Source organism: Salvia splendens, chromosome 10, assembly GCF_004379255.2.
Source record: "Salvia splendens isolate huo1 chromosome 10, SspV2, whole genome shotgun sequence".
Lineage (NCBI taxonomy): Eukaryota > Viridiplantae > Streptophyta > Magnoliopsida > Lamiales > Lamiaceae > Salvia > Salvia splendens.
In genome coordinates this window covers 814,508-883,948 of record NC_056041.1, presented here as the reverse complement: position 1 = coordinate 883,948, position 69,441 = coordinate 814,508, and the positions used below count along the sequence as shown (strand labels likewise).

General features: G+C 36.1%; 9 protein-coding genes across 13 annotated transcripts in view; 6 read left to right on the top strand and 3 right to left on the bottom strand.

Moving 5' to 3' along the window:
* Nucleotides 1-3,515, bottom strand: part of LOC121753009 (putative late blight resistance protein homolog R1B-14) — a 4,111-nt gene extending 596 nt beyond the window's left edge. The window contains exons 1-3 of the mRNA XM_042148139.1: nt 3,348-3,515; nt 3,185-3,243; nt 1-2,187 (exon numbers count right to left, since the gene is read on the bottom strand). The exon at nt 1-2,187 is cut by the window's left edge and continues 596 nt beyond it. Of these exons, the coding sequence (XP_042004073.1) occupies nt 1-2,187 (2,187 nt within the window). The 5' untranslated portion in view covers nt 3,185-3,243; nt 3,348-3,515. The remainder of the gene's footprint in view (nt 2,188-3,184; nt 3,244-3,347) is intronic.
* Nucleotides 3,516-13,564: 10,049 nt separating this feature from the next.
* On the bottom strand, nt 13,565-16,394 carry LOC121750634 (putative late blight resistance protein homolog R1B-14). The gene is made up of 2 exons (XM_042145210.1): nt 13,835-16,394; nt 13,565-13,729 (listed from the first exon to the last, which is right to left on the bottom strand). Exon 1 carries the CDS (start codon nt 16,347-16,349, stop codon nt 13,836-13,838), a length of 2,514 nt encoding a protein of 837 aa, XP_042001144.1. The 5' UTR covers nt 16,350-16,394; the 3' UTR covers nt 13,565-13,729; nt 13,835.
* Nucleotides 16,395-19,501: 3,107 nt separating this feature from the next.
* LOC121750825 (histone-lysine N-methyltransferase SUVR4) lies at nt 19,502-24,251 on the top strand. Of its 3 annotated transcripts, XM_042145443.1 has the most exons (9): nt 19,502-19,681; nt 20,329-20,572; nt 20,685-20,895; nt 20,990-21,543; nt 21,673-21,941; nt 22,490-22,556; nt 22,648-22,698; nt 23,598-23,676; nt 24,140-24,251. In XM_042145443.1, exons 2-9 carry the CDS (start codon nt 20,378-20,380, stop codon nt 24,142-24,144), a joined length of 1,431 nt encoding a protein of 476 aa, XP_042001377.1. In that variant the 5' UTR covers nt 19,502-19,681; nt 20,329-20,377; the 3' UTR covers nt 24,145-24,251. The 3 variants fall into 3 exon arrangements, with proteins under 3 accessions (XP_042001377.1, XP_042001376.1, XP_042001375.1); XM_042145442.1 differs by lacking the exon at nt 24,140-24,251 and having other exon boundaries at nt 20,375-20,572; nt 23,598-23,949; XM_042145441.1 differs by lacking the exon at nt 24,140-24,251 and having other exon boundaries at nt 23,598-23,949.
* A 1,168-nt stretch (nt 24,252-25,419) lies between these two features.
* LOC121752367 (protein PHOSPHATE STARVATION RESPONSE 1-like) lies at nt 25,420-29,127 on the top strand. Its single transcript, XM_042147394.1, has 8 exons — nt 25,420-25,611; nt 26,657-27,239; nt 27,564-27,759; nt 27,849-27,925; nt 28,010-28,049; nt 28,233-28,290; nt 28,364-28,433; nt 28,601-29,127. The coding sequence occupies exons 2-8, from the start codon at nt 26,697-26,699 to the stop codon at nt 28,925-28,927; spliced, it is 1,311 nt and encodes a 436-aa protein (XP_042003328.1). The 5' UTR covers nt 25,420-25,611; nt 26,657-26,696; the 3' UTR covers nt 28,928-29,127.
* A 3,988-nt stretch (nt 29,128-33,115) lies between these two features.
* LOC121752520 (protein IQ-DOMAIN 1-like) lies at nt 33,116-36,036 on the top strand. The gene is made up of 6 exons (XM_042147640.1): nt 33,116-33,307; nt 33,849-33,917; nt 34,007-34,315; nt 34,404-34,631; nt 34,837-34,956; nt 35,088-36,036. The coding sequence occupies exons 2-6, from the start codon at nt 33,855-33,857 to the stop codon at nt 35,739-35,741; spliced, it is 1,374 nt and encodes a 457-aa protein (XP_042003574.1). The 5' UTR covers nt 33,116-33,307; nt 33,849-33,854; the 3' UTR covers nt 35,742-36,036.
* A 1,393-nt stretch (nt 36,037-37,429) lies between these two features.
* LOC121752359 (mitochondrial substrate carrier family protein C-like) lies at nt 37,430-42,734 on the top strand. Of its 2 annotated transcripts, none has more exons than XM_042147383.1 (8): nt 37,430-39,129; nt 39,779-40,196; nt 40,282-40,426; nt 40,836-40,951; nt 41,027-41,105; nt 41,207-41,440; nt 41,551-41,883; nt 42,562-42,734. In XM_042147383.1, the coding sequence occupies exons 1-7, from the start codon at nt 38,007-38,009 to the stop codon at nt 41,881-41,883; spliced, it is 2,448 nt and encodes an 815-aa protein (XP_042003317.1). In that variant the 5' UTR covers nt 37,430-38,006; the 3' UTR covers nt 42,562-42,734. The 2 variants fall into 2 exon arrangements, with proteins under 2 accessions (XP_042003317.1, XP_042003318.1); XM_042147384.1 differs by having other exon boundaries at nt 41,551-41,924; nt 42,493-42,734.
* A 4,062-nt stretch (nt 42,735-46,796) lies between these two features.
* Nucleotides 46,797-48,300, bottom strand: LOC121750861 (LOB domain-containing protein 1-like). The gene is made up of 2 exons (XM_042145494.1): nt 48,003-48,300; nt 46,797-47,371 (listed from the first exon to the last, which is right to left on the bottom strand). The coding sequence occupies exons 1-2, from the start codon at nt 48,234-48,236 to the stop codon at nt 47,048-47,050; spliced, it is 558 nt and encodes a 185-aa protein (XP_042001428.1). The 5' UTR covers nt 48,237-48,300; the 3' UTR covers nt 46,797-47,047.
* A 9,649-nt stretch (nt 48,301-57,949) lies between these two features.
* LOC121750211 (disease resistance protein RPP13-like) lies at nt 57,950-63,558 on the top strand. 2 transcript variants are annotated; one of them, XM_042144702.1, is made up of 2 exons: nt 57,950-58,391; nt 61,902-63,558. In XM_042144702.1, the coding sequence occupies exons 1-2, from the start codon at nt 57,983-57,985 to the stop codon at nt 61,928-61,930; spliced, it is 438 nt and encodes a 145-aa protein (XP_042000636.1). In that variant the 5' UTR covers nt 57,950-57,982; the 3' UTR covers nt 61,931-63,558. The 2 variants fall into 2 exon arrangements, with proteins under 2 accessions (XP_042000636.1, XP_042000635.1); XM_042144701.1 differs by lacking the exon at nt 61,902-63,558 and adding an exon at nt 58,757-59,102.
* A 1,360-nt stretch (nt 63,559-64,918) lies between these two features.
* On the top strand, nt 64,919-66,631 carry LOC121751593. Its single transcript, XM_042146366.1, has 5 exons — nt 64,919-65,041; nt 65,127-65,305; nt 65,386-65,473; nt 65,648-66,015; nt 66,320-66,631. The coding sequence occupies exons 2-5, from the start codon at nt 65,237-65,239 to the stop codon at nt 66,611-66,613; spliced, it is 819 nt and encodes a 272-aa protein (XP_042002300.1). The 5' UTR covers nt 64,919-65,041; nt 65,127-65,236; the 3' UTR covers nt 66,614-66,631.
* Nucleotides 66,632-69,441: the final 2,810 nt, after the last annotated feature.

The window sequence follows — 69,441 nt, the reverse complement described above, 5'->3', positions numbered from 1 at the left end:
GAGCACTTGAAGTTGGGGCAGAGCTGCAATAGCTTTCATATCTTCCCAAGGAAATCTCCAACCACTCAAGGTTAACTTTTTCAGTGTCTCTGGGAAAACAGGCTTAGCTTTTACCTGTAGAAGAGAACCTTTCATCACAAATAGTGTCAGCTTCTCAAGTTGAGACAGGATAACAAGATTCTTAAGCTGATAGTCTTCTTGATATTTGTCTCCAAAATAAGTGATAGCCAGCTTTTTCACATTCCAAATCAATTTCATCATCTCTTTAGTGCATATCAGCTTCTTCACCACGGACAGTGTTAGCAGCTCCTTTAGAGCAGAAGCTGCTCCTTCTGGATTTGGCAAAAGATCGAAAAAGGATACAAGATGCGTCAAAAGTGGCATCATCCATATTTCTAAAGGTAGACATACCTCATCTGTTGAGTATTTCCTTGATCTCTTGGTGGGACGGATAATTAAAGTGCGAAGATTCTGAAGTCTAGATATCGCTGATGGAACCTCCATTGGACATCCAAAAGCAAGGTACCTCAAGTGAAAGAGGTCGAACACAGTAGTAGGGAGGGAGTAGGCATCCGTATCCACCACATCCAACACCCTCAGCAATTTGAACTTTCGCAGACTGCGCAATGAGCTATCATTAGGTTGGAAGCATATAACAGAACGCAGCGTTGAGGCGTAACCTCTAGCAAGGCCCGTCAGATCTGGATGTCCAATACTCATCCGCCGTTCATAATTCTCATCTATCGCCTTTGATTTGGACATTTCACGTACCAGATCGTGTATGTTGCAGGTTTTGAATTTGCCATTGGATTTGAAGGCCGTGATCGTAGGCATATTTCTTCTAACAAGACTGTTCAAATAACCTTCAGCCTCATTTTCATCTTTTACGAATCCTTCTGCTATCCATAACTTGAAAATCTTGCTAATTCGGATCTCATGATCTTCTGGAAAGCCACCCATGTATAAGAAACAAGGCCTCAACAGAAGAGGTAAATGAGTATAACTCAAGGCAATACGCTGCCCGAACTTATCGTCCTTCTCAACAGCATCTTTTACATCTTCTGCAATTTTCCCCCATGAGATCACAGTCCTCTCTGCCGTGAACAGGATACCTGCAATAAGCACGATCGCAAGAGGAAGTCCTCCACAATTCTTTGCGACATCCCATGCAATCTCGTTCATCTCAGGTTTGAGTTCTGTGTTTGGAAAAACCTTTTGCTTGAGTAAAGAAAAACTTAAATCCTCATCCATGAGAGCCATCTTGAGAGGATCCTTGTTAGGGCAGGCATGAGAAGCCACATCCTCATCCCTTGTGGTTATGATAATCCGACTCCCATCAAGCTTGTTCGGGTCGCCAAATCCCTTCCTTACATCGTCCCAAGCCTTTTTACTCCACAGATCATCCACCACTATCAGGTACTTCTTCAACGTCAAGATTCTGTGCAATTTGTCTTCCACCGTGTCACCATCGCTCACAACTCCTTTTTCGACTTGCGTCTCCAAGGAACTTGCGAGCTCTTTAAAAACATTTTCGATTTTGTAATTCTGGGACACAACGATCCAAGCATGAACGCTGAAATTATTGACAATTTTGTCATTGTCATAAACAGTTCTGGCAAGAGTAGTCTTCCCAATGCCGCCCATCCCCGTGATTGGGATGATCTGGCGTGCAAGTGGTCCTCTGCAGAGGAGACCTCTTATATCCTCCACGTGCTTCTCAAGGCCAACCGTGACAGTATCAATGATGGGCGCTTCTGTCTCTGACAATAGGATTGTTGGGTGGCCACTTATTTCTGGTTGGATGCGCTCCACCTCTTCAGCGATGGAGTTGATCTCCTTCAACACAATTTGGAGCTCACGAAAATCATACAGAATATCTGTACGTTCAACTACTGCCTTCGATCTGACCACCTTGAGATGCTCGTACATGAAGTGCTCCATAATATCTTCAGCTCGATTTGCGGCCTCCCTGATTCTCGTTTCCAAGCTCATGCCTTCCTCTTCAGCTTCCTCTTTAGAAGCCTTTTCCTTTTTGGACCCATCGAGGAAGCCTCGGAGAAGAGCTACTTTATTGCTGAGAGAATCGATCAGTTGCTTTCCTTCATCCGAAATGGGATAGTATTGTTCATCTTGACTCAGGATTCGAGGTATGGTTTGGGTGAGTGAACCAACAACAGTGTAAGCCATCTATTACAAAACAAATTTGTGATTCTGATTAGTAGGTAAACAAGAATTGAAACAATTAGGAAGAAGCATAAAATGTTGGATTTTTAATATGGATAGAAGATGAACAATTTGGAAGATTATAGCATGAATTTGGATTGTATATATAGAATCTATCACTTGATGTGTGATTCGGATTTTTTTTCAATGCCGTATACCTAAAAGGTCACCGTATATATATTACATATTTGTAGATTATGCTAATCCAATACAACTAATTAGGGTAAGTTTGGTAGAGATTTAAGATGACACAAGATAAAAATCTAGATAAGAATTTTCTTGGTATTGTTTGGTTAGTAAGATGACATTTTGAATGAGACGGGGGAAGTTTTTTCAACATGAGATTTTAAAAATAAAAAAAAAAACTCAAATATTTTGCAACAACTCAAAAAGGAACACAACTCAAATAGTGTGACAAAGAGATTGTCATTTTAGTGCGTTCAGAGAAGTAGTCTCTTCCGAATTACTCCCTCCGTCCCAAGGAAGATGAGCCCTTCCTTGGGCGGCACGGGAATTTATGCTAACTTTATTTTGTGTGTGAAGTGGAGAGAGTAAAGTAAGAGAGAGAGAATAAAGTAGAAAGAAATGTGTTTCCATTTTTAGTAATGGGTCATCTTGATTGGGACAAACCAAAAAGGAAAGTGGGTCATCTTTAATGGAACTGAAGGAGTACTATAAATAATCCTCCACTTTCATAAATAAAATCATGTTCATGTATAGTTTATCAAGCATTTGTTAATTCATAATTTAGAATTAATCTTGCAATTAGGCAGACCGTGACAGCACAAAACGAACGGAACAGATACTCCATTGCAGAACAATCACAAATATAGAATGCTAATTTGAGGAGCAAGAATATTAAAAACCAAACATCAAATGCAGCACAATATTTAGCATACTGGAATTTGATGAGACACCAAAAAACACGAATGAAAAGAGAATTAAAGATCAGGCTACTTGCCTTTTTGTTGTAACGATGAATAAATCAAATGTTGGAGCAGTGAGGAGCGCGGAGGCTAACTGAACACACCAATAATCTCAAATTAAAATTAAATTAATATTATTCCAAATCATAAGCCCTAGAAATATGGAACAACTGAATTGGATTACGGAAGGCGGTGAACCTGTGGTGCGACTTTGGAAGCAGCGAGGGGCCAAGGAGTACGAATGAACGGCGACGACTGGCTGAGATTAGAGTTCGGAGCGGCGTCGGCCGTGAAGATGGTTAGACTCAGGCGAGAACAGAGTCAGAGACGCGATGACAGATTAAGCCAAAGTGTTTGGAGCGAAAAAAGAAGACTAAATGAACGAGTCATTTTTCTTATTTTCGTAAAGTTTCAAGTTAATTAAATTATTTAATTAATTACTCTTTTATAGTTTTTATCTATAAAAAATGTATTACACTTTTCTTTTTTGTTGTTCCATTAAATAGGTCACATTTTTATTTTTAAAAAAAAAATCTCTTTCAATATCAAAAATATATTTTCTCTCTTCACTATACACACAAAATAAAACTTCCTAAAATTTGGTGTCATTTCACAAGTGTGACATTTTTTATGGGATGGAGAGAGTACTATTTTTTGGGAAGTTTCAAGTTAATTGAGTTATTTTTATTTTTAGTTAAAAGTAAGCATTTCTCTTATTTTATTTTTCTTCATTTATTCTCTCTTACTTTATTCATTATCCACCTAACACGCTATTTTTAAACTATATGTCAAAAAAAAATGCCTCTAATAATAAGGTACGGAGAGAGTATAGCAGTATTGCAAGCACATATGGGGCACAAATAGACTGCTCGGTAAATGTCGTTAGTGCATGGATATATTAAATTTGATAATGTAAACAAGGAATAAATATCTGGCTTCGATGGTTAATTAATGAGGACATTAATGAGAAATGTTTATTTACTTAACTTAAGTAGTTGCACAATGTAAGAGATCGTTGAACATAGAAACGTGGGATACCATATGTAGTGGCTAAATATGAGGGCTGTGTGATTTATTAATTAAGCTGCACCAAAAATATTAAATTACATCTTGCAATAGCCCCTAAACAAACATACAAACAAAAAACTCATTTTCCAATTAGATTAATTAGTAGTATATAACTAATTGCGTGGATATACGAACTAACCAACCAGATTAATAATATTGGTTCAGCCATCCAGTAGGTATCATATGACATAGTGCATGTGACATGTGACATGTGAACAACCAATATATTCCACCAGTATTATGATATATGACATGAGAATAGGTTAAAATGCTTTAACAATATATTTTTTTAAAAATAAAAATGACTTAATTAATTTGAAGGCTTCTTATTTGTTTATTTAACGTTAAGTAAACAAGCATGTGCAAATATAACTTGATAATGATGTAATAGAGAAATCAATATTTGACCCCGTTGTTTATTAATGATGACATGAGATTGTTTAGGATTCCCACAATAACTATTGATAACGCAGAAAAATAATAATAGTGGGTGTAATAGTATTATTATACAAACAGGTTATGGCATGTTTAATTCTATATATAACTAATTAGATGCGCAATGTAAGGGACCGTTGACTTTAGAAACATGGGATGCCATATCAATGGCTAAATATAAGGAAAAGTTAGTAAAAATAGTGAAAATAATGTTATAAGTATATGTTTTAATGTGAAATTGATATGGTATGACAAAAAATTAGAAAATATAGTTAAAATAATATTATTGAATGATTGAACAATATTATTAGAATATAATGTAAAAAATTCAAAAACAAAACTGGTTTATTTTAATGGATGCAATAAAATGACAAAAACGTACTATTCCTATTATTTATTTAGAACATTATTATGGAAAACTACTAGGAGTATTATTTAAAGACGAGTAAAGTCTTTGGGTTAGCTTAGGGTATCCACTATAAGGCGGACACGCCCAATAGCCCAGCCCCAGTTTTTGTTCATAGCTCCAGTTTTGTTGTCCACAGTCCCAAAATTCTATTTCCGACACTATAGTGGACACCTCCAATAGCCCACAAATTTTGTAATTAAAATAATCACAGTGTAAATAAATAGAAAATGAGGTAATTAGGGCCGAATATTCGTTGTATTGCAAACCGGTAAAATTATACAACGAATAATTAAAATAAAATACAACTAAAAACTCGCGCCAAAGCCAGACGGCTGAGAAGCATAGGCGCCAAATCCCGATGGCTGTGAAGGATAGCCCGACGGATGTGATGGATTGCTGCCATAGCCCGATTCCTGAGAGTCGAGTGATTCGTCGTCGTCTCGGTGCATTTTTAGAGAGTGGTTGTGTAGATAGTGAGTGGATGGATTTTGTAAAAATGGTGAAAAATAGGTGGTGGGGAGTGGTATTTATAGAGGTAAATAAAAAAAAACCGAAATTGAATCCGCCGCGCCGGTTGTCCGCCCCCCATGGGCGCCGCGCCTATAGGCGCGGCTAATTCTCCCCAGCCGCGGGCTCGCCCCAACCCCGCCGATCCCGCGTCCGCCACCCCTACCGCCCCCAAATGTTGTCCGTCCGGACAACTTCCCCACTATAGCCGCCCGGCCTCCGCCCCAACCCGCGGCTATAGCCGCGGGTTTCCCATAATGGACACTCTTAATAAACTTAGTTGAGTTTATGCTTATGGAATATTATTCAAAGACCAGTAAAGTCTTTGGGTTGGTTTAGTTGAGTTTATCTTGTTAAAATTTATGAAATACTCCATTTTTTAAAGACCAGTGAAGTCTTTGGGTTAGCTTAGTTGAGTTTATCTTGTTAAAACTTATGAAATACTAGTACTCCCTCCGTCCTATTAAATATGCAACATTTGTTTTTCGGCACATGATTTTATGTAGTGTTGTTTTGTGAGTTAATGAAGAGAGAGTAAAGTAAGAGAGAAGAAAAAGTAGAGAGAGTATTGTTTCCATTTTTAGAAACGTTTCATTTTTAATGGGACAGACCAAAAAGGAAAACGTTTCATTTATAATGGGACAGAGGGAGAGGGAGTATTATTTAAAGATTAGTAAAGTCTTTGGCTCTTTGTGTTATCGTATATGTAGTCGGTAATGTATCAGTTTCAGTCCGACATCCAAATAGTGGTTGCCTATATAAAATATTACCACCGATCATAAAAAAAATAGTTATAAATAATAAGAGTTTTAAATTCGTATAGGTACATTTGGTCGAGTTTACCAGGTTAAATTATTACTATTATTTAAAGACGTAGTTGGTAATGTATCAATTTTGGCATATGCAAGAGTGATTAATTACCTATACAAAATAATAAAAGAGATAAATTTACAATTCATATATGTACAGTACAATGTAATTTTATTTTGAAATAAATTGGTCCGGTTTTATATAAATTTAATCTATTGCTAATTCGATTATTTCATGACTAATTTGTCTTTGCTACATAGTACTAGTTTTTAATATAATCAATATGACAATAATTTATTCTCCTGTTAATAACAAATTCTAAATTAATAGTAGTGTGTCATATTAATTCTGAATTTTATGTTGTGAAAGATTGGATAATTAATCTCTGGTAATTATAAATTTTAAATTAATCATGCGAGATAATTATCCAATCTTGCATAACATAAAATAAGAGATCTTAAAGATTAGATTAACGTAAAAGAAAGATATGTGAACATAGAAAGGAAATTTAACATTTTTGACTTCTTGAAATTGGAGTTTTGATTGTATCTGTTTCTTCGCTGCCGCTTACCATATCTGTTCCTTCAGTATCATAAGGAATTAGGTAAAACTTTAATTTATTTTCAGAAGTTATTAAAAATGTAAAATTATCCCCAGCTATATATTTTTATACTTATCAAAATTAAACATTTTTGTATCTAATGAATGATTAGTAAGCATAAATGAAATTAGTTGAGAATGGAATGAATATAGGAATGAAATGATAGAGGATCAAATATATTTATTTTAGATTAGAGAGTAAGCAACAGTAACGATGACGAGTACATTACATTAAAATGGGAAGACACAAAAACACAATGTCTTCAATTCTATGGTTTGATATCGACATGGCGTAATTTGGAGAGTGAGACCTTCTCACCTCTGTGAACCTTTGTGGCAATGCTTTTGGATGTCAGCATTCTCAACTCGGACAGCTTCGTAAACACCTCTTTTGGAAGCTTCTCCAAATATGGGCAATGGCTGATTTCCAGTGCCTTGAGCTTCGGCATCGCACCTTCTCCAACTCTGATATCTCTGAGATGCCACAGCTCTCCGACCGACAAGAACTTGAGCTCCTTTAAGCCCTCGGGCGAGATCACCATCTCCACACCAGTGTATGCATTTCGCAGTTTGAGGTGGACTAGGTTGGGAAGCTTCTCGAGCACGGGCATGGGGTCTTCGTCGAGACACGTGTTGAACAAGGTGAGATTAGAAATATTTGGAGGGAAACTATTGGCATCGGGCAACCTGGTTAGGAGGCCTTCCAATTTGAGCCTAGTGAGATTGTGCAGGATGCCCAACCCATCTAACGAAGGCATGCTTCTGAAACGAAACCCTCGTAAGACAAGGAAATCCAGATTCTCCAGCTCGGATAAGGTCGCCATCATCTTTTTGACATCTGAGTTCTTCTCCAGTTGTTCAATGTCCAATTTCCGAACTCGAGTCATCTTCTCTCTGACTCTACCTCTAAAATATAGTACTGTAGTATTTAGTTTTCTTACCAAGTGTATATACTATATTTCATGCGATCATGTTGTATCCATGTACAACTTCTAAATACTAATAACATATAATTGCTCTCTCCTTTTCTTTTCTGTTTGTGGTTTCCAAAGGATTAGTATTTCCAGTTGGAAAAATTGAATAAACAATTATACAAAAGCTCTCTATGATGATTAACCAAGAACAACAGAGAAGGAGCACACACTGTAAAGCGAAAGCGTATCTTGATCCATAGCGAATTGAAAGGCGGAATTGCTTTGCAGCAGCTATGGATCTTCCAGACGATCAGAGACGTTCTTCACAATAGTCTGCCGAAAGAATACAGAGATATCAAATGTTCTTCTGACGTCTGGGACCATAACCATAGTTTATATTTATATAAAATATAAACCCCTCTATTTTCTATTCGGTCCCTCACCAATAGAAAATCACATATGGTATCTACACTTATTTCCATAACAATTAAATATACTATAGCTTAAACTTTAATCTTTAATAGGTCACTTTATTTGGGAAACTGAAAGATAGCTATACACATTAAATTAGTAGCATTTTAACATTTCTTTCCCCGGATACTTTAATAGGAGTAGCATTTTGACTCTATCATATGGGTGTATATTTAAAAAAAATAACTTGGTAAAGAAAATTGAGTAGTATAATGTTAGTGGAATATAGATTATATATTTGATACTATTAGTTTTAAAATGAATATTAAACAAAATGGAATTTAAAGTCTGCATACTAAAAATGAAAAACAATAAAAAATTAATGAAATATTAGATATTTAAATTGTGAATGTCCAAAATAGTAAAATGTATCTATAAAGTCTGTATACTATAATATTCAGTTGCAAGTTGATTTGTTTATTTACATAATACAGTGGTGAAGTCATTCATACCTGCATCATAGCAGTCTACTGTGACACTTTCATGTGTCACATTAGGTAAAACAAATACTAGATAGATAAAGAGTAAAGGCCAAAATTGGTCCTGAACATATAGCCATTTTACGATTTTGGTCATAAACATTATCTTTTGGATTTTTTGGTCCTGCACATATGGACATTTGATCATTTTGGTCCTCCGTCAATATTTCCGTTAAAAACTAACGGTCAACATTATCTTTTGGATTTTTTGGTCCTGCACATATGGACATTTGATCATTTTGGTCCTGCACATATGGAATTTTGATCATTTTGGTCCTCCGTCAATATTTTCGTTAAAAACTAACGGTCAACGGCCGATTTTTGACTAAAACAATGGGTTGGGTCGGGTCGTGTTTGGGTCGGGTTTGGGTTACACGTTAAGAAAAAAATAATATTTTCTTAAAATCTAAGCATAATATTTTCGTTAAAATCTAAGCATAATATTCTTAAAAAATTAATTAATATTTTTTAATTAATAAAATTAAAGTATAGTATTTTTTAATTAATTTTTTCATGAATTTGAAGAAAATATTATGCTTAGATTTTATTAAAAACAATTTTTTAATTATTTAATTTTATTATATAGATTTAATATTAGTATACTTTAATTTTATTGTTTTGATTAAAAAATGATTATTTTAATTTGGTAATTTTTTATTTTATCGTGTAATATCATGTTTAAATCGTATAATAACATCATGTTTTAGTCGTTATAATATTTTTAATCAACAAAAATAACTAAAAATTAAAGTTTTATAATTTTTTAATTAATAAAAAATAATTATTTTTTTTCTTAACGTGTAACCCAAACCCGACCCAAACACGACCCGACCCAGCCCATTGTTTTAGTCAAAAATCGGCCGTTGACCGTTAGTTTTTAACGAAAACGTTGACGGAGGACCAAAATGATCAAAATTCCATATGTGCAGGACCAAAATGATCAAATATCCATATGTGCAGGACCAAAAAATCCAAAAGATAATGTTGACCGTTAGTTTTTAACGAAAATGTTGACGGAGGACCAAAATGATCAAATTTCCATATGTGCAGGACCAAAATGATCAAATGTCCATATGTGCAGGACCAAAAAATCCAAAAGATAATGTTTAGGACCAAAATCGTAAAATGGCTATATGTTCAGGACCAATTTTGGCCTTTACTCATAGATAAATTATAGGAGTACTTGGTAGAGTATATTAAGAAACTTGAAAATGTTAAAATATATATCACGATCATAGCTGTCTATTGTGACACTTTCACGTAACACAATAGGTAATCCACATATTAGCATAGATAAATTACAGGAGTACTTATTAGAGTATAGTACGACACTTGAAAGAATTAAAATATATATCACCACAAACTTGTTAGGACATAAAATGTCACAAAAGAGTCGTGCGCCAACATGCTAATTTTTGTCTTGGATAATTATTCGGATGACACGAGTTTTAATGCATAATTGGTAAAATAAGAGAGAAGGAGAAAAAGTTGTTGAAATAATATAGTAAATAAATAAATACTCCATCCGTTCAACAATAATATGCACTTTCTAATTTTAGAAATTCTTTTCACTTTAAAGAGGTGAGACTCATTCTACACTAACAATACTTTAATTACTTTTTCTCTCTACATCTCTCTTACTTTACCAATTTTACATTAAAACATGTGTCGAACCCAAAATATATATTCTTTGGGGACGGAGGGAGTATAAATTATTTTTATGAGACGAACAAAAAAGAAAATTCAGCCTATTTCTATAGGATGGATGGAGTATAATTTATCTAAATGTAATTAGTCAACTTGATGCCATGAATTAATATTAGTCCATGTGAACAACAATATATTCGATATACTCGATTAGTCCCAAGATAAGCGAAGCATTTTTTTGCCACAAAATTTAAGAAATTGATATTTAAAGAGTTAAAGTGGAGAGAGTGAAGTATGATAGAGGAAAAAGTAGAAAAATAAATAGAGAATAAAGTAGGTGGAGCTAGAATAAAGTAACAGAGAAGATTTTGCTAAAAAAAAGAAATGACTCACTTAATCTCAAAATGGAATATAACTCTGGACGGAGGGAGTATATTAAAATGTATAAGATACCTAATCAAATTAAAATAAGTCATGTGAACAACCATTAAGAACCATATTAATGAGATTAATGTAGTGGTTATGAATTAGTCAGTCGTAATTAAGTGTCCTTTAACCTGAGAACAGTGGTTTGTTCTTCTCCGTCTATCTTTTGTGAACGTGTTAATCCCTAATTTTAGGTGGTGTTTGGTTCCCTAGATAAAACAATATCAAGATATAATCTGGGATTGAGTTGCACCGTTAACAGTAATTTGGGCGCCCAACAATAAAATTCTGGCTTCGCCACTGCGAACAACCACCTCTTAATAATGTAGTACTACCTTCGTCTTTTTAAAATAACAATTGTTTTCATTTTGGGTCGTCTCTTGAAATTAGAAACTTTAGAATCTTTCTATTTTAGGACGTGAACCCTAAAATCCACCATCTATACTTTCATTATTTTATCTCATTCTCTCTCTTATTTTACTCATTTTTCTTTTCTTTTCTTTTACTTTATCAATTCTACTCATTTTTACCAATTGTATATTAAAACTTATGTCATTTTAAATGTTTCTATTTTTTTAATATAGAGGTAGTATTACCACTCTGTTGGGCCAAGGTGTAGATGTCTTGGGAGCGAGGGAATCATTTTTTAGTACAGTATAAGATTAATGTAGTGGTTATGAATTGGTTAGTCATAATTAAGCGCTCTTGAACTTCAGATTAATTGTTAGTTTTTCTCTATCGTTTGTGAACGTGCTAATGCCTAAATTTATGGATCACTCCGATTTGTTTAATAACAAGTAGGATTATAGCATCTTAAATTGTGATGTAATTTGTTGCGATATCGATGTACGTGGTCAACTATGATACATAAATTAAGCATTGGTTTATTTCTTAATTAAATTCAATATATTTAATATTTATAATAAGGTGGTTAGATGTGAAGGCATAAAGTCGTATGATTCTTAGTTTCTTACCAGCGACGCATTAATTAATCAAATCATAGTAAAGACAACTAACAAGGAATGCAAATTTTGAAGTGAATGTCAGTTGTCGCTATGATTACAGGAAAATTTGAGGTGAATGTTAGATGTCGTACGACAGTGAGAAAGATTGGTAGCTTATTACTAGAGTTTAATTCGGCATCAGTGAGACATATGCATCGAGAAGGAAATTTTGCTGCAGATTTATTGTCACACCATGCATACAACTTCGAGAGAGAAGTGCATGTTCCTGAACAGCCGCCTACATGCCTTGCTATTTGGTTATTACATGATAGGTTAGGAATTTCTTATGATCAGTAGTATGTAGTCTCGTTCGGGCGTTGCCCGCTTTCATTACCAAAAAAGGAATGAAAATAAGGAAGAAGGGCAAAAATGATTTTATTTGATTAAGTAAATTAAGTCATCCTCTCTGTTCCAAGTTAAGTAATCTTCTGTTTTCATTCAAATTACACAAACCAAATTTGTGTTCCAACTTGGAAAATTAAATAATCCTCTGTTTTCATTCAAATTACACTATTTTCTTTGTTTTTATTTTATATTTTATTGGAATACTTCAATGACATGTTGTAAATTCCATATCACCCATAACGTCAAGCAACCAATATAATTAAATTTCATGAAGTATAAGAATCCATTTTAGCATGTGAAATATTTAAAAAAGGGACCATCTTTTATTTTGGTACATCAATTATCCTAAATGATCAAATTTGGTCCGTAACATTTCATAAATCTTTTGAGGTCCGACAACTATGAATTAATATCAATTCAACTACTTTTTTGCTATTTTCAATATTTTCATGACCAAAGTACCCTCAAGACAATGAAGGACATTTCAATCTATCTACTCTAACTTTTTTTTATTAAAATATATTAATATAATTTATTTCTCCTTCTTTCTTCATCTCCTTTCTTCTTTGTTTTTTCAAATTTTTTCTTTCCCTTTACCCTAAAAGACCCTATTCCAGAAGCAAAATACCTCAAATACAAAGACCCAAAATTATGTAATTTACTCTCGATTCTTCATTGAAATATGTAATTTTGTACCATTCAAAATTCAAGTCCAAACAAATCGCTGCCTCAGAAATCATAAACTCATTTCAATGACCCAAAATCTTGAACCAAGATTCCCTAAAAATTCAATCTTTCCATAAGGAATTCCAGAGAGAAGGGAAGAGCATTGTGCATAAATTAACATTTGTCTTTAGGGTAAAGAGAAAGAAAAAAGACGAAAGTGGATGAATAAAGAAAGAATAATAAATTACATACTTTAATGAAAATGAGAGGATAAATAAATTACATACTCATAGCCTTAAGGGTACTTTGGTCATGAAAATATTAGAAATAGTCAGAAAGTAGTTGAATTGATATTAACTTATAATTAATAGACCTCAAAAGATATTATAAAATGTTACGACTAAATTTGCTTATTTGGGATGATTGATGTACTTAAAAAAAGATAGTGTCATCTATTTAAAATATCGATGTACACGATTGGTGGTTGTAACAAAATTATTAGTAGGTACAATTGGCCGAATTTATCTTAATGTATACTAAGTGGATTACTAATTATTTAAGGACTAGTAAAGTCATTGCTTAGTTGGTAATGCCTCATTTTTATCCCCTTTTTATCCTAAAAGTAGTAAAGTCATTACTAACATATCTCCTTTTTATCCTTAAAATAAAAGGTGGCCCAACACTGAATAAATACATATGGAGTATCACAAATGTGAGAGAAGATACAGAAATAGAAACAAGGATTCAAAGGATGATGCTTCTCCAGTCCCTTGCAACCTTGTGTTTATGATTTTGGGATCTGAAAAATCATGAAGCCAAAGATAGAAGAAATTAAAAAGAGAATCACCCTGAAATTATAAATAATGGAGCATGAGATTGCCTAATCAAAATGAACTTGCCTCACCTTATAGTTCTCCAACTTTAAGCTCTCTGCCAGATATGCTACGTGTCTTCTGGTTCTCTTGGACACACTTAAGAAGAGATACGTTTGCACGATCAACCTCTATTAGTTCAAGTTTCAACATGCATACAATGCCACTTGGAATCTCATTCAGCTTCGGACAACCTTTGAGCACTAGGTGCCTCAGTCTTGGAAAGTGGCGTTCCTTAGTATCCCACTTCTCTATATCACATTCCTCAATTAGCAAATACCCCAGACTAACAAACACTTTCCCTTTATCCACGAAACCATCATATTTATCATACACTTCTTCATCACACTCTTCATTAGTGTTCCACGTATGTCCTTGAAAGGCGTGATCTCTCAATTTGAGCACTTGGAGCTCGCTCAGCGCTGCAATAGCTTTCATATCTTCCCAAGGAAATCGCCAACCACCCAATGTTAACTTTGTCAATCCCTCTGGGAAAACAGGCTTAGCTTTCAGCTGAAGAAGAGAACCTTCCTTCACAACTAGTGTCAGCTTCTCAAGTCGAGACAGAAGAGCAAGATTCTGAAGCTGATAGTCTTGTTGATATCTCTCTCCAAAATATGTGATTGACAGCTTTTTCACATTGCAAATCAATCTCATCATCTCTTCTGTACATATCAGCTTCTTTACCACAGACAGTGTGACCAGCGTCTGCAGAGGAGAAGCTGCTCCCTCTGGATCTGGCAAGAGATCGAAGAAGGATACAAGATGCGTCAAGAGTGGCATCATCCACATCTCTAATGGTAGATATACCTCATCCCTTGAGTATTTGTATTTCTTTGATTTCTTTCTAGGACGGATGATCAATGATCGGAGATTCTCAAGTCTGGATATGGCTGATGGAACCTCCATTGGACATCCGAAAGCAAGGTACCTCAAGTGAAAGAGGTCGAACACATATGCAGGGAGTGCATATGCATCTGTATCCACCACATCCAACACCCTCAGCAATTTGAACTTGCGCAGACCGCGTAGTGAGCTTTCATTGCGTTGGAAGCTTATAATGGAACGCATGGTTGAAGCGTACGCTCTTGCAACCTCCCTCAGATCAAGATGAGAGTTACTGAACCGTCGCTCATAATTCTCATCTATCGCCTTTATTTTGAACACGTCACGTACCAAATCATGGACAATGCAACTTTTGATTCTGCCATTGCCCTTCATGGCCGTGCTAGAAGCTAGATTTTTTCTCACGATCTCCCTCACACAAAATTCAGCATCCGATTGATCTCCAGCAAATCCTTCAGCCATCCATAACTTGACAAGCATGGAGGCTCGAATTTCATAATTGTCATGGAAGCCACACATGTATAAGAAACAAGACCTAAAAGGATGAAGCAAATCGGCATAACTTAAGTATATTATAGATTGGAAGTGTGCGTCTTCCACGATAAGTGAACGCATGTTTGGAGCAAGTTCCTTCCATGAGGATTGAGTCTGATTTGTTTGAGACAATATACGAGCAGCTACAACAATCGCAAGGGGAATCCCCTTACAAGCTTTTGCAATATCCTTTCCAATCTTCTCCAACTCAGATGGACATTCTCTGCTACCAAACACCTTTTGCTTCAGCAGACACCAACTTACACGCTCATCCATCAGACCCATCTTGTGTTCTGTAGCACTGTCATAAGAAACCATACCCTCTTCCCTTGAGGTTATCATAATCCGGCTCCCATTTTCTGCAATGGGAATTACCTTGGTTATGTCTCTCAAAGCTTCACGACTCCATAGATCATCCAGCACAATGAGGTACGTGTTGTTCATCAAGATTTGGCTTAATTTGTGTTCCGTTGTGTCACATTCATTCACAAGTCCCTTTTCAACTTGTTTCTCCAAGGAAAATAAAAGCTCTTCAAACACACTTTCGATTTGATAGTTCTGGGACACAGTGATCCAGACACGAACATGAAAGTAGTTGACAACTTGTTCATCTTCGAAAACAGCTCTGGCCAGAGTTGTCTTTCCAATACCACCCATCCCCGAGATTGAAATGGCTGGGTAATCTAAGAGCCAAACTCTTAATAGGTCGACCTGCTTCTCCAGACCAACAGCAGCTGGTGTGGGTGTTGGAGATGACTGAAGCATCCTCTCAACAGCTGGTGTGGGCGTTGGAGACGACTGCAGCTTCTCTCTGTTTGGTTGGATGAGCTCCTCCACCTCTTCAGCAATGGAGTTAATTTCCTGCATCGCCATATTCAGCTCGCCTAAATCATATTCAACATCGGTGGCAAGTCCAGCAGCAGTTGATCGGATATGCTCGTGCATCCAATGCTCGATAACATCTTCTGCTTCATTCGCTGCATCCCTAATTCTTCTTTCCAACCTGCTGCCTTCCTCCTTAAAATCTTCAAGAAAATCAAGCAGGGAAGCTACTTTTTCTTGGAGCCTGCCAATCTGTTGTTTTCCATAAACAGAAATGGGGAATTCGTCGTGATTCAGGATGTGGTTTATTGTATTAAATAGTGAATAAGCAACAGCAAAAGCCATCTCTTTTTTGTTGAGCAGCTAAATAAGAATTGGAACCAATATGATATGTTGGGTGTTTGATGAGAAGACTGATACAATTCCAAATGAATATAGCTTTCACAAGTTGAATATAATAATGCACCTCGTCACATTCTAGTTTGTCAACATAATGCAATGAATGTGACATGTGAGGCAACAATAATTAATTACCGTAAAATATATGACTACTTGACAATAATTACTTACCATAAATATATATAACATGACTATTTGACATTAATTAGTTACCTTAAAATATGTGATTAGTTAACGTGTGATGAACAACTAATATATTCGGTTGATATTAAAATATAATTTTGTTAACAGTTGTACCACGCATTATTACTTCTTCTCCGACAACACTCTACACATTATTAGGCAAACTAATTAATGCCCAATCTTTTTTAGTCAAATAAGGGCAAAACACAAATTGAAGTCTTCTTCCCCCATTACTCCACCATCTCTCTCCTTCACTTTCATAATTGATGTGGCTTTGGGGCGAAATTGTTATGAAATTAAAAAAAAAACACTCCCTATCTTAATAATTTAGTGTAAAATCTGTAGATGTGTCCAATGGGAAGTTGTCAAATGTGAATATACATTTTAAATATGAATGCGTAAAGTGGGATGATACCTAATTTATCAGTTGACTTATAATGGTTTTGTGTCTCTATTTCATCGTTTAAGAACGTGTTATTCCCTAGTTTTAGGATCACTCCAATTTGTTTAACAACATGTGAATATGTTTGTCAAAGTACTTAATCAATAATTATTCTGATATAGCAATTAATTATGTGAATAAGAAATGGAAAAGCTTTTTATTTAAAAAAAAGAGGTTAACGAAAGAGAAATAAGCTACTCCTTAGACTACTACACACATTTGTCAGGCCCATTAAGTCGTTCTAAGGCCTATCTCTGGAACTATTATGCAAAACAACCAAGATACGGAGTCGTATAAAATTTGTATTCTCACTAGTAAATTTATGGGAAGGGGCAAATGAAGAAGTAAATAAAAGTAACTACATATTTATTATTTTTCATAAAAATTATTTTCTAATAGAAATTATATTTGATAAGGTATTATATCTTCTTCAATTTTGAAAAGTTATTTTTACTTCTTCTTCATATAAAAAGTACTCCATTCGTTCGTGAAATGTTGTCCAGTTTTGCCATTTCGGTTCGTCTGCGAAATGTTGTCCACTTTGCTTTTTTTACATTTTTATTAAATGAACCTCACTTTCCACTAACTCATTACATTCACATTTTATTATAAAATATATAAATGTGAGACCTATATTCCACTAACTTTTTCCACTCACTTTTCTTCACATTTTTTAAAACTTGTGTTGAATCAAACATGGACAATATTAAATAGTTAGTTATTTTATTTGCTTTTTTAATTTTGTCTTCTTTTCTTGAAGTTCATATAGTTACCTTTATGAGAAGTTAAAATGAGAATTATACCTTCTCAATTTACATTTCCTCCTTGGACATGTTTTTACGTTATCATCTTTCTATTTAGAAGGATTAAAACCAAACACACCCTTAAATTAAACCAAACTTTTAAGAAATTAAAATGGACGAAAACTAAATACAAATTGAATGTGGGATGTGAAATGCTAGACCAATTGGATCAGTGGCGGATCTAGGGGGAGGGGGCGACCTCCCCTCCCCGGCAATCCCATGGACTCGGACACTATTCTTCCATTGTCGCCCCTCCGATAGCTTCCGATGTCGCCCTTCCCCTTTATTACTGGATTATTAACTTATCTTCTAAGAGAAAGTTCTGGTTATATCGCCACCATAGGATTTTTATAAAATTAGAAAATTTTATGCCACATCCACAATACTATGATGCTACTATATGATTTTCTATTGATGAATCAAATTGAGTGATTTACTAAGTTAATATAAATACGAGAGTTAAACGATCATCTACATAACTATGGGACTATCATGCAGATGTCATTTTAAATAAATTATATTATTTTGTTATATGGAAATTGAACGTATATAATAAAGTTAATGACTAGTTCTGTATACTTAATTATAAACAAGGATTCGAAGGATCATGCTTCTCCAGAAGTACAGGTTTTGGAACCCTGCAAAATTCTGGAATATAATCAAATCCAACTTATCTTAATACTTGCTAATTAATTCCCTTTGAAGATATACAGTAACAAATAAAAAAGACAATGATCCTAAAATTATACATATGAGCTAGCTTCCTAATAAAAGTCAATCTAAATAAATGAACTTATTTGAAGTAGAATTTAAGTATAGAACAGAAACAACAAATTAGCAATATTTTATCATAATAATATAATACATCAGTAAATAATATAAACTTTTCTATATATGACTTTTGCACTGCCTCAATTCGAAGCTTTATCAGAATCTAAGATGCATGACTAGAGGTCAAATGAATTTTCGATATTAAGAAATGCATAGTGTATTTTTAATATCGAAATGTGGCTACATTAATTATATGAGAATACACAATACAAATTGTATTTAAATTTATTTGTCATAAATACATCGCCATTATCTAATACACATTAATTTAAGTACATAACAAAATTAGTAAATTTCATTACAATAATATTCTACTTCAAAATATTTTATTGACAATGAGAGTGATATATAGAATGAAAAAAATAACATTAACATCATTATAAATATGAGTAAGTTCATAATACTTTTATTGTACAATGATTATATAGATGTGCATTATAATAATTTAAATATATTAAAATAAATTTGATTTACAAAATATCTATACAATATATTATTAAAGTATATTATAATTATTATTTTTCATTTTAATCTTTTTAAAAATAGATTATCAATATAATAACGTATATTAAGTTGGATATTGTGTATAATGACAAATGAAAAATATGGAGTATAATTTTGTTATAAAGTTGTGGCATTTGGTTGAATGAGGTTGTATACGGGGATATCATAATATTCTCTCACGATCACACCAATAAACGATGTCCACGTCATCATCCCAGAAGCACCTGGCCAATCAAATCACAGAGGCAAATCAGTCGTTATACACCGAATCACTCCCCACGTCCAATAGAATTTAGAACTTGCAGACTCCTCCTCCTATGCATTGCCGCCGCCACTCTCTCCTCCCACTCTCTCTCTCTCTCTCTCCCCCTCTCTGTTATAATGGAGCGATTGTGTAATTCATGATTTTGGGTGGAGAACACGCTGTTTTACCTTTGGTTCTTCGTTAGTGTGTAAAGGAAATCAAAGTTTGCCGTCTCGGTTAATGCTTTTAGCTCCGAATTTTACCATTTAAGGTAAAATCCAGCGCCATAATGTGTTTCATAGTTTAGCCCTTATTTTAATGTTGTGTTTTCATCATCCTTACAATGTTGTGCGGTTTTGTCGATAAATGATCGACGTGTTTCTCCACATTGTTTCCAATTTTTGGTGGAGGTCTGGATCAAAAGGTTTAGTCGAAGTAGACTTATCGATTTGCTTTATTTTTCGTTAGTTTGGGGATTTTTTCTGGAATTTTAGTCGATCATGCTGTATGCACGTGTTCAACCATGCATTTTGCTGCGTGTTTGAGAATTGAGATGTTCATGCTGTACGCACTGCCCAACCATGCAATTTGCTGTGTGTTTCGATTGATGCTCTGTTCGGTGTTAATCCGTGTGAAATCAAAGGGAATTTGGTTAAATTGTTTGTTATTTCGCGTAATTGTTGTTGTTCATTGCTGAAAATCTTGCTCTACTGATTTTTAATGTCTTTATTCTTGCCGTATGCACTGTTGAACCATGCAATTTGCTTGTGTTTTGGTTGGTGCTCTGTTCAGTTGTTAATATTTGTGAGATCGAAGGGAATTTGGTTAAATTGTTTGTTATTTCGCATAATTGTTGGTGTTCATTTCTGAAAATCTTGCTCTACTGATTTTTAATGTCTATGTTATTGAAATTTCCAGTTTAAAGTGGAGTGGATAATTTTGTTGCAATGTGCTAAACCATTAGGACATGGGAGAAACAATGACTACACGGGAGAAGATTGGTAAAGCCTCCCAAGCAATGAAGAAATTAGGAATAGGTGAAGAAAAAGTAAAACCAGTCCTCAAACGGCTTCTGAAGTTGTATGGAAATATGTGGGAGTATATCGAGGAGGATAACTACAGGACACTGGCTGATGCGATCTTTGAATGCGAAGATGATGAGGTTTTGATTGACCTTTTGCTGTCACCGCCTTACATTTTTCATGTTGCAGTGCAACTTTGATGAATCTGATTTTTTTGGTTGCGTTTTCTGGTTCTTGTGCTCTGTTTCGCAGAATGGTGAGAGAAAAGAGGAACACCCGTTTAAGAAACAGAATAGGGGAAATGGTGAGGATAAGATGCTGTCCAAACAGAAGGGCAAGAGCATTGTTTGTAAAGAGGAGCTCGATCTTGATTTAGGCGACAATGGAAATCAGGTAGTGCCACATGAAGGGAAGCCTGTTGATCACTCCCCAAAAGGAGCCCATTCTTCAAATATTTGCTCAGGTATCTCTAGTTTTTTCTTTTTGTCTTTTGATTTGTTGCTGCTTTAGAATTATATTTCCTCTATATCATGGTTGTTTCTCTAATTCTCTTACAGGATCAGTTAATCCTTCTTGTAATGAGGCAACTGTTGCAGTTAAAAGCGAGCAAAAGAGGGTATTCTGCACTGTTGAGGACATAACAAGAGGCACTGAGAAAGTGAAGATTTCCCTTGTTGATGAAATTGGGAATGAGAAACTGCCTCATTTTGTCTATTTCAATGAAAATGTGACGTATGAAGCTGCACATGTGCATATATCTTTAGCTCGTATTGCGGATGAGGACTGCTGTTCAGATTGTAAAGGAAACTGTCTGTCGTCCCGTTTACCTTGTGCGTGTGCTGGTTCGACTGGAGGTGAATACGCTTACACCACAGAGGGCTTGCTGACTGAACACTTTTTGAATAAATGCATCCCTATGGAATCAAGGGATAAGAAGCATGCTGTCTACTGTAATGACTGCCCTTTAGAGAGGGCTAAGAATTCGGACTTGCCTGGGAAGTGTAAAGGTCACGTCTTGAAGAAATTCATTAAAGAGTGTTGGAGGAAATGTGGTTGTGATATGGAGTGTGGGAATAGAGTTGTTCAGAGAGGTATAACAAGGAAACTGCAGGTTAGTCTATTTGAAGAAGACTTTTTGCCCCATTTTGAGTGTTGATTTTCTTTCTAAAATTGGAATTTTTAATAAGAAGTGTTTATCTTCGTGTTTATAAGAGTGATTATTGAATATTTTGAGCTTTAGGTCTTTATGACAAGTAAAGGAAAAGGATGGGGTGTACGAGCACTCGAAGAGCTGCCACAAGGGGCGTTTGTTTGTGAATATGTTGGAGAGATTTTGACCAACATGGAGCTGTACGAGAGGAACACTCAAAGCGCTGCTGATAATAAAAAACACGTATATCCAGTTTTACTTGATGCAGATTGGTCTACGGAAGAGAATCTGAAGGATGAAGAGGCTCTCTGCTTGGATGCAACAAACTGTGGAAATGTTGCTAGGTTTATCAATCACCGGTTAGCCTACCTTTCTCATAATTGTTTGATTAAGTAACATGTAGATTCGTGTGGCAAAACTGATCCATTCTAGATCACCATGGATGAAGCACTGGTATGGTAAACCATGACCTGAGATTTTTTCCTTTTCTGTTGGTGTCTTCTTAATGATAAACATATTGATAAATGTAAATTGATATAGAAAGGTCACATTGTCCCAAATTGACATAGTTATTGTTATAAGTCATCACTATGAATATCTATGTTACGGTCTCTTATCACTTAATGGCAAGTTAAAATGCACACCCTTCAGGTTAGAACACCTTTACTGACATAATAACACATCTTCAGATAACACACAGTCACATATATCCATAGTAAGATTATGCATACCTTAATATCCTCAGACCTTGCTTGGATAAAAGTGTACATATGGAAAGTCTTATTGTTGTGTGTTATTCAACTAACTTAAATTCTCAATTTATAACCACTAGAAGATAGACAGAGACAATGTCAGTATGTTTTTCGGATCTTCCATCTTATAAGCATGTTTATTTCTTTATTTGTAGGTGTGAAGATGCTAACTTGACTGACATTCCAGTCCAGGTGGAAACTCCTGACCGCCATTATTATCACGTAAGGAGATGAATTACTCTATTCTTTCAGAACTAAATTTCATATTGGTAAAATGGTCTAAAAGCTGTTCCTCTTTTTCTACTTTGTTCAGATTGCATTTTTCACCAAACGTAAAGTGGATGCTCTAGAAGAGCTTACTTGGGTGAGTAATAAATATAGTTTTCTTGTCAAATTTAGTTTTTAAAACTTGTTTTGTTTTATTCTAGTCGAGTGTTTGGATGATGGATTTGAAATCTAGAGTTACATGCATTGCTAATTTTGAAATCCATAATTCTCATTTCTCTAGTCCACGACCAATAGTCATGTTTTTCTATTAAGGTCCGTCCACAAAAATTAATCTCCTTCCATTTTTGTTGAAGAGATTAGCCATATTCTCCTCTAACCATACTACTACTACTACTTAATCTCTCTTTCTCTTACATGGTCAATTTTGCATTAAAAATCGTATTTTCCACCACAAAGAGACTATTGGTAGTGAACGAAGAGATTATTTGTTATGGTGGATTTGAGTTCTACTTAATATGGAGTTGGAGCCAAACCTGAAATTGTAACTCATGTTATTAAGACTTGACATCTGGTGTATGTTAAGAATCCTTATATCAGTTCCATGTGTAAGTGTGGAATAACATATAAGTGAAATGTATGGTTTTGGGTTAAGTTAGGGCTCCTAGCGTATATATATGCTTAACAATTTGGTGCGTTGAGCGTGGATCTGAACAAAATACATTAAGGCACCACCCAAAGGTGTGACCAAAGCGGTGCCAACGAAGATGTGGGCCCAAGGGGCAGCAAATGGATGATGTGCATTGTATTTGGGTTTGCCACCCAGCGTTTGCCGTCTACTTCGAAAGGGGATGTGTTGATACGAATCCCACATCGATTCCACGTGAAAGTGTGGAGTAACATATAAGTGGGAGTTACCTTTGATCCTAGTTTTAAGATTCCCGTTTTAAGATTCCTTAGCTTATGCTCTTATCAAAGTTTTGACTCGACCATTGATTCTATCCGTTGATGATGCTTGGCTTGCATGATAATATGCAGGATTATAGAATTGATTTTACGGACAAAGGCCATCCTATCAAGGCTTTCCGGTGTCGCTGTGGAAGTGATTTCTGCAGAGGTAAAAGGCGACGAAGATAGAACTTCAATTTCTACCCATTCAAGAATGGCTGCTTATAATAATCCTTCTTGAGCTTAACTCATTTTGGATAACTTTTTGAAGAATTTGGGTTGTAAGGTCATGCGCAAGCTAACATGATCCATAGAATCAGCATGAGAGTCACATTTGATTTGGTGTTTGTTTGCACAATTCATCACAGTTGGGAACTATTCCACATTTTGAAAATTTAGGACAAAATTGCACTCACTTCATCTCTTTCAAAGTGAAGCAACTTTTTCGGCCTAAGATTTTATGCACTTTCTATTTTATGAAACTTTTTTCTATTATTTTTTCTTTTTATTTATCTTACTTTTTAAAAGTTTATATTTTCAAGGACAAGGAAAGTATGTTAAGCAAAGATAAGGATATTTTATTTTTAGAAACGCGCCACCTGTAAAATATTTTAAAAGTGCAAATGTGTCAGTTTAATGAGGCAGGGTAAGTATAAAACATAAAACCCGTGACAATGGTGCGGACAAGGATGGATTGCGTCAAGGAACAAACCCAATGAAGGGCATGTGAAGATCTTGCACGAGAACCATGGCGACGCATTGGCTACCCTCATCTGAAGCATATAGCCAAAGGGGAAGAGGCAAGGCTCGAGGAGACCCAAAACTTAAAGATTGCTTGAAGTCGAATGCGAATGGATTGGCGAATAGAGAAGGCCACCCGATCAAGTGGCTCGGGTAGAGGAGGCTACCCGTTCGGGTGAGACCGGATGAAATATAGCCTAATATCCATCCGATCAAATGGGATCATTATATTAAGTGCATGTTTTTGCCTTTTATTTTAACACTGCTCTCCTTGGAAGATATTTTCTGTGAAATTTATTATTCGGATGGTTGGACTGTCTTGGACATATGAGAACAAATTTTTGTCCATCATAAGCATATTATCATCATAGCTCCATCTGATCAAATTATGTGTATATACATTTTCTGACATACTAATATTTTGAGTAATTAATCTCACAGGTTGGTTATTTTTCATTATTCCACTTGGGGCCCAGAATTGCCAGCATAAATTAGATCCACTAATGATGTTCTATTAATCAATAATCACTGATTAAACCATGATTACCTAACCAGCTCCCCGCTTCCCACTTTCCAGCCGTAGATTTAGAAGTCAACAGCAAACAAGTCACCGCAAATCAACGGTCAAAATCACGACAAGATTAACACAGAGTTATCATGCGCGAAGGGGTATTTGATTCGCCAAATTTGTGTAGATTTTTAAATTTATCTGTAAATTATCAAAGATTTGCTGATGACATGACTTGATAATTTACTTATATAACATGATCAAAAGCTAATCAAGGAGTATTTTATTTAGTATAACATCGTCGTTTAAATGCATATTACTGTATATGTTATTTTGTTAAATGTTCAATAGTGGGTAAGATGAGTTAAAATTTTGATTGATCACAAAATTAGAACAAATCAATAATAAGATAATTTTATACACTGATTTTAAAATGGACAGGTAAAATCAGAATAAATAAACAATTCAATAATTTTATACGTATATTTTAAAATTAATATGCAGAATCAGAATTTCAAAATAATTTTTAGATAAATTACCTTATTTAATTGTAAGAAACCGAAACCGAAACCGAAACCGAAATCGAAATAATAACCAAGTCCTAAAATCCTAATCTAAATGCGTATGATATACACCTATATCTCTAATAAAAACAAATTTATTTGACACAATCATTAGACTCGTACATCTTGCTTCAATTGGAAAGTCAGCAAGTCGATAACAACATCGGCAAGTTCTAACGTTGGATTATCGCTGCAAAATTTATTGATTTACATCCAATTGTTCGCTTATTCATTGACGATTCATTTAGTTAGCCGCCACAGCAGCCAATATTCCATCGGATTCTCCCTAAAGGTTCGTTTTCTCATTTCCTTGAATTCAACCCCCGTTTTCAACCCACGTTTAATTCCACATCTTCTCGTAACCTTTATCGTTTCTTTGCACGGTTTGATTGCATATGTTGCTGCTGATTTTGTTGAATTGAATGGAATTGGGTTGTCAATAATTGTGAGAAATCTACTTCTTTTTGTGTTCCCCTTTTCGCTATTGAATGTGAATTTCTTTTAGTTGTGTTTTAAACAATCCCCCTTTTTCCAATTTGCCCAAAAGATGGAGTCTTTGTTGCTCTATGGGGAAAAGTGGCTAGATTTTTCAATCAATTTGTTGGATTTGTTGTTTAAATTGGTCCTGCTATGAAAGTTTCCCCTAATTGGTGTAATGAAATTGATAGTGTAACTGTGTAAGGTCTACTTGTGGATTTCAGAAGCTATTTAGTTGGTTGATTTTGGTGGTTTACTGATGATAAAAAGACACGAGGATAGTAGTGAGTTGTTACATGTGATTTTCATGGTTAAGGTTTGGCATGTTTCAATTAGGGTGGGATTTTGTAGGCTTTCATTTTAGTGCCATTTTATCGACTTCGTATAGCTCTATATAACGTCTAAATAGCTTACCTGAGTTCTTGAAGTTCTTATCTGACAAGGTATTGCTAGTTTTAAGCATTTGAAGTGTTTGTAGATTGATTACATACATTCACTTTAATGCCATTTTATCGACTTCTTTAGCTCTACATCGCGTCTAAAACTCTAAATAGCTTACCCGGTTTCTTGAAGTTCTTATCTGACACGAGTGTTGCTAGTTTTAAGCATTGAAAAGTGTTTGTAGATTAGTTACATAGAGCCTCTCCCCTTATTATGTCCACTAACGAGTTCTATCTAAATGTTATATAGCACTTTTTTTTCGCAACATATCTCACTTAGAAGAACAGATTCTTTTTTCTTTTCTTTTTTTTTATAAATTGAATGTCAATGAAAGAACTATGTGAAGGATTTATAATGGAAGTGATGATTGTAGTTTCTTTTGGCATTTTGTTATATTATTGACAATATTATTTTTTTAGGTTTTATTCGGTTCTTACCTGTTTATGGAGAAAATTGAGCATGGCCCCTGCATCGTTTAAGAAGACATATGGTGAAACACAGTCAGTGAACATGGACGTTTCTGGAACTATGGTCAAATCTTTGCACGTTCTTCCTTCTCCTATAGAAGAAAATTTCCCCCAATTGCCAAATCCGCCTCAAGTTTTTTCTTCTGGTTCTGGATGCCCTACTAGAATCCATTACTCCCCCAACACAAGTGGATCAATATGTTCGACAATGTATTCGTTGTCTCCAAAAGGTGGAGATTCTTTTATGGAAAATCAACATCCTTACTCGGTTATGCAGTCCACAGAGTTAGGAGGCTATGCCATGGAGAACCATGATGTTTCCTGGAATGAGATCGAGAACTTTCTCGACACTCCCTTGAAAATGGCAGATGGCCGAATCGAGACATCTAGAGATCCTATGGTAGCAGAAGACCATTCTAAGAAAACTAATTGGCAGGAATGGGCCGAGGAGTTTATTACAGTTGATGATGAGACACTCGATTCAAACTGGAGTGATCTTCTTGTTCAGGGAAATATTCCTGAATCAGAGGCGAAGGTTTGTTTCTCTATACCATTGCATAGCAAAGTTACATGGTGTTTGATGCTTTCTGATGTTAACATGAATATAATCTCATTTTTCTATATTTTTGCTCTTTTATGTCTACTTGTTAATCGTCTATTTTCACCATTTATTAATTTTCTATTAACCCTTAATTCGGCATTAATGTATTCAAATTGGTTACTGCACAATGGCATTATGTTTGTTTAGGATATGCGGCTTGTGCCATGTCTAACGCATACATGGCTACACAATTGCGTTAATGGTCTCGATTCTTGTTAATATTTCAAAATAATAATTTACTTTAAAAATGACCTCCAGCTGCCGGATCTTCCACATAATGCATCTTCACACCAACCACAAATTCAGCAGCTGCAGCGTAATCCTGTGCCATGTTCAAATGACTTTCCAGCAGTAGGCTCTCCAACTCCGCTCTCAAATAAAGCACGGATGCGCTGGACTCCGGAGCTTCATGAGGCTTTTGTTGATGCCGTGAATAAGCTCGGCGGTTGCGACAGTGAGCATCTGTTTTTTTTACAAACTTTCAATTTATGATATGATAATGATGTATAGCAGGTTTAATTCCTAAGAAATCTTGAATTCCAGGAGCTACGCCGAAGGGTGTTTTGAAGATCATGAATGTCGATGGCCTGACTATATATAATGTGAAAAGCCACTTACAGGTATGAGAAGACGTTCTTTTCTCCGAGATTCCGATTTTTCTGATGCAAGGAAATTCTTATATTTACTATGGTTTGGAATTTCAGAAATACAGATCTGCAAGATATAAGCCTGAATCACCAGAAGGTAGATACCGATGCATTCTTATTTTGCTCGATTATTTTCACTTCACTTCCATTCCATTTTAATTGTTTTCACTTGGCACTTACTAAAATAAAGACATCGGTGTTGAATAATATCTTAATTATCTGATTGCAATGGCATATTTGGCGCGTTGATAATCGATTGTGTTATGCTTTTCATTGGCAGGAAATGCGGAAAAGAAGTTAAAGACTGCAAGCGATATGACATCCCTCGACTTGAAAGCGTCTCTCTCTATCTCTTACTCTCTCTACTTTTGCAATTAAAGGTCAATGTCTCATATTTAACTTTGATGGCAGAACTGTGGGCATAACTGAAGCTCTCCGACTGCAGATGGAAGTTCAGAAACAGCTACACGATCAACTTGAGGTACGTTAACGGTTAACCAGCGTCTGATTTAGTGATTTAGCTTATTGTTGTAATCTTTGGGTGAAAACATAGGATATTAACTTTACTAGAATGACGAATTTAGCGCTCACTTGGGGGTGACGGAAGTCATTTAAAGTACCAATAATGTCGAATTCATATCCTTTCAGATTCAAAGAACTCTGCAGATACGAATCGAAGAACAAGGGAAGCGTCTCCAAGAGATGTTCGAGCAGCAAAGAAAGCTGGAGGAAGTAAAAGGGAAAACCCCGTCCTTGAAGACGGATACACCTCAAACCCCAGTGAAACAAACGCAGCCTTGCATCGGCCATGACAAGCCAGAATCATCAGTTTCCGTGAAAGAAGTGGCGGCCGATGGCTGCGTTTCAGCAGATGGGGATCAAAGTAAGGAGATGCCATCTGACAACGACCATGAACTGTCGGGACGAGCCAAGGCTAGTGAGACGGGAGAGCTCGGATCGCCTCATGAATCATGACAAATGCTCTTTCGAAAGATGGTGCTGATTGGGGATTCTTGATTCTGATGCCAACTAGAAACAGAATCTTTTTTTTAACTCGTATTTGTAGATATTTATTTTGACTGCAGTTTGAATGACAGTTTCCTTCATAAAGTGACAGTGTTTGTCTTGAAAAATTTGATGATGTGTTTTGGAATATAGTTTCATGAATTATTGTAGTAGTTTGTACAGAAAATGCAGAAAGAGGCATCAGTACTAGCCTTTATAAAAGTCAGAAGGCTCAATTAAAAAAAGTGAAAATAATGATCTAATTAATAAACTTTCTAATGTAGAGTACTTTAAAAAAGTGAACATTAATAGTAGTACTAATACGAAATGTGTCCAACTTGAGAGTTTGTGCATTGTCCACCTCTCCTACCAAAGTCATAAATACAAATAATTAAACCTAAAAATCCCAATAACTACAAGTCTCCACCTTTATTAGGAATAAAATGATCTTTCATCTATTTTTAATCCAACTGAAAATTGGAAAATTCGGTGATATCATACGTACGTACAACAACATCATCTTTGATATTGTAATTCATGTGTTTGTGGATTTTGGCTTGGAGCTTTTATTATTTATGAAAAAAGCAATAACCCACGTATATAATAATAATCTTTTTTTATATAAAATATTCATTGTTAGAATGGTAAGAGTACAATATTATAGATTTATTTCAGCAATTGACACCCTCTACACGCAATAACATTACCCCTAAGCCACATAAAATTCAATGAAGTCACCTAAACAAAGAGATTAATTTATAATATATTTTGGTCAATTATTAGTTATTCAATAAATAATGCACACATACGTGTGTCAAAGTAAAACATCACATTAACATCAAAGGTCTGAATTTTTATATGGTGGTGGTGATGAGGGCTTTGAGAATAACCCAAAATTCAAATTAGCTTTTCCCTTTGTGGAAAAATGTAAGTTGGAATATCAATAGTTACAAATTACTCTTAGTTATTCCCTCTAGAAATATTTTATTTAGTAAGTTTAAAATTATAGGGTTATTTTTTCCTCATAAGTAAATAAATAGATATGTATCTGCACGTGTGTTTTGATTAGTCTAGAAAGTAGAGTAATTTTCATTTTACACCTTATCTTTTGTGCTAGTGGTTGCTTCAAAAAGAGTTGTTTTTTTCAAAAAAAATTATGATACTTTTAGACAAATAATGGGAAAAACTGACAGGAATTATGACAAAATTGCATAACATAGATGTGGACAAGATTGTGCTGACATTATAAATTATATATGCCTTAATACAATTCAAGAATAGTCTTTCTTAAGTATTATTTTCCAAACTAAAGATTCCTATATTAGTTTTTTATGTACAAGTTCAATAAAAAAATATTCATGTACCTTGTCACTGACTCAGTCAAATGCTTTTCCCAATATGTCACATGCTATGTTTTTTATTTTGTATATATTTATGAATACTCCATTAGGTTTGTGTTAAAATAACACCTCTTAAAGTTACTATGACACCGAGTATCCAGTAATATTATAAACGCTACATATCAATGGTATAAACGCTAGATAACAATCTATAGATTGTTGTCTAGCGTATTGGATATTGCTGGACGAGAAAAATTATTGTATAGTGTATTGGATATTGTTGGCCGAGAAAATTTACCCTTGAGCATTTTTTATGATTGTTACATGACAGCTGATTATTTGTCCACGTGTACAAATAATTGACTTGGAATTGTGGTATGTTACTTTAAGAGATGTTGTTATTTTAACGCACCCCTACTCCATTAACCTAAAAAAATCGTTTATATGCCATATACTTATACACTGATATAAAAGACACGGTATATTTTCAGCAACATTATAAATTATATTTGCCTTATTGCTATGTTTGTGATTTGATGAGATTTTTTCTTCAGCAAATATATATTAGATACCAAACTAATTAAAATTTAAGAAATATGTTGATTTTATAATAACAATATGATTTGTATCATATGGCCTAACCATATATACCTATTGCTACAATCACGTGTTTTAATTTCAAACGATCACTTGATTTGGTTATCCAACAATATTTATCCTCATTGGGAAAAAAATTAACTTTGTTATACTCCCAAAGGTATCATAAATAATACAGTATATATATGGACGTATTAGGAGGATTGCCATATCCCACTAAAATAACACAATAATCTTTATTTTATTCCAAACATTTCATTTTAAGTAACCAAATCTCTCAAATATAATCACCTACCTTTTAATAATATGAGACCAACCAAAAGACTACGATGTAAATATCATTATTTATTCTTCTCGAGCAAGTAATATAATTAATTCACCTCCGCATTTCTATTTTGTTCCTTTGACAATTATGTCAACGGTTTAAATAAATCTGTTAAAAAGTAGAAATAAATTTATTATTAAAAAAATCTAGAAAATTCAATTATGTAATATTTGGTGTAAAATTGTAATTAGAAAATTTAAATATACAATTTTCGGTACTTTTAATGGTCAAATTTAATAAACGCAATACATTTTCACTTTATAACTTCTAATTGTGTAATTTTGTTATAACTTCTAATAGTGTAATTTTATTATTTAATTTTCTAAAATGGATTATGATTTCAAAATAAAAACTGCTAAAATAGATATTGAGGTACGTAAAATTGAGAAGAATGATGACATAACAGGAGAGGCGAAAAGCAGGTACAAGTTATTCACGGTATTAGTATTGACATGTACATATGATTTTTCGACTATAAAATACTAATACTAGTATACAATTTCGTTAAAAATTTCATCTTGGATAATTGAGAACAACTCTAGATTACGTGATTTTTCATCTTATTATTACCAGAATTTGAGGGGCCCCACAAACATCCCAGCTGGCCCACTTGCTATTGGCTCTCGCACCCATCTTTTAAAGTTACGAAATTACCCTTGTCCGTTATCATTCAACGGCAGTAGAGCATCCGCAATAGCGCCTATCCCACCGAACGTCCGATCCACGTGCCGGACGTCCGCGCGGGACGTCCGCTGAGGACACCGGAGTTCCACGACGTTCCCGGGACGTCCGTCGCGACGTCCGCCATTGTCAGGGGCTGCCGCCCCTTGGACCCCGCAACTCGGGGCGCTGCCCCCGAACCCCAGTCTAATCACAGTGAATTCAAACAAGCGTGCACTCCGCACTTTCAAACTTATATGGTGTCTTATTATGATAATATTGACCAATCAAGTTAATCCAATTACACTAAAATAACCAACGGTATCTATCTCTAAATACTTTTCTTTTGAAGATAAATATTTTAATAATTATGTATGTTTTTTTGTACTATGTATGTTTTTTTTTAATAAAGTGGTTGCAATTTCTCTATTTTTGTGTCGAAAATTTAATTCCGTAAATTGTTTAATTTGGTAAATTTGTGAATTTTTATTATTGTGGGAAGTCCGTCGGGATATCCGCTACTGTGCAGCGGGAAGTCCTTATGACGTGGCAGTGTAATGAGAAGTCCTTGTGACGGGGCACATGAGGTGTTTTTGAAATGTTCGCGGGGATGTCCGTCGAGACATTCGCACCACGGATGCCAAACGTTTCATCACTTCCTTAAGAGCATCTCCAGTGACGGCCTTCCGGTAGGACGTCCGGTCGGACACGCGGAAGGGCTACCGGGACGTCCGCCGTTGGGGGGTCGAAGGTCGGATACGGACGTCCCGTGAGGACGTCGGGTGTCCTCGGACGTCCCAGCGACGGGCGGGCGGACGTCCGCCACTGTGGCGAGGGTCAGACGTTCCGGTCGGACGTCCGATAATTATTATTTTTTTAAAAAAAAATTATAAATTCTCTTTTTTTTAATGTTTTATGACTATGTATTTTTGCCCGTTTTTTGGTTTCCCGTAATTTTTCCCGTATTTTGCTTTCCCGTACTTTTTCTTTATATTAAAATTAAATTATTGTGATTTTTTTTATTGCGGGATGTCCTAGTGGGAAGGGCGATGGGAAGGGCGGATTATGCAGGGGATGTCCTAGTGATGTGGCAATGAGATGGGTTGTCCTAGTGACGTGGCCGGAGGTGTTTTTGGGATGTCCTAGTGGATGTCCGAGTGGGACATCCGCCCACCGGAGATGCTCTACTACACAGAAATCTTACGTTTCATCACTTCCTTAATAAACAGAATAAGATTTCATTCTCTCTCTCTCTCATAAAAACACATACATCTCCGCTTAAATATGACAGTGCTCAAGCCACCTTGGTGACAGATTCACCGCTTGTGTGTCGATCAGTCAGTAGCAGAAGACGAAGAAGAAGAGATTATATGTTTGCCTAATCACGATTCGCCTTTTAAATTCAAAACAGCAGATTTTTCTATAACGGTTTGTTTATTTTTAACTCCTGTTTTCAGTTTTCGTCATGTTTCTGCCATTATTTAAATTTATGCTGGAGCAGTTCACATATTCTACAATTCCCACAAGCAAAGAGAAAATGAAAATGTAAAAAATGGAGCTTAAATTCGACAATTCCGACTAAATTAGGCACAGCAGTAGTTTTGAACCGAGCAATGGAGCTTAAATTGGAGGGTTTAATGTGGTCATTTTTTTTTAAATTTTTTTTTACAGCTTTGATTTTCTGGCAAATAGCTTGTTTGAATGTTAATGAAATACCTCTTGGCTCTTGATTTGATTTTTCTTTCCCTTTGAAATGAGCAGTTTTTGGTGGGAAAGTTTGAACTTTTTCTAAAACCCTTTATTAAATGGCTGCTTTGAAAGTCTGGGAGTCAATAGTTAAAACAGATCTGTTCATTCTGAGATTAGTCATATTTGTTTTAGACAAGTTGCATTTATTTGACAAAGCCATGGAAATTTTCTGGAATTGGTGCATAAATACTTGCAAAATTTGTTGATTTGTTTCATTCAGTAAAAAATGGGATGGCTTCATACAATGAAGAAAGTAATGAGCTGTGGATCAGGGCAGAGTAGCAGAAAGGTACCAATTTTCTTTCATAATCTTTCAAAATTTCACATATTTTGGGGGGTTATGGAGATTAGATGTTTTTTTATTGTTTGTGTGATTAGAGGAATCGAAAATCGGGAGATTTGGGGAAAGAGGTGCTGTATTTGGATCCATACAATGCAGAAAATGCAGCAGTCCTTCCTGCTTCTCGATCTCCGGTGGAGGAGGCGAAGCTGGTGGAAGCCGAGAATGAACAGAGTAGGCATGCTTATTCTGTCGCTATTGCAACCGCTGCAGCTGCTGAGGCCGCTGTTGCTGCTGCTCATGCTGCTGCAGAGGTTGTCCGGCTCACAGCTGCAGCTCATGGCTCGGGTAAAACCAGGGAAGAGATAGCTGCTGTCAAGATTCAAGCAGCCCTTCGTGGCCATTTGGTATGTACATGATTTATCAAGATTCTTGATTCGTACGAGCTTATTACCATTCTTGGATGATTTGTGATAATCCTTTGTTTGATTTCAGGAAAGGAGAGCATTGAAGCCTTTGAGAGGTCACGCGAGGCTGAAGTCATTGATAGAGGGCCAATTAGTGAAGCGCCAAGCAACGAGCGCCTTAAAACATATGCAAATGCTGGGCCGTATGCAATCTGAGGTTCGAGCAGGTAGAAACAGAAAGCCTGATGAGAAGTTGTCGATTCAAAAACAGATCCAGCAGAAACACCAAAGGGAGGCTGAGAAGTTGAACACATCTGTAAGTTAACTGTTTCTTATGATCCATATTGCTGTTTTTGGTGGTTTCTTGTTAATCATTTCGTCACGCGCAAAGCTCTATTACGTACGTTATTAGATGGGGGAATTCGGAGACTGCTGTTGTGTGGATACATATAGTGTTCCTGAAGAAACTCATGCTTTTAACATTTTTTTAGAAGCTTTTGACTGATGAATTTGTGGTATAGATTGGAGAGGATTGGGATGATAGTATGCAGTCAAAAGAGCAGATCGAAGCCAATCTGCACCACCGGTACGAAGCTGCTATAAGAAGGGAGCGTGCCCTGGCTTATGCATATACGCATCAGGTAATACTCTCGATTTTTTTTGTATTTTTTTCTAGTTTTGGGTCGACTTTACATATGTAAAGTCGACCCAAAGTAGAAATACCCGATTTTTTCAATGCAATTAGGAAGAATCACAAAGTTTTCGGTAGCAGCAAACATGGAGGGCCTCATCAAACAGTGCAAACCAAACATTCATGGATCCAAGTAACCCTCATTGGGGTTGGAGTTGGTTAGAGCGATGGATGGCTAATCGTCCACACGAAAACGGGAATGCAGCGAGTAAAGAACAGAACAGTGACCATAACTCCGTGAAAAGCAGGGTAAGCCATTCAGTATCCGTCTCTGTAGACCTGAAGATGCAGTCTCCAGCTGCCCAGAAACAAAGCCGGCCTCCCAGCCGGCAGTCGCCTTCGACTCCCAAGTCGAAAATCACACCACATTCCAAGTTCAGGCCTGCAAGCCCAAAGGGGACTAATGGCACGGATGATGACTCTAAGAGCATTAGAAGTGCCCGCTCGGATAGATGTCGGAGGCACAGCATTGCTGGCTCGTCCGTGAGGGATGATGAGAGCATAACGAGCTCACACGCTGCACTTCTTGGCTACATGGCTTCAACGGAGTCGACAAGAGCTAAGTCGCGGGTGGCCAGCCCGGTTGGAGGGGAGATAGGCAGGACGCCTGAGAAGGGAGCCGTAGGTTCTGCAAAGAAACGGCTGTCGTTCTCGGGATCCCCCGCCTACCCTAGGAGGCATTCAGGCCCACCGAGGGTCGATATTAGTCCTATGAAGGACATCACTACATACTGATAGTGGCCATGGCAGCTATTGGCTATATTGGAGAGCTTTGGGAACGACACGAGCTTTAACTAAATGTTAGACATTGTATTTATGAGTGGACATGTGAGCGACATTGAGATGGTGGACCATGAACATATTTTGTTGGCAAAATAGGGAGTAGTGTGAGGGACAATGATATTTGTTTTTCAGTTAAAATATGTAATTTGCTAAATTAATTACTTTTTTTTTGCTAAAATGCTTGCTATTTATATTGATTTCTTTGTAAAATAATATTCATTATGAAGTTATATTTGTTATATTGTAACTCTACAATATTTGGAAGTTATAAGATTGTATAAAAAGATGACTAGTGTTAAATGCACATACACTTTATATTACAAGATTTGACTTTTTAAGTACTTAACTTTAAAATCGGTTCATAATAATTTAAAACAAGAGGTTTGTTATCAGGCTTTGATTTTTAAAAATTTTTAGAATTCATTTAATATTGTGCCACGCAAGAATCAAGATTCTTGAAATGTAAGCAAATGAGTTTTATGATTTAATACACGGGGCATTAATTTGGAAATGCATAAAACGATAAGACTAAAAAATTTACTACTCCTTTTAGCTTCCCATGGCAAATTGCCTCAAAATTCAACTCATCAACTGTCGCTATTATTTAGTAAAACACTATTTCGGAGGAGAAAATGCATTAATTACGAGATAATGTTGCTCAAACTTTACTAATTTGGAAAAACAAGCCCTTAGCACCATCATATATATTGTATGGTGCACCCATATGCCATTCTAAGAAATTTCATTTACTGCAATATTTATGATCAATTTACACAGTATTCGGAAATAAATGTCATAATTCATTTCAAATTATAGGGCTGAATTATATACATATTATAGTTAAATTATGATTTTTCGCATAAAAAAGTTGGAGGCCAAATACAAAATTTCGATTATTTATAAAAAAAAACACATTTTAAATTCCACCATAATAAAAAAAATTGATCGAATATCGAAATATTAAATTGTTCGACTTCATAAAATATTCAATTACTAACATTCAATTTTATACGGCAGATTGAGTGCTCAAAATTTTGATACAATGCTCAAACCTCAGATATACGATTGGTCGAGACGACAACACTGCGGCGTGTCATCATGTCGTTTCATCCTCCTCTAATGTGTTCCACCGGAGTGGTAACCCAACCTTGGTTGACAATGCCCTAAGTCTATTACCCTTTTATTAATAAATAAATATTTCCTCTGTCTCATGCTAGTTTAGTCATATTTATTTTAGTCTTCTTTTAAAATAGTTGAGTCCTTTTTAATAAACTTTATCCCCTCTTTTATTTTACTCTCTCATTATCTCTCTTATTTTATTATCTCCCTAACTTTACTCTTTCCATTTTTAACTTTTATTAAATCAATTCCTTAAAATAAGTTGGGACAGTGGGAGTATACAAAATATTCCATAAATCATTAGAACTAATTAAATATTTGTATGACGTGACACACCATTATCCAGTCACCCACTCTATCGATAAATGAATTTGCCAGTGGTGCCCCTACTTGAAATGGGTAGTAACGTGTCAAAGAATATGGATAAAGACGAATTAGAGGGTATTACCGTAATTCATTATCTATATAATTATCAAATGACGTATTTTAAATCTATCCATCTGAATTAAACGTACAAATACTAAAACCGAATATTTCAACTCATTTTTCCGCCTTTGTTTGTTGTTCTTCATTATCACCATTCAGATTCCCCAGATTTGTTTCAACAATTGCTGGAAAAGTTGAAACATTGTTAGCCTCACAAATTTCTACAACAATTTCTAATATTTTTACAATCCCACAAAAATACCTCATTATCTACTTTCTGAGCTCGAATATATACGTTTCAGAATCACATACACTACTTATTTCTGTAAAAATGTATATCAATATGTATATCAGCATATGTTTTTCATGTATGTTGTGATATATACTGCTGCACACGAGTAGAGCCGACATAATTTATCAATAATCAATCGCTCTTGTAATGATTTGTGCAAGGAGAGCTGCTCATTGAGCTGGAGCGGTGTCGGTGTTAGTTTGATTTGTTGGTGTTTTTTATGGTTAGTTTGGATAGGTGTTGATTTTTTATATGTTTAGGAAGTTATAGTTTATGAATTTGGATTGAATTTGTGTTTTAGGGAGATTTGAGTTTCATACTTTAGGGAGATTTGAGTTTCGTATGAGCTTTGATTTAGCTAGGGTTTCAACTTTCAAGTGATGGTAGTATCAGGGAATGATCCGTTGGATTCGTTTTTGAATTCGATTCAAGTGGTTAGGAATGCTTTTTGGCCAATAGAATCGAATTTTCAAAAGGTTACCAAAAATTTCGAGCAGTGTTTTAGTGGGGCTTCGAAAAATCGGAACTTGAATGGGGGATTTGATGATGCTAGTAATGAGTTGGTGGCAGCTCAGTTGGATTTGAATAAGAAAAGTGGTCAAAGTGATCGGAGAAAAAGGAGAGTTCCAATCAAGATATTTGTTGGAGTGTTTAAGGATAGAGGTGTAAATAGTGTGCATAGTAACGTACATGTTAGTCGTGATGACAGTGTAAAATTGTCGAGGAAAGGGTTGAAAGAGAGGTATGGAGATCACAATGGTGGGAATGAGGATAAGAGCTTTCATGGGAACTGTCTGCATCTTGATGTGGCATTGTCGTTTTTGATAAATGGCATTGTACAGGCTCTCCCAAGATCATTCAAGCAGGAGAAGAGGCAGGCTCATAAGATGAGTAATGAGGATAAAGAATCTCGTGTGAAAGCTAGAGTAAAATCTAGGGTTGGTAGTGAGATTAAGCAGGATTCGAAGGTTAGAGAAGGGAAAGATTTTCCTTTTGATTATTTTGTAGGGTTTGTAGTTGATCAGTTCAACCATTTTCCGAAATTTGATGTGGGTGGTCAAGATAATGAATGTAAGAGTGCTGAGTGTAAACCCTCGGCCGCACCTGTTAATCAGTTTGACCACTTCAAGGCATTTTTTAGTATTTTAGAAGATAAAAGAGCAGATGTGAATGTGTTTTTTTGGAATTTGAAGTTTGCTCGCGTGGGAGGTGTTCCGTCAAGTATGGTTGGAGTGCCTTCCATGAAGGATGTTAGCGATGATCGTGTTAGTAATGTTGGTAATCAGGAAGAAATAGGAGGCAGATCACCGCAAAAATTAGCCAATGGTTTGCTAAGTATTCCTTTGTCAAATGTTGAGCGTTTGAGGTCGACTCTGTCAACTGTTTCATTGACAGAATTGATTGAGCTTTTACCTCAGATTGGGCGACCTTCGAAAGAAGACCATCCTGACAAGAAGAAGCTGATCTCTGTCCAAGACTTTTTTAGATATACTGAGGCTGAAGGTGTGTTTTTCACTTCAAGATTACTTTGTTAAAAATTATTGACTACGTTTAGGCATTTTAGTAGTTTAATGAAGCAAAAAAATTGGCTGATATGTTCAGAAGTTGTATCTGAGTATCATGATATGAACACACAAAATTTGCAATTACATGTATTTTAATGTAGATCATCGTTCCCTCTTATTTTATGTTTTTCACGAAGGTATATTTTCATTCTGACATTGGATTGCTAGCAAATTTGACAAGAGAGCTTTAACATCTTCCATTGATGAACTTGTTTACTATTATGACCATATCCTGCACAAAACAGCTTCAATCATGTGCTCTGCGATACCAAAGAGGTCACAACCAATACAAAGTATCTGTTCTTTTTCACGCTCTTTATAAAAATAGGTCGAAAAACATTCATGCCGGAACAATTTTCCTCATTTGATCTCAGTTTTGATGTAGTAATTAATATTTTCTTTAGTGAGTCATTGATTTGCTAGTGAGGAATCCAATGAAGACTTGGCAGGGGCGGTTTATTCAGAATCACTATGATCACGACCTTTGACATTTGAAACATTTACTATTGTGTAGCTTCCGCTCACTGAATAGATTTTGTATTTTTGTTCTGTGTTATCATGATATTAATCTAAATCTTTGTTTGCAGGAAAGAGATTTTTTTTTGAATTGGACAGAGATGGTGATGGGCAAGTTACCCTAGAAGATCTTGAAGTTGCCATGAGAAAGAGAAAACTACCTAAGAGATATGCCAATGAGTTCATGCGTCGTGCAAGAAGCCACTTGTTCTCAAAATCTTTTGGCTGGAAACAGTTTTTGTCCTTGATGGAACAGAAAGAGCCAACCATTCTTCGGGCTTACACTAGCCTCTGTTTGAGCAAGTCTGGGACGCTACAGAAAAGTGAAATTGTGGCATCACTACAGAATGCCGGACTGCCTGCGAATGAGGATAATGCTGTTGCGATGATGCGTTTTCTGAATGCTGATATACAGCAATCCATATCGTACGGGCATTTCCGGAACTTCATGCTTTTACTCCCATCTGAACGACTTCAAGAAGATCCAAGGTAAATCGAGAATAATTGCGTGCTTTTTGAACTCTTTGTCAGCCTCTGATATCAACTAATGCAAACTTTTCTCTGTGAATTTCAGAAGCATTTGGTTTGAAGCTGCGACCGTGGTTGCTGTTCCTCCACCAGTAGAAATACCAGCTGGTAGTGTTCTAAAGGCAGCATTGATCGGGGGGCTTTCGTGTGCTTTGTCTACATCTTTACTGCACCCCGTTGACACGATTAAGGTAAATGCTTGAGAAACAGAACATCGTCTATATCTATTTTATTTTCCTATCCAACTTTGTTATCTTTTTGGTATAATATGAAATCCCATTGATGATGGTTTGTAGTATTTTTTTATGCTAGTTTATTTACAAATACCTTTTGAGGTGCAGCCTTCCATCTTTTTCCTGATAAGGGTATTTATGTATTCAGTCAATATTATTGTATGCGCGAATCATGTAAATTAATCATTATTTTGTGGCATACTTTCTCTCTGATTATTTGTCCAACGAAGTTCGTAAAGCTACTCTATGATGAATCTAAAACTTAAGTTGATGAGTGAAATAGGTTTAGTCTTCTGCATTTTGCATGTTGTCTGATTTCAACATTTCATGAGGCAATCTGACTGTTCTCTACTGGTTTGTCTGTCAGACAAGAGTTCAAGCTTCAACCCTCACCTTTCCAGAAATTTTATCCCAACTTCCACAACTCGGAGTTCGGGGCCTATATAGGGGGTCTGTTCCAGCCATATTGGGGCAATTTTCTAGGTATTATTTCCTGTCTTCTCTTTTGCACTGAGTCGTCATACTTTCTGTCAGAACGTTGATAAATTATCGGTGCAGTCATGGTCTCCGAACTGGAATTATGGAAGCAAGTAAGCTCGTCTTGATAAATTTTGCACCAACGCTACCTGAATTACAGGTTATCATCACGATGATCTCATAGCCCTATTTGATATACATCCAGTTCAATCAATCAATACCTAAGATAGAGAGTACTTATTTTACAAAAAATGTGTTCAGGTTCAATCTTTGGCATCATTCTGTAGCACAGTTCTCGGAACAGCAGTACGTATTCCATGTGAGGTGTTGAAGCAAAGATTACAGGCTGGTCTGTTTGATAATGTCGGTGAAGCTATTGTTGGGACATGGCAGCACGATGGTCTCCGGGGTTTTTTCCGTGGGACTGGTGCAACTCTCTGCCGAGAAGTTCCATTCTACGTTGCTGGCATGGGCCTTTATGCTGAATCGAAGAAGGTATTGATCTGACTTGGTTTTTCCATGTAGACTTCAAATGACTAAACCCGTAAAAAAGGGACAGAAACCTGGCCCAAACCATGTTCATTATTCATATTTCAATATTTCAGGCTGTCCAACGGCTACTGGAACGAGAGCTGGAGCCTTGGGAAACCATAGCTGTCGGAGCTCTATCCGGGGGACTGGCTGCCGTCCTGACAACTCCCTTCGATGTGATAAAGACAAGGACAATGACCGCCCCTCAGGGACGCTCTGTGTCATTGTCAATTGTTGCTTTCTCAATCCTGCGCCATGAAGGTCCTCTTGGACTATTCAAGGGCGCTGTGCCCCGTTTCTTCTGGATCGCCCCTCTGGGCGCCATGAACTTTGCAGGCTACGAGCTTGCAAGAAAGGCGATGGACAAAAACAAAAACGAGGAAACTGAGCTCCTTCTGCAGAAATAGGTAAACCAAAATGGTAGTTCCACCAGATTTTTGTTTGTTACATCAAAGCTTAGGGCTGGCAATTTTCGACACGACACGATAATCTGACACGAATCCGCACGAAATTATTGGGTTAGGGTCAAGTCTTATTGGATCCGTGTCCTTATCGGGTTGACCCATTAAGAACCCGATAATTTCGGGTTGGGTTCGGGTCGGATGCGGGTCGGATACGGGTAACCCATTAAGAAATAATATTATTGTTTTTATTATTAATTAAAAATATATATATTACTTTAATTTTTTAATTTCTTATAAATTAGGTTTAAATAGTATAAAATGAATTTTAATTGTGTAAATTAGGTTAAAAATTAAGGTTTAATCGTGTAATATTAGGTTTAATCGTGTAATATCAGGTTCGGGTTGTTATCGTGTCGTGTCAACCCATATTATATCGTGTCGATAACGGGTTCGTGTCGGGTGCGGGTCGTGTTCGGATTTGAAGGTAGCAGGTCGGGTTCGTGTTCGGATTTACAGTTTCCTTAACAGGTCGGGTTCAGGTTAGGCCTTATTGGGTTGGGTCATTATCAGGTTGACCCGATAACGACCCAATCCGCACGATTTGCCAGCCCTATCAAAGCTGTCTAAAAATAATTTTGGAGCTCAATTCGTCGAAAATTTAACCTTTTTGTTTACGTCCAGTTTTCCGGTGCTGTGATATACTAGCTTCTGTACTCGGATTCGTCGGTAAAGCTCACTCTTACCGTTGTGGTATCGGAAATTTTACTTGCTTTGATGTTCTCTATTGTTGCCATTTTTAGTCAATTTTGCAGCTTTGAAAAATGCTAACTAATTAATGTTGATTATTTTCGCAATTGTTGCACGATTGATTTTCTGATAATGTAACTTTTACGTGTCGAAACATAATAATTGAGTTTGACATAAAGGTTTTGAACTTCGTTGTCTAACATAAGGAGGGCCTACGCGTTATGTAAAAGGGATAGAAATTATTAGCACGAATATTGTTTGGTGTGACATGATTTATTTTTAAATCCCTCTAGAATTTATTGCTGCTCCCCAGTTCAGCATGTATATAACTTTTTCTATTTCAAGTAAGAAAAAGATCATGAAAGTCAATATTAAAGGACTAGTATGAGAGCCGCAAAATAAGTAAGAAAAAGCGAGCATTGTTTTTTTTTTTTTTAAAGGATAGTAATGATTTCTTATTTGTTAGTGTGATGGCTCTAATTTTAATCTATTGAATAACTGAGAAATAGCTTACGAATTAAGCTGTGTTTATTATTAAACGAGCATTGTTTGTTAGGTTCACTAAGATATTATGGAGAGAACGTGACTTATCAGACAGACTGAAGAATGATAATTTATTTATACATGCCTTCTCATCAACGACTAGCTATAACACATGGGAATATGGGAATAATTATGATAAAAAGTTCAAACATATATTGCTAAAATAAATAAAATATTCCCAATCATTTTCCGCTTTAGTTCATGTTTTTTCTGGGAATAGCAATTAATTTCCATATGGCTCAGAATAATTAATGTATGTGAAATAAATTTATTAGGCAGGAAATATAGAGAATTGTGCCGTTTGTCCTCTTCTCCACCTGATTTAATTTTTCAGATCTATCCAATTTGCATTTCCATGTAGTTGTGTTGCAAAGCCAAATCATTTGTCCTTTCCTCGTACATACGTTTACTAAATACCAGTGGGAGTGTCTTGGGGAACATGGAATCGGAGGCTCTAATTCTATTTCCATTGTTTGGTAGCACAAAAATGTATAGAAGTGAAATTGAATTATAATTCTAAGTTTTTCTATTCTATGATTTGAATTTCATATTAAACGTAGAAAATTGGAATTCCAAATAGTCATAAAATTAGATAGCTTCACTATATACCCCACTACACACTTTTCACGTACACTACACACACTTCAAACACTACACACACACACACTTCACACACACACACACTTCACACACACACACACACTTCACACACTACATGCATTTCACACACTACACAAATTTCACACATTTCGCACACTAGACACATTTCATAAGTACACTACACACTACACAAATTTCACATATTTCCCGCACTACACACACTACACACACTTCACACATTACACACATTTCACACACTTCACAGCCTACACAAATTGTGTGTGGAGTGTGTATGGTGTGCAATGTGTGGCGTGCGTGTTTTTGTATAGTGTGCAACGTGTGTATTTTGTGTATAGTGTGTGTGTATGCGCAATGTGTGTATATTGTGTGCATTGAATGTATTTTGTGTATAGTGTGTGTATTATGTGTATAGTGTGTGCGGTGTGTGTATTTGTGTATAGTATGTGTATTTTGAGTGAAGTGAGTGTGAGTTTGTATTTTGTGTATAGTGTGTGCACAAATTATTCAAATTCAATTTCATATCAATTACTTCACTTTACTAAACATAGGATTTGGAATTGAATTAGAATTCCAATTCTTCCAATTCAATTTCATAAAATTCCAATTCCAATTCAATTCCAATTCCAATTCAATTCCAATTCCGTATATCAAACGAAGGCGTAATGCTATTCAACTTTCACACTGTCACTAATGAAAACTAAATTCTTATTCTCTTTTTTTTCTCATGAATTTGACGAGCTATTTAGATTTTCGATGCCAGATTCGACTTCAAGGTTCAGGCTATTATTTATACGTATAAAATTAGTAGTATTGAAACAACAGTAGAATTAATAAACAATTATTGGATATATCTTATTTGGAGTTACAAATATAAAACACAATACGAGCTTAGGTAATCATTGTTTACAGCATAAAACACCACAAAGGTCCACAATAGTATGAAAAAAAATATTGTAACCATTCAAATTTTCACACTAAACTCGCTTTGCAGGCTATATATCAGATATACTTAGTTCACTTAAATAAAATTATTCAAGAATCTTTCGCTACAAAGTCAATGGGTAAGTATAGCCAAATAGTATACAAATCCAAAATACAGTAAACTATTCAATTTTTACTACTATTATTATATGTGTAGGTCTCTGAAATTTTCTCTGTTAGAATATGTATTTTAGGAAAATTTTCTCAGTTATTATTGAAAAATTAGCATAATCCAATGACATAAAACAGTGGAAAACTAACTAAATAGACATTATTGCAAAGTTATCAAGATAGTAGTTGGTTCTGATACGCGTCAATCGATCATTCCACGATTATTTAATTATCAACAACTTTATTATTATTATAATTATCATGCACTTGATATAGATATTGTTTTTAATTAATATTTAAGTAACCATATATACATAGTCAATAAGTGTTACCGGATTATTAATAAATCAGATTAAAGTCCACACCACTTTCCAAGTTGTTTGGCGGATTTCGGTTGAATATTTATTTATAAAACAATGTGTCCATTTTTAGGTACGTTAAATACTTAAATATAGTATATACTTTATTAATTTATTAATTCTCAAGGTATTTGAGTGGACAAAGGTCTTATCATATGTGATACCAAATTACCAATAATAGAGTTCTATATATTGATTTGATTGCCTCTTACTCAAATTTGACTTCTTATTTCATAAATATTCCATCGCCTAAGAGATTAGATCGTCAAAATTTTTCTATTTTTTTTCTTGTTAGGTGTGTGACTTCATTGAATTACAAGATATTGTGATTATTACATAAGTGTCTACTCATATATCCCCTATTTCTAATTTACCTAAAAAATCCTTACTTATTACAAGGACTATTTTTTCCGTTTCCAAGAGAATTAGTAATGATTCTTTCATTTACTTTACTTTTATGATGGCTCAAATTTCCAGTTTTTTTTATTGAAGAGAATATTAGTATACATTTTAATTTTATCAATTAATATAATCTATACGGTTCATTGTCTAAAACTACTTCTATAACTAAACGAATTGAATGAAAAGTTTGCTATAGTTTTCACATTTTAGCTAAGCGGATTAATGCCGACATATTAAAGGCGAAAAACGACTGGTGATTGTCTTAAAAAGGCAATAGTATTATGAATTCACACATATATAAGACTTCACATTAAAATTTTGACATAAAAGTGTGTGTGTACATAGCCCAAAATCTTTGCAGCCAACATGTTTGAGAGGAGACGAATTAACTGAATTCTCATCATGCAAATTAAGTTAGTAAGGAGGAGTATTTAATATCTTGACTAGTGCAAAATCAAGAAATCTAATCATGAGGAATTTTATCTTCTAATACTATATGTATATCTTTCTAATTCAATTAATCATTACTTAATTAGGTAGTCTCCAAGATAAAATACTTATTAGGGGAATCCTTTTCTTCCCTTAAGAATTAAATATTACTCCCTGTAATTTGAACTGTTGATTTTTGATAATTCTGAGAAAAAATTTCTTCCCTTAAGAATTCAATAGTAACTTGAACGGTCGATTTTTGTAGCGTAATTTGCTGCTGTGTCAAAGTAGAGGATATTATTTTTAAAAAAAATTATGAAATTTGATCAAATGATAATCTGTCACACTATTTAAAAATCATGATCTTTAAAGTTGCGCGATATATTTTAGTTGTACACGTCTTTTCAATGCTCCCTCATCCCAAGAAAAGTGGTCTCATTTCTTTAAATTTTTGTTTGACCATCAAAGTGAGCCTTTCTAATACTCCGGACTTTATTTTCAATTAACAATATTTCAACCCCTCGTTCTTCTTTACTAATTTTGCATTAAAAAACATATAGCATGAAATAGTATTTGGTCATCATCTTTTGGATACTTATTATGTTAGATCAAAATGACGATGAACAAAATGAAATACTTACTTTGTGAGTGACATAATGTCTCGTTTTAACTCGATCCATGAAGGAAAGTGAAGGAAAAGCTAAAAGATGCAAAATACATGAATTCTAAGTTCCAAGGGGACTCCTTTTGTAAAGTCATGACCCTTTTCTTAATTCACTTCTCTTTCCTTTGGTCAAATTCACATTGCGAAATTACATATATCTAAGTATCTCAAACCCTAACCCATAACCTCAACTTGAATCAGTACAAGTACAACAACTAAATCAAAATCCTTTATTTTCTTGATAAATATTCTTGTAAGTATTATAGTATATGTCAAAATTAAGATTGTCTTTAATTCGGTGAATGGAACATCATGCCCATAGAGGCTCCCAAGCCACGCCCAAAACGCTCTCGTCCAAAAGGAAGGCCGAATTGTCGCGAAACGGCTGCAGATTTTCCTCGTCATTTTTCGCAGATGACATTTGCTTGCAAATGAGCTCGAACAAGTTGGAATTCTGGCATTGCATGTTCATGATCTCAGCCTGAGCTTTGGCTAGCTCGGCTTGAAGCTCACTGATCTGCTTTTGCAGGTGGCAGATCGCGCCCGCGCAGCCATACACCGGGTCCCTCAGCCTCGCGTTCGCCTCGTAAACCATGCTGTTAACAGCGTCCGCTCTTTGATCCTCAGGGAGTTCCTAAAGTTCAGTGGCAGAGTTGGGAATTTTGTTAATATTTATATTATATTTATATTCGTGAACGATATAAGTTTTAATGAAAAATTAGAGAGGGGACAGAAAATATGACTATTGTCAACGAAGTGGTTAATAAATATGGGATTTTATTAAATTAAATGAATGACTTTTGACTGAGTTTTAGTTTTTTGACTGAAGATAGTGATTTTTTGCAAATAATATTAGTACTACCATTATTAATTAGTTAATGGGCGTTCCAACAATATTGTTAGTTACAAACTAACATTTGATTAGAGAATTTTGACCTTAATAAATTGTCATTTTCAGATTTTGATAGTCGAGTTGCAATATAAACAAAAAATGAAGTCAAGAAAAAAGAAAAAGGAAATCTTGAAAAATCAACCCCCTTTTTTCTTGATTATTGGTGGAAACATGGACTAAAGAAAGACTCTTCAGTAGTGGATCATGAAAATTTTCCCACTTACTAAATTTTTAGAATGTAAAGTTTATAAACTCTCTTTTTTCTTATTCCCTCGATTTTTTCCACCAAATAAAAAAGTTAGTTTCACACTACAAATAAAAACACATTAAATTGCAAAAGTGAGATAATTATTTACAATAAATTTAAGCTGACCTGCAACAGCTTAATAATGTTGCTAGCGCCAAAAACACGATGAGCAATGGTGAATTTGAGGGGGTCTGTGGGCGGGAAGTAAGGGGCCAAGACGCATTTATCGACGCAGCGGCGGCGGAGGATCTTGCAGGCGGCGCAGGGGCTGAGAATGACAGGAGGGGACGAGGAGGAGGAGGTCGGGGATAGGACGGAGGGAGGGCTCGCATTCGCACTGGTGTTTCCGCTGTATCCCATTATAATCTCGGTGGAGTGGGGATAAGTTAAGTTACTGGGATCGCCGATGGATATCCTGTTTTAAAAAAAGTTGTGATGATGTAGTTTGTGGGCTTACAAACAGATATTAGGTATTTATAGAAGTGGGGGGTGGGGTTGGGGGGGTGGGGGGGGGGTGTTTGCTAGTTATGAGTTGTCTTCATGAGTTATCTTGTTACTCGGCAAAATGAGGAATAATGGATAATCAAATTTGAGGTTGTCCATATATGACGTCATCAAGCCACTTAGGTGACGTGATGAACATTTTACATTGTATCCAATTGTTTAGCAATTTAACAGCTAATATAAGTGTGACATGAATTTTTCTAGATATAAGTGGGTGCAGCTGCATGGATGACTTATCGTAAAAATTAGTACTATGTCCTATTTCGTTTATTCGATAAATTAAACACATGCTAATTATACATTCATAATACAAGTATACACTAGACTTTTTAAACTGTTCTATACTGAATGAATAAAGTTGTTACAATATTTCACGCTTAAGTTGATTGTAATTGGAAAAAAAATGAAGTTTTCATAACTCATGGGATTCAAACCACAGTGATTGTAATTGGAAAAGATTTATATATAAATCCATAAAAATTTTCTCATCGTTTTATATATATCTCTCGGCCTTGGTATATTCAACATATATTAGTCTCAGTATATAAGTATTCAACTTACTATAAATTTTCATATATAGAAATATTAGCAACAATTTTAATTAGCAAGTAGTCTCAATCACTAATTAAACATACTTTTTGATCACGAAATGGCAAATTAGTCTTAATATATATTTGTGAGTTTACAGTTTTCCACATGGAAGAATCAAAAGACTATCTAAAGACTTTTATATGATCACCTAGCCTCTCGGAAACATAGTAGTACTATTTTTTTTTGTATTGTAGACTTATATATAGCCATATAGTAATAATTAAATTGATTTAAATTCAATTGGATACCTTTTGATGAGTAGTTTCTCGTTAAGTAGGTCTGATAAGTAGATTTTTTATTATTAATTTAATTGACCTTTATTTTTTATATGCATGTTAATTGATATTCCATTGCAACAATATAGTACGCCTAGTTCAATTGGTAAAACGCTTTTATTCTATTTAATTGAGTAATTGAAATCCGAATCACCTAATATGTGTGAGTATATGCGCATGTATTATTCATGAAAATAAAATAAAATTATGTAATATGTCAATTTCAAAGAAGGCGTGTTCCTAGGTTTTATATATATATAGAGAGAGAGAGATGAAGTTATGAAGTCCGTTTGTAATTATACAAGCACCGGTCTTTTTAGTGCGAACGTAATTAACCCAATTTCCAATTCCTTCTAAGAAGCTATTGCAAATTTTATTATTTCTTTTTGAAGATGTAATGATTTGGAAATCGAATTTTCGTTTTGACTATTAAATATTATACATTTAGATTGATATATAAAATTCACACCCCGCGAAAAAAAATAAAGTAGCACTTCCTTCTAAGAATAGACGACGACTAATCCACGATTTTTTGGAATAGCAAACGGTTTTACAAGTCTACTAAATAGTGGAAAAATGCACCGTGGTACAAGTTTAAATGTGCACGGATGACTTTATTTTTCATATATACTTAGAAAAAGAAATTTATTTATGAGAAATTTTCATTTAAATAGAATTTGTAGTTCAATTTTGGCAAATTTTATAACTTTCAAACTCTTCGAATCAAATAATAACTTTAGTAAAATTCGCAATTAATTGTCTCATGAGACTAGATTTTAATGAAATTGGTGGTAACGTGGAATCCAATTAAATTTATGGACCAATTACAAATTGTACTAACGTAATAGACTAACTCGTTGAGTTTAAAAGTTATGACATTGACCAATTTTTTTTTTATTTAAATTGCAATTTTTTTTTTAATTTTTGAAAGCAAAGTATAACTAGTAGAACATACTTTCTTATAATTCACACGGGGGCCGAGGTTGCCGTCCGGTGCGGTTCCTACGGTACCGACTTTTTAACGCTGACAAAAGAACTGTTGAGGCCCGGTGGAAAGTCGGGATTAGGACAAGCGTTTTTGGCTAACTAAATGATTACGTGTCAGTTTACAATAAGGTAGATGGGAAACCGCTGAGCTCGTGCCCGGCAAGAATGCGACTTTCAGTGAATTGGTTTAGATTTGAAAACCAATTCATAAATAGTGACTGCCAAAAATAGTGACTACTTATCTTAATGCATAAATGGTGTTAATTTTCTACTTAGTATTGAAAAAAGAGATCAATTACATTTCTGAAGGAGCTTGGAAAATTGTATTATTCCATTATGATAAGTTTTTTTTCCTTTCGAAATTATCCTTTGCATATTTCTGTGAGTCTATTTCCAGCCTAACATGAAGTGATAGATGGAGAAAAATTGCTTGCGACTTGACTAACAGTTGGTTGCATTACCTATTTTTCTTACGATTTATCGACTCCCTATTTGTAGCAAATTAAATAAGTTTATCCTCTTCTTGTAAATTATTGATCTTTGTATGTTTATAATTACTAGTATTAAAAAAATAATAGTATAATGTTGTCCTCTTCTTGCACTCTTAGGGTATCCACAATAGGGGCGGCGCGCCGGCCGCCCGGGAGTCGCCTAAGCCGCGGCTATCCATAGTGGAGGACACGGGCGGCGCGGCCAGGACAGATGGGAGGGGGCGGAAAGGCCTTCGCCGACTACTCGGCGAGGACGCGGCGGAAGTGGCTTAGCTGCGGCGGTGCCCGCGGCAGCTTATTGCACGGCTAAGGCCGCTGCGGCTTAGCCGGTTTATTTTTTATATTTATTAATTTCGAAATTTGAATAAATTTTATTATAAATACCCCTCCCATCTTCATTTTCACTCCACACACATCTTCATACTCATTTCAACCTCTATCCACTTTTCACTCTCTAATTTTTCTATCTCTAAAAATGCACGGTGGAGACGAAGATTCACCCGACACCAGTACTTTTTTTCTTTTTTTTATTATTATCTCGTTTTCTAATTATTTACACTCCGATAATTTTAATCTTCATTGAATTAAAATATACAAAAAATAAAATAAAATGAAATGTGGCCAAAAAAGTGTCCACTATTGCTGTGGAAACTTTTTTTGTGGCTGTGGACAAATCAGAAGTGGCCAAGGACAAAAAAAGTGACTTGTCGAGAGAAGTGTCCTCCCTATTGTGGATACTCTTAGGGATAAATTTTGACGCGACAGGGAAATCCGGACACCAATCTTTCGTCCATATGTTGAGCTGCCATTGTAATTCTTTAGGTAGTATTGTACTCCTATATTTGGAATGAATTCATTTACCAACTAACTATTTAGATAGATATTATAGTTGTGTATTATTCAAAAGTGAAGAGAAGCATACCTAATTATAACTTGTTTTTTAAACAAGTGTTTTAAACGAGCTTGAATATAATTCAACGTAATTAGGACGAATACGGCTGGCTATATATACCTACTTATTGTTTTTAAAATTATATATTTGTGTATATGCCACTTGAAATTTTAAAAAATTATAAATATAGTAGCAGTATATATCGATAAATTTCCACACACTTACGGAGTATATTATTCTCAATCTTTTGAAAGCTTGATCAGTTCTGAGAAAGAAGTTAAAAATATCTGTATGGAATTGAAGATAAATCCAAATATAATTATAGTTATTAAACCCAAGTTTTTCTTTTCATCTTCCATTCTTAGCCAAATAAGAGTACCTAATTAACAGTAAAATTTCTTAGTTTGGTCAATGATGTATAGTATATTTTGGCTAATACGTTGACAACCCAATAGTATATAGTAGTATATAATTATATTTTTAGGTATTTTACATTTAAAATTGATTTACTAATATTAAATAATTTAAAATGAATTAGAAATAATATATACTGCACAATAATTTAGGAAAATATTATTTTTTAAATAATGCATGAATTTATGATAAATCTTCCAAATCTTATAACCTTTAATATTAGGTGATGTGATAAATAACTAATAGTATAATAATTAATAAAATCCATTTAAATAAAATTGGTATGGTTCAATTTAAAATTTAGGCACATACTACTTTTTATACATATATTTTTATTCTCGCCGGTAGATGTCCTGGTGTCGAACAAAAAAAACAATCGAAATATAAGGAAATTTATTTGAGGTGACATTTTCGAAAAAAAATAGTTTTGAGCTACAAACGAAAATTTAAGTTAATCAAAGAAGGGAAGAAAATGCAAAATCTAGGATAAACTGATATTGGTTCCTAAATTCCTTGACATTATCGACTTTAGGAAACAACGAATGGATAAGTAATCATAATTAATTCATTCAGTCAACATCAAAATTGGCAAGTGCTACCAAACTGCGAACCTAGTAGTAATAAATTTGAGCAAACCAAAATGTAATGATTATTCCTTCCATTAATCACCATAAAGAAAATTCCCCTCTAAATTTCTTGCTTATGTGCTGTAGAAAATTCCAGACTTTTATCAATTAATAAGAAAAAAAGGTGGAGAAAGAGATTTGATTTTCAAAAGAAAAGATACGTGTCTCCATTATTGATGCGATGGATTATAATTAATTCAATAATTATCTAAGCACGAATGAAAATGATTCCAGATAGATAGGTTAATTAGTGAGGTAAGATTTGTTAGCCACCAACAAAAAGATCAGCATTAATAATGAAACTTTTCATTTGGTTTAAAGCTATGGTGAGACTATTTCTCTCTGATGGATGAGGATCGACAAATAATACTACAACGTAAGGGAAATCTACTGCATTTCTCTCTTCTAGAATACTTAATTGAAACTTGGCCTCGTCCTTGCTGACGTGTGCGGCTCGTTTGCTATCATTTTCTTATTTATAAGCGACTTTTAGATAGAACGATTGCTTTCTAATTTTGTTAGTTCTCAATCATGACCTATGACCCAAGTGATTAATTTCTTAATCTCCTTATGTTACTAAAAAAATTCTAGATTTAGGAAAGTCTTGATGTTGGGCCAAAACCCATATATGGTTAGAAAGTTAACGGTGATGATATCTTTTGGAATTTATTATCATAACAATTGCCGTGTAGGGTCTCTCAGTCTCATGCCATGCATGTGCTATATTAGTCAATATATATATTTTTTCAATATATTTTGCATCAAACAAAAAGAATTGTTGTACAAGTACAACTGGAGCTTTGATATTTGAGGTGTGGCATATATTTCTACTTATATATTGTACATTTGTACTATATATGAGATTTCACAATTATGTCACTACTAGCTTGATCTGACCTGAACAAAATAAACTGATACTTAAATATGATACAAATTTAAAAATTGGGAATGGCAATAATTCAAGGGTTTTTCAATTATAGTGTTGCGAGTCTTTCCAATTGGCAGGAATCTATGTGTATTAATTAATGATTCAGAATTTGATGATAATGTGAATGTTAGAAACTGTGAAGTACATGTACCATGTTGCACATATTCTTTAAGGTTGGACTCCACTTTCCAAGTCCCTACAGCCCTTTTTCAGACAATTGAATTTATCAGTTACATGTATGCATTTTTTTTCCATCACCAATTTCATAATGAATTCTAGATAAAATCAGTCTTATTATATGATAGTAGTCAAGTGTGACAAACTCAGATCTGTAAAGAAAGTGGAGTAGTAATTAAACAACATATGACTTTTAGCCTTAAAATAACTAATAGTTTTACATTTAGGCCCATTGGATGAGAGGTGACATTTTCAATCTATAAATTGTAGATTTAGTTAAAAAAAAAATTTGTTAGTAGTCATGATTAGTGTTGAAAGTGTAGTGTAGAAGTTGAGTCTAAAATGGTGAAGAAGTCTTGTAATGAAAAGGAAAGAACATACATAGTCTTAGCCATCTCTAAGTTTAAAAAATGGAACATATAGTAATCGATTTCCACTAACTAAATTGACTTAGAATTCCCCAATTTCGTCGACAATGATGTCGTGTATGACATGATCATCAATGTTTAATTTACTCAATTTTTAATGCTTCTTCTTGGTGTATGTATATATCGAATTGGGCCCCTTTGACATAAAAGGCTTCAATAAGATTTTATGGGCCTATTAATTCTATACTTATATTGGGCCTCTTGTTTAGGTGTGCGAATATTATTACGGTATGGGCTCAAATTACAAAGAGCCCAGCTTGTATTATACAAACAAGACAATCCAAAAATACCATTCAAAACCCATGAGTTAAAAAATCTACTCATACGTATAGACCTATATGAGACCCACCTACCTAGGCGTGTTCACATCTCTAGAACCGCCGGTTTTGGTTCCGAAAATATTAAAATCGTAACCAGACCGTGACGGATTTCACGCCACAGGACATAACCGTCAACAGCTTGTTCTTGTTCAGATTTAGAGACTTGGGTTTTCTCACTAGTTTTTGCGGTTTCGATCCGATTCCGATTTAGCACTAATTCAAAATAGAAATCGACCGGTTTCGGTTTTGATTTAATAATTTAATTGATTAATTTATGATAAGAGATTAATATATGATAGTAATAAAATGTGTATTCTCATCTTTTTAACGGAAACATTTTGATTCGAGATGACACATATCATATGTGTGTAGTAGTTTTTTATAAATATAAAATTATCAAGATAATAAATTAGTTTAAAAAGTATAAATTTTTTGCAGCCTAATTAGTCGATTAAAGTATACCAAAACCTGAGAATTTACAATTGCAAAAAAAGTAAATAATCCGTAAATGAAAAAAGGTTTGTATCATCATTGCCTCTATTATTGACTTATTGTGTTTGTGTATGGAGATTCACTATATGGAGTCACATGCTTGGAAAAGGAAGACTCAATATTTTATTGTGTGAATATATTACTCCATATTTAATGAAATATATAATACCTCGAAATACAAACATTACTAAAACATCCACTTGATTCAAAAACGCATTAAAACTGCCAGGCTAGCTTGTTGACATTTCGATCTTCATTTGATCTAAGGGCATCCACTATAATGCATGCGCGCTTATAGCCCCGGCGGGGGACGACAGCGGGGCTATCTATAGTGGGGAGAACGTCCGCCCGGAGGCCGACGAAATTTCCGGGGCGGACGGTCATCAGGCGATTTTTGTGCGAGGACGCGCCGATCCGGGGCGGACGTTTAATTTTTTTTTTTCTAAATTCAATTTAATTTACCTATAAATACACTCCATTCCTTTCATTATTTTCACATCATTCCACCTCTTCATCACTCATACTTTCTCTCACTAGAATTTGTGGACTGAAATGGACGATTTGTGGAACGACGCGTGGAATTATCTGATTCAAGAGGTGCAGTACGAGGCCGAGGAGGAGGAAGCGGCGCGCGCGGCGGAAGTGGCGGAGGGCGCGATCCCTCGTGCGATTAGTCGTCGGCGGACCATCCAACGAGACCATAGCGGAGCGCACCAGCGTCTAATGCCGGACTACTTTGTGGATAACCGTCGTTATCCACCCGAGATTTTCCACCGCCGATTCAGAATGTCACAACGGCTCTTCAACCATATAGCAACGATTTTGGCGGAGCGTTACCGGTGCTTCACCCTCCGAAGTGATTGCGCTGGCCGGATCGGGTTGTCTACGCTTCAGAAGTGCACCACTGCAATCCGGCAGCTTGCGTACGCCGGACCAGCTGATATGTTCGACGAATACCTACAGATGGGTGAGACGACTAGCCTAACGGTGCTTAGGCAGTTTTGTAAGGGGATTCGAGATATATTTGGTGGGGAGTTCCTACGAAAGCCCACCCGTGATGAGTGTCAAAGACTGCTGGATATGCACGGTTCGATCTACGGTTTCCCAGGAATGTTAGGAAGCATCGATTGCATGCATTGGGGGTGGAAGAACTGTCATGTGGCGTGGAAAGGCCAGTTCACAACTGGATTCAAAAGCAAACATCCATCGATGATTCTGGAAGCCGTTGCTGACTACCGTTTGCGGATCTGGCATGCGTATTTTGGTGTTGCAGGTTTGAACAACGACATCAATGTTCTTCAGTCATCGCCGCTCTTCAATGATGAGTGCCGGAGGGAGGGTCCAGAAATCAGCTTCGTAGCCAACGACACGCAGTACAGTAGGGGATACTATTTGACAGATGCGATATATCCTTGGTGGCCAGTATTCGTCAAGACAATTCGTCAACCGGTTGGTCCGAAGAAACAATATTTTGCGCGGAAACAAGAGGGTGCTAGGAAGGATGTTGAGCGAGCTTTTGGTGTCCTCCAATCGCGGTGGGCCATTATACGGTGCCCGACACGAGTTTGGCACGAAGATGATGTCGCGAATATCATGTTAGCATGTATCATATTGCATAATATGATAATAGAAGATGAAGGATTTGCGGCAAAGCGCTAGGCACCGGAATAGGGCGCAAGTACAAGTAACGGTGTTGCCTCCGCGCCGATCCAGATGGGCGTACCATGGAGCAATGAATATTTGATCCAATGTTTCAGTGATATGCACAGGACCACAGCACATACCACACTCCATGCCGATTTGATTGAAGAAGTTTGGGCACGTTGGGGAGGCTGCGCAGTGTGAACACCGTTGTGATTTTCAATAGATTAAATTTTCGTTGTATAATTTTTCCAGTACTTTAATACGACAAAAATTTAGTAGTTAATTTTAATTTCTTCACGTATAGCCGTTTTCTTCTAATTACGTATACTCCGATAAATTTAACTATAATTGAATTAACATAAATGAAAAAAAATTGGGGCTATTGGAAGTGTTCACTATAGTGGCGGAAACAAAAATTTTTGGGTGCGGACAAAAAAACTGGGTCTGTGAACAAATCTTCCAAGTTTTACTTGTTTTACTTGTTTAAAATTTTCCACTTAAAATACACCTCCATATCTTCTTATTTAGCATCATATTTCTCCGTAAAATTACCATAAAATAAATCTTCCAAGAATTCCTAAAAAAAATACATTACATTACTTCTTATTTATTTAATTAATTATTTTTATCATGAATGTTTAATGACTAGAAAGAAGAAAGAATAAGTAAAAACATAAATAGATTTAGGCTTTTTAGGTGAAATTGTATTAGTACTTAATTTGATAGCTGGGATTTGGTTGACGGTGAGTTAGATAAAGTCATCTATTGATACGGTCTATGATATTGTCTACATCTCATTTTATACTAATATTTGTTATTTACTATATAGTCTAAATATTAGTATGGAATTTATACTTTAAAAAAACATTATTTTACATGTTCATGATAAGTGAAGTGTGACTTGATTAGTAATAAATGGTTAATTATTTTTGGCACATGTGGCTCTCTATCTCACATTTGCTTTCCTATTTTTTGTCCCATTTTCAATTTGTTACTTACTTTTTGTTATTTTAAGTAATGATTTTAAGATTATTAAATAGGATTAACTAAATCCACATTAAGATCTATAATTATTCTTTCATCTTTATTTGTATTTTCTTAGTAAAAGAAGTCTGTTTTGGTTGATTATTCCAAATCATATTATTTAATTTTTTAATTTTTTTTTTGTGATAAATGATGTTATTATTATTATTATTATTATTATTATTATTATTATTATTATTATTATTATTATTAGTTATTGAATATATAAACGGTCATGTAAATTTAGGCCTGGCAACGGGGTAAATTCGTCTGATAAATCACCAAGATTGGCTCAGTGGCAAAACGACAAACAGATGGTGGGCATGGAAAAGGACGTTGAAATCCTCCTCGAGAAGGCAATCTTGTGTGAGGGAGATGACCTTACCATCGCCGCCATCACAGGCGACGGCGGAAGCGGGAAGTCTTCCCTCGCGAGGATTGTATTCAACTTCGCGGCGGTGGGCGAAGCATTTGAGCGGCGCGGGTGGGTGGTGGTTTCAGAGGAAGTGAGGGTAAGAGACATGATCAAGGAGCTCTGTGTGCAGATGAAGAGAACAGAGACGATGGAGTGGGAATTGAATCTTATGGATGGGTTAGAATTGCCGGAGCTTCAGCAACGGCTTTACCAGCGCCTCGAGGGGAAAAGGTATTTCATAGTTTTCGACAACATGCGCCGCGACGAGGACTGGGCTGAGGCGCTTGGACAGGCTCTCCCCGGTGAAGGTGCGTTTCCGTTGAATTATGTGCTGTGATATTCAATTTGATTTCGAAAATTATCAATATCTGTTTAAATTATAGCGGGATGGATCATGGATGAAATATCTGTTCAATTTGATTATCGTCATGACTAATTATCACGTGATTATCTATCAACGATTAACTTCATGAACCGAACAGCCCCATACTGAACGATACACGTTTCAATGTAAAAATTGATAGAAAAGGGGATATTCTTTCAGAGAAACATGCATCCAAAAGTTTGCTAGATTTAGTTGATTTCGATGTTCAAATTAAGCGATATTCTTGTTTGTCGAATCATTTTTAAGTGAGCTAGTTATACTCATCAAACTAAGTTTTTGGTCGGACAGTTAAAGGATGTAGGTTTCTTCTTACAATGCCTAATCCACTTTCCGATGACGAGGATGGATACGTTCATACCATGAAATGTTTGGACTCGAACGAAAGCTGGCTCTTGTTTCTCATCACTGTCTCAGACGGGAAGGATCTGGAAGATTTGTCGGATATAGGCAAACAAATCTTGAACAAATGCAACGGCCTTCCGTTAGCAATCACCTTGGTAGGAGGCCTACTGTTAAGGGTGAAGTTCCCTTAACACGATAAAAGGAAGTCGCCGGAGCTTTGCCGGTCGATCAAACCAAGATTTAGGATTGCAAAAAGATAAAATACGATAAAAGCTAAAAAGATAATTTCATATTTCTTGATTGAAATAGAAGAATACAATATCTCCTATTTATAAGACTACTCTGACTTAGGGAATAAGAAATAAAGATACTAAGAATATATGGAAAGATATGCTAAATCAATACTAAACTAAATAATAGATATATGGGATATTCGTAGAGATATTCTCGTATCAACTCCCCCACGGTTAAAATCCACCTTGTCCTCAAGGTGGGAACCACGACATAACCAAGAGTGTCGCGAACATAAGCTTTGGCGAGACCTCCCCTCCTGGATCAAACGATCGGTGCCGATAAAGAAACAAACTTTGTATACTAGATCGACACCATGACTCAATTATGCCGGTGAACATAAGCTTTGTTGCTCCAATAAATCTACTATTAGATAGACTCTTAACTAGAATAAAGTTATCTGCACAACAGACAACATTCTCCTCAAGCAAAGCCTCTATATCATATTTTATTCTCAATTCATGATGTGTTGGAACAATAATTCCATCCCCATTTTTGTCATCATATGACTCAACGAGCAATTGAGGCCTCATATTGTCGTTCATGAGGATCACTTTGCAGGACTCGTCGTCTAGAACATCAAGAGTAACACCATTATTATTGCGAGTAGCATTGTTGGAAACATCTTTAATATCCTCAGGAATATCCTCACTCAATACCATTGTGGGAGTATTATCAATATTCTCCGCAGCTATATTTTCATCATCAATGTTCTCCTCAAACCGAGCGGTCACACGGGCGAGCAGGGCGGCTTGGTCCAATCTATACACACGTAACTTCTCGTTGTAATCGTTTACGGCGGCTAGTTGGGCAGGGGAGGGCGATCGAACCCTGAGGTTGGTAATATTGTTGAGACCACGCGGCTGCCCCGAATCAATAAACTCCCGGGACTGTTGAGGCAGGAGCGTGGAGCCAGATCGTGGCTGGACAACAGCAGGCAGCAACGCTGTGCCGGGACTCAGTGATCGGTCGAACTGCGATGGTTGGTACGTAGGCTGCATATGCAGCACTCCAGGCGGGTGGTGAATCGGCTGCCATTGTTGATAACCGGTGTGGAAGGTCTGTGGGCAGCGGTAGCTGGGTGGGTCCCAACATGAGGGTTGACGGGGCTGCTCGGCGCGGACATTATGAGGCTGGTGGTGTAACCCCGGATACCCGGCGTTAGGATTTTGTTGAGGAACTGGTCCATCTACGAACGGGAGCGGCGACTGATCGCGTAGCCATGGCGGGTCCCAGCAGGTAGGCTGTCGGGCCTGGTAGGCCGGCTGTGCATATGGGTCTGGCCTAGTCTGGTAGTTGTGCGGCTGCTGTACCTCGCGCTGAGGTGCGTGGTAGGCGTCGCGAAAATTGTGTGGCTGGGTATATGAGCCTGGGCTGGTCAAGGTCAACTGACCAAAGGGTGGATACCATTGGCTCGTGACAGAGGCGTGCGTGAGTGGCTGATATGGCTGCCATCGCCGCTCCGGCATCTCCGGTTGTAGAGTAGGTGGGTCCGGATCAGGCTGTGGCTGGACTGGTGGTCGAAATTCTCCAACGAACCGATCTGTATCGTCCAGGCAAGTCTCCAATTTCGATACCACCGTCATCAGGCGATCAAGGATCGCGGCTATAGGGTCCGCTGCTTTCACCTCCTGGAGCAGCGACATCTCCGCGTCAAGGACAGTTTCTGTTCGCGGTGTCGCCCATGGCTGATATTGTTGGTTTCGACAATACATGACGTGGCTGTTGAGATGGTGGTAATCCGGAGGATGAGATGCCGAATCTTGTTGTTGCACGTAAGAACTCAGGCCTAAATAGGCCAGTTGTTCTAGCGGCACCAAATGCGGCTGGCGGTAGGGATCAGGCTCGTATGTGGGTGGTGGTGGCGCGGGTTGACGCTGACCCAGCTGGTCCCACGCCTCATGCCCATTGTGAGATTGGTGATCGGGGAATCGGTTGCCCCACGGCTGGAGCTGCTGCGACCGCGTCGACGGCGGCAACTCCCAGGTCGAGTTCCTCTCGCGCGATGTGGGCGGCAGCTCCCACGTCGACGACTGCTGCGGTGTGAAACCAGCCCGAAACGTGCCCGACGCACAACTAGGGTTAGGGCGAAACCCCTCGGGCCGGCCCAAAAAGGCTGCGTTCGCCGGTGGCGGCGGCGTAGTGACTGATACAGCCGCAAACGGCTGTGTGAACGGCAAGGGACCCTCCAGCGGGCGTGAGTGTGCGCGGCTGTGCGGTGGCTCCGGATCCGGTCGTAGCATATGGCGTGAGGATTGGCGGCGATCATACTCGTCCATGCGAGTCTGTAGCCGAGCCATACGCGCCAGAATATGCTCGATCATCACCTTAATCGGATCGAGGGAGGATGACTCGACCGCGACAATCTGACATGAGTTCATCAATGAAAGCACCAATTGTTAAGGGTGAAGTTCCCTTAACACGATAAAAGGAAGTCGCCGGAGCTTTGCCGGTCGATCAAACCAAGATTTAGGATTGCAAAAAGATAAAATACGATAAAAGCTAAAAAGATAATTTCATATTTCTTGATTGAAATAGAAGAATACAATATCTCCTATTTATAAGACTACTCTGACTTAGGGAATAAGAAATAAAGATACTAAGAATATATGGAAAGATATGCTAAATCAATACTAAACTAAATAATAGATATATGGGATATTCGTAGAGATATTCTCGTATCACCTACTCACGAAGCTACAAAGGTTCTAATATGAATATATTTATTTATTTTATATGTTTATGGTTACTTTTTATGATTTTTGAAGTTTGATTTGATTAAGTTTATTTTCCTGTATAGGTCCATTTCTGAATGGGAGAAAGTTCTAGAAGAAATAAGATGCAGCGATGGTACCATACAAGCAATCCTCAATCTAAGCTACCAATATCTGTCTCCAGAGTTAAAATCATGCTTCCTCCGTCTCGGCTTCTTTGAGCCTGGTGCTATTATCAGCGCCAGAAAGCTCGTCGATCTGTGGGTTTCGGAAGGGATCATCCACGAAGAAGCGGGAAAAACAAGAGATGAGATCGCGATGGCCTATTTAGAAGAGCTGGCTGATCGCAGTCTGGTTGAAATCAAGGATATATCCTTCGATGGTCGTATAAAAAGCTGCGTTGTTCACGATCTGATCAGAGATATATCCGTGAGAATTGCGGAAGAGGAAATAAGATTCGAAAGTGAATCTTCAGACACATCAGACCGCTGCCACCGTGTCCTGGACTGCAGCCAGGGGAGATTCAACGGTTCTATTTATGGAAACAAACAGATCCGGTCCTTGTGGTCCGCCGTGGGGCCCAGCCATATCTCTTTGCAGCGGCGTTTTCGTCTTACTGGATGAGCTTTCAGCTCCTGAGGATTCTCGACTTCGAAGGGTGTGTGGCGATGAAGCAGCTTCCAACTCCAATAGGTGTGTTGTTCGGATTGAGGTATCTGAGTGTGAGAGAGATAACGGAATCTCTGAGATTCCTAGGTGGCTTCCTAGGCTTGTCAACCTTGAGATTCTTGACATGAGGGTGCTCTCGGGGATTGACATGTCCGATGTTTTAGGGAAAATGCGGCGGCTGAGGCGGCTTTACGCGTTTTCTTTCTATTTTGGGAAATTTCTAGAGATAACCGGTTTGAAGTCACTGCAGAAGCTGAGCTATGTGAATTTCAAAGAATCAGACGTCAAGAAGTTGCAAAGATGACTAGTCTTCCGAATTGGGAATAAATCTGTTCGGAATCTTTGATGCAAGCCGGCTTTTTCGCTTCTTAGGGAGACTGGAGAATCTTGTGAATTCTGTCAAGAACTTGAGTTTGGACGGTTTAGGAAGTATGCGTCGTCTCACGAGGCTCAAGATTCACGGCCAAATACCTTCGATGCCCTCGGCATTCCCTCCGAATCTCTCCCATCTGACTCTGGAGTGGCTGCGTGTGAGAGAGAATCCGATGCCGTTGCTGGGGAAGCTCGAGAAGCTGGAGTGTCTCAAGATGGACGGCGGAGATGGTGGCGGCGAGTGATGGGTTTCGAAAGCTTCGGGTGCTTGTTTTGAAATGTATGAGTATGCTGGAGAGGGTGGTGGTGGAGGAGGAAGGAGCGTGGGCGGAGGTCAGGAAAGTGGTGGTCGAGCGGTGCTCGGGTTTGGAGGGGTTGCCGGAGGAGATGGTGAGGAATGTGGATGAGTTGAAGGTTGTGGCGAGTAAGAGAGTTGCTTGTAGGTTGAGGGGTGAAGATTCGGACATGATTTGTAATGTTCGTTTTGTGCACGTAGTTGATGATTCGGGTGCAGATTACTGATTAGGTAGTAGATCTAGTTGAGTTTTCAAATGTCTACTTGTTTTAAATTATCTTAATGTTAGATCTAATAAGTTATACTAGGAAAAATTTTAGATGATTAGAAGAGACTTACAAAACTAGAAAAATATATAAGAAAATATTTTTGATGAATAGTAATGATAGATAATTATCTTAAATAAATCCAGTGGGTTCCACACCCTACCGTTACATACAATAATTTTTGAATTGTCAACTCGAAATCACATTGTAATGAATTCGTAAAGCGGTTACTAATGGTTTACATTGATTTTAATTAAATATAAATAATTTAGCCAAAAATATGCACCTAATTACTCCAGCACCCACGAGGCCACGACCAAGCTATACCTCACCTTTCAAAATATAAGAAACTAAAATAAAAAACACGTACTAAGAAATTGGTGAGATGACCAATTGATTTTTTTTTTAAATTCATAATTAATTATTCAAATTTGGAAAGATAATGCTAAATTTTTTATGATTTTATTTCCAATTAAAGCTTTTAATTTAAAAATCCAACGGCAGATTCTTTTCCAAAATTAAAAATAATTCACCTAGAGCACTAAATACGCATATCCTAATTTTCCTTTCCTGATTTTTCTCTCCTAGTTTAAAATGACAGTTTGTATCTATACAGAGGTTACAAAATAAAAGAAAAAAGTTGAAGAATGGAATTCGGGCACAGTGGCGATGTGATGAAGAAAAGGACAAGTTTTGGATTAAGTGTTGCAGATGAAAAGATTAAACTCATTGATATTCTGTCTGAAGATGATTATTTTCTTGTTTCTTCACCATTCTGTGATCATTCCCTTCAATCCTCCATTTCAGGTTCTACTATATTTCTCAATTCTTAATCCTTAATTTTATGGTAAAATGTTTTGAATATTCTATCTTAAATCTGTTTCTAATACTTGAAATTCAATAGAACTTGAAAGAATGGAACAAAAAGAGAAAAATCTATTTTATGGTAATTCTGAAGAATCTAGACCAAGTTTTCTTAGAAGAAGCTTAGCATGGGACAGCGCCTTCGATAGTTCAGGTACCTGCGAACGCAGAATTTGTTTTCGATGGGAACTGAACAATTTATATTTCGTATTCGAAATGTTAGATAGAAGAATTTTTCTATGATTTATTTTGATGATCATTAATGTCTTTTATATCAAATATTTAATAATTATATGAAAATACTTTTGGTACGACAATTTACATTGTGTAGATGATAGGGGGTTTATTTACTATGATAAACTACATAAATAAATGATAAATTTTGTTTTTCTATGTTAAAGACATTTGATTCAAAATATGGGAACTACTAAAATATCATAAAGCTTTCCATTACTTTTCATCATTTTTTAATAATAAATTTACAATCAAAGAGAATGCATTCTTACATCAACAGGAGTTCTGGATCAAGAGGATTTCTTGTTCATAAACAATGGAGCCAGCGAGACCAGTCTGCTACCTGCTAATCATGAAGTCCGAAATCGAATATACGAACCCGAATCCACTCTGAATGATGCTGGTTTATCTGCAGACTGGTTTGAGCTTCAACCATCATTCATTGAATCTATGACAAGCAAATCTTTGAATTTGAATGTGGTTGAGAGAAAGAGTTCAAAATCTGGATTAAAACCTATTGTCCAATGTAAATTATGCAAACATGATCATTTAATTACTACTACTTTCTTGTCTGAGCATAATTATATTTACAAAATGTTTGTTTTTTGCAGCTTCAAGGAAAGGAGATATGTTGTGTAAAAACAAGGTTGTTTGAGTGATTTTAGCATCCATATTAATTTTGTCTAGAATGAAAATGTTTTTTTTTTCTTTTTTTTTATAGATGAAAACTAATCCAGCTTCAATTGGAAAAAGCATCAATCTGGAGAGTGAAGGGAAGATGAAAAAAGAGGTAAATTGAATACAAAATTGTTGTCTATTTCTTATCATGTAGAAAAACTTATTTTTTTAAAACTAATTTGCTCTCTATAGTTATCAATCAGAAGAGCATCATGCAACAAGAATTTGTCAAGAATATCAAACCTCAGCATGGATAATAAATCCATGAAAACCAGTCTAGGTAATTCTTAACGTCTTATCTCTCTTCTCGTTAAAATACTCAACTACCATTTTCTCTCTGCTTTAAGTATTCAACAACTATGCTTAAAATCCCTTGCTGTAAAGTGGTAATCTTGAATGGAAAGAACGAAGTACTATTTTATGATCTAATTTATTTGATTTGAATCTTTAATAGGGCAAGGTTTGGTGATACAAGAAAAAACTACCAACAAGTCATCATTATCATCAAATCTTCAACCTTTTACCTCTCTCTTATCAACCAAATTCTCTCCTATCTTTTCACCAATAACTGCAACACCTTCTACCCTTTCCAGAAGAAAATCTGAATTAAAAAAACCTCAGAATTCTGCTCCAGTTAGGAAAAAATGGAATTGGAACAATAGTGCTTCAACTCATTCAAGCGCATCCCGACAATCTCAAGCACTCTCATCACCTGTCCATAAGCAGCGAAGATCCGTTGACTCGAAGGATGTGAAAGAAGCATCAAATATGAGGCCTTCTGGACTCCGGCCGCCTTCACCCTGCCACAGATTCTTCGATGAGGTTCGTTTCCAAATAAATATTTTTGGATTGTATGTCTATAGGTTTACTATATATTGAGATCAAAGCCATTTACATGATTAAGTTCGGTCAAATTCTAACCAGGTTTGAAATTCGAATATTAAATCATAAAGTATCATTTCTTCGCAACTGTTGTACAACACGAAGTCTTCAGATTATACTCAAAATGACCTAATAATAGTCTGTGTTAAAGCTTTAGACTGTAATTTGACCAAATTTCATGATTTGAATACATATATGTTCCCTTTACTACTAAATTTTCTAATGAATTAAATTGGGAGTGTAGAGCACTCCACAGCAAGCAGAAAGAAGCAGAAAACTGCCTCAGAGAAATCACAGAAACCCTAGCTCCGAATCGGCCAAAAGTGGTGCTTCCACCATCGATAATCTCTGCAGAAGTTTCGAGGGTTTTGCTCTCAATGGGGGGAGTTGGAGAACGGCGTCGACGAAGCCCTGCCGGAGAACTCCTCTGGCAGACAGATCATCGAAATGCAATTTCAGTGGAGCATTTGCATCGCCGTTGATGGAACCCAAGAAAGACAAGTTGGTGAGGAGGGCTTCATCTGTTAGACATGTCTAGTCATATTACAAATTAAGAATATTGCAAGTTGTTTGTTACAAACAATTTTGTCAAGATGTGTTATGTCAATTTTATCACAAACATTTTACCTCAAATTAATGAGCTAAATCACTTCAAATTAATCATCAAAGAGACTCTCCATTTGGCGCGGACAGAAGGATGGATTTGCCCGGGAGTCGGGTTTGGGATCGCGAACGTGGAACTTGAACTAGCGATGCTTCTCTACCATTTCGATTGGATTATCCCTCATAGGACGGAGAAAGTATAATTTCCAAAAAATATTTATCATATCAATATAATACTTGAAAAAAAATATAACTATATGATTTTTTAGCATATAAGTTACGAATAAAACATGTAGTCATAAATTCTGTAGTGGTACAAGAGCAATGGTCGATCAATTGGGCATGGCCGATGACCACCTAAAAACATTTTTTAATTTATTTACAAATGAAATATACAAATAGTGATGATGTGGAAATGGGATGGGAAGTGTGATAGGCCTTTCTTCTATTGCAAAGAGATAAGCCTATTGGTAAAATTCTGACATGGAAATAGGAAAAAAAGAATGCCCTTGAGATAAGCATAGTGCTATATTTGTGTTTGATACAAACTTAGGACAAAAATTTTAATCTATCAAAGTCCATGATTTAAACTCCATGGGAGAGGGAGCTACTTCAGTTGGGAGAAAGAGCTCCGATCCGCCTGAAATGACTTTCCGATGACAACAACTTTCCTTCAAACAATATTTTGGTGTCTCAAACGGTCTACTATGGCGGAGTTGCTGGAGATAATCACATCTTCACAACTTATGAATCACAACAAAACCAATAACCTCTAACACTCTTTTTATTTGAACAAAACCTCAAATATAAAATTGTAATCGACTCACTTCTTCAAAATTGTTAACAAATCAGTCGAGACAAAAAGGAATATGCATTGTTGGCTTTAATCTAATACTCCCTCCGTCCCCAAAGAATATGCACTTTGGGTTCGGTACGGATTTTAATGCAAAATTGGTAAAATAAGAGAAAGGTGGAGAGAAAAAGTAAATAAAGAATTGTTAGTGGATCATGGGTCCCACCTCATTAGAGAGGAGAGTTTCTAAAATTAGAAAGTACATATTCTTGTGGGACAGAGGGATAGAGTATTAAAAATCTCCCAAATTAGACAACATGTTACTGAATAAAATATTCCCCTAATCCATATACATATATAAATTGTCTTGTTCATGGACGATGATATTGCAGAACCAGCGGAAGACAAAGGGTTCCAAATCATTCAAAAATACTTTATTTAACTATTGATAACAGCACACTTTTCATTCCCTAATCCCTATACAATGCAGCAGATGGAGCCGCTCACTTCAAAAAAAATCAATGAGAATATTAAATACTCAGCAGGCCTCATAGAGCATAGGCAGTTATTTTAGGCAGATTTAACACTTGGAGGTTTATCACTATCATCTATTCAAAGTGAGCGACCTACGATGAAGTAAGACATATATTCATGTTATTTATATATTTAGTTCATTACACGTTTATAAAATCAAACAGAAGAAACACCTAAAGATATGAAAATGTCTTCCTTAATCATTAGTTTTACAAGTTCCAAAACAGAAGCCAACTAAGGAAATTATGTTCTCTAGCTATTCAAAATGCACCAACAAACTCATTAGTTAAATAGAGAGTCACTCATAATAATTATGAGGCTACTGCCTCTCCCTCATCTGATTTTATGCGAATTAGAGACGCATGAGCCTCATGCGCCTCTCCCTAAGACGCATGACGCTCATGCGTCGTCTAATAAAATAAAATAAAAATAGTGACTCATGACGCTTATGCGTTTTTACCTGTGACGCATGACGCTTATGCGTTGTTCAAAAAAATTCGAAAAAATAGAGAGACGCATGACCCTCATGCGTCTCCCTGGAAGACGCATAATTGTCATGTGTTTCATTAAAAGTAGACGCATGAGGATCATGCGTCTCTCCCAAAGGCGGAATAAAAAAAAATCCAGTACAAGGAATGTTATTTGTGTTCTAGAACAAAAAAGAAAAGAAAAAACCCACTATAGATAGTCAGATCATAGGTCATTCCAATGGGCTGGTTTGTATTTTCAATGAACCAATGTCTCTCTTTTTGTGGAACCCAGCCTCTCGAATCTCGGTCCAATTGCCCGAACTAGACTGCTGCGATGGTATCATAAAGTGCGGGATAGGTTGGGATGGGGAGAGTGATGCGCACAAGGTGTTTGCTGTTTTGTCTGTGAAGAAAGATGAGAGCAAAATGATGGGTAGCATTTACAGCAGCGAGACGAATCCATGGAAAGCGATAGAAGAGTACGATTTGTTTGATTGGATTGGGGAGTTTGTGTGTGGGAGGATGCGGGTTTTAAGAAGTGGATGGATTGAGACGTTCGACTTGAAGAGCGGGGTGTTTGGGAGGATAGAGCTTCCGGAGAGTGTCCATGGATTGTATCCGACGGTAGATGTGGATTCCGACACTGGGGGTGCCTGAGATTGGTGTACTGTGTGATCAGTGGCGGATACAGTAAGCAGCAGTGAGGGGCTTAAGCCATTCCCAAAAGTTTTTTTAAAATGTTTTTCTTCTTCTAAATTTCTTAAAATTTTTAAAATTTATCCATAGCCCTTCCTTAAATTTTGCAGTAGGAGAGCATATTGTCGAGTGTTGATGAGTGGAAGGGGCTGAAAAATCTGAAAATTGGAGGGTTGCAGAAAAAAAATGGATGCCGCAACTTGCAACTGGAAGAAGACGACTAGTTGTAATGGAAATTATTATTATAATAAAATATCGCACGCTCTCCTA

What these genes read in the sequence shown, in the direction of transcription:
- LOC121752367 (XM_042147394.1), top strand. Translation starts at nt 26,697, where the DNA reads ATGGCCCCTGCATCGTTTAAGAAGACATATGGTGAAACACAGTCAGTG. An exon ending in TAAGCTCGGCGGTTGCGACA is followed by an intron (nt 27,760 to 27,848) that starts GTGAGCATCTGT and finishes CTTGAATTCCAG; the next exon opens with GAGCTACGCCGAAGGGTGTT. An exon ending in TAAGCCTGAATCACCAGAAG is followed by an intron (nt 28,050 to 28,232) that starts GTAGATACCGAT and finishes TTTCATTGGCAG; the next exon opens with GAAATGCGGAAAAGAAGTTA.
- LOC121751593 (XM_042146366.1), top strand. Translation starts at nt 65,237, where the DNA reads ATGAAAACTAATCCAGCTTCAATTGGAAAAAGCATCAATCTGGAGAGT. An exon ending in AAGGGAAGATGAAAAAAGAG is followed by an intron (nt 65,306 to 65,385) that starts GTAAATTGAATA and finishes TGCTCTCTATAG; the next exon opens with TTATCAATCAGAAGAGCATC. An exon ending in GCCACAGATTCTTCGATGAG is followed by an intron (nt 66,016 to 66,319) that starts GTTCGTTTCCAA and finishes TTGGGAGTGTAG; the next exon opens with AGCACTCCACAGCAAGCAGA.
- LOC121752359 (XM_042147383.1), top strand. Translation starts at nt 38,007, where the DNA reads ATGGTAGTATCAGGGAATGATCCGTTGGATTCGTTTTTGAATTCGATT. An exon ending in TAGATATACTGAGGCTGAAG is followed by an intron (nt 39,130 to 39,778) that starts GTGTGTTTTTCA and finishes CTTTGTTTGCAG; the next exon opens with GAAAGAGATTTTTTTTTGAA. An exon ending in CAACGCTACCTGAATTACAG is followed by an intron (nt 41,106 to 41,206) that starts GTTATCATCACG and finishes AAATGTGTTCAG; the next exon opens with GTTCAATCTTTGGCATCATT.
- LOC121750634 (XM_042145210.1), bottom strand. Translation starts at nt 16,349, where the DNA reads ATGGCTTTTGCTGTTGCTTATTCACTATTTAATACAATAAACCACATC.
- LOC121750861 (XM_042145494.1), bottom strand. Translation starts at nt 48,236, where the DNA reads ATGGGATACAGCGGAAACACCAGTGCGAATGCGAGCCCTCCCTCCGTC. An exon ending in ACATTATTAAGCTGTTGCAG is followed by an intron (nt 47,372 to 48,002) that starts GTCAGCTTAAAT and finishes ACTGAACTTTAG; the next exon opens with GAACTCCCTGAGGATCAAAG.
- LOC121752520 (XM_042147640.1), top strand. Translation starts at nt 33,855, where the DNA reads ATGGGATGGCTTCATACAATGAAGAAAGTAATGAGCTGTGGATCAGGG. An exon ending in CAGGGCAGAGTAGCAGAAAG is followed by an intron (nt 33,918 to 34,006) that starts GTACCAATTTTC and finishes TTGTGTGATTAG; the next exon opens with AGGAATCGAAAATCGGGAGA. An exon ending in CTTATGCATATACGCATCAG is followed by an intron (nt 34,957 to 35,087) that starts GTAATACTCTCG and finishes TTTCGGTAGCAG; the next exon opens with CAAACATGGAGGGCCTCATC.
- LOC121750825 (XM_042145442.1), top strand. Translation starts at nt 20,378, where the DNA reads ATGGGAGAAACAATGACTACACGGGAGAAGATTGGTAAAGCCTCCCAA. An exon ending in TTGAATGCGAAGATGATGAG is followed by an intron (nt 20,573 to 20,684) that starts GTTTTGATTGAC and finishes TCTGTTTCGCAG; the next exon opens with AATGGTGAGAGAAAAGAGGA. An exon ending in CTGACCGCCATTATTATCAC is followed by an intron (nt 22,557 to 22,647) that starts GTAAGGAGATGA and finishes TACTTTGTTCAG; the next exon opens with ATTGCATTTTTCACCAAACG.
- LOC121750211 (XM_042144701.1), top strand. Translation starts at nt 57,983, where the DNA reads ATGGTGGGCATGGAAAAGGACGTTGAAATCCTCCTCGAGAAGGCAATC. An exon ending in ACAGGCTCTCCCCGGTGAAG is followed by an intron (nt 58,392 to 58,756) that starts GTGCGTTTCCGT and finishes TTGGTCGGACAG; the next exon opens with TTAAAGGATGTAGGTTTCTT.